The 58466-nt window shown below is 41.0% G+C and overlaps 1 protein-coding gene across 4 annotated transcripts; it reads right to left on the bottom strand.

Moving 5' to 3' along the window:
* Positions 1-746: 746 nt before the first annotated feature.
* On the bottom strand, positions 747-55721 carry DPYSL3 (dihydropyrimidinase like 3). Of its 4 annotated transcripts, none has more exons than XM_033139981.1 (14): positions 55335-55721; positions 22430-22518; positions 17336-17520; positions 14588-14752; positions 13868-13929; positions 13272-13352; positions 12535-12603; positions 8802-8922; positions 7526-7682; positions 5575-5716; positions 4487-4657; positions 3368-3547; positions 2108-2282; positions 747-1507 (listed from the first exon to the last, which is right to left on the bottom strand). In XM_033139981.1, the coding sequence occupies exons 1-14, from the start codon at positions 55692-55694 to the stop codon at positions 1419-1421; spliced, it is 2046 nt and encodes a 681-aa protein (XP_032995872.1). In that variant the 5' UTR covers positions 55695-55721; the 3' UTR covers positions 747-1418. The 4 variants fall into 4 exon arrangements, with proteins under 4 accessions (XP_032995872.1, XP_032995873.1, XP_032995874.1 ...); XM_033139982.1 differs by having other exon boundaries at positions 2120-2282; XM_033139983.1 differs by lacking the exon at positions 55335-55721 and adding an exon at positions 34806-35075.
* Positions 55722-58466: the final 2745 nt, after the last annotated feature.

The following is a 58466-nucleotide window of genomic DNA, read 5'->3' as shown; positions in this document are numbered from 1 at the left end:
CTTTATAAATACACTTTTTCATGGGCAACTACCAGTGTGTAGAATGGAGAGCCCATGCAGATCCCTGTTGCCAACCCATGGTACTGAACGTGGCACTGAAGAGTGGGACATGTAGAATGTGAGGAACACTGAGAAGAGCTTCACCTATCTTCAAAGTGGTCATGCAGGCATGCCACTAACACCAACCTGGAGGGTGGCAACGGGCCTCTTCTGTGGTGGCTTTCTCCGGGGAGGTTTGACTGGCGCCTTCATTATATACCTTTAGGTGCCAGGTGAAAACATTCCACTCCAACCAGGCCTTTGGCTGACTAACATCCTAAATCCTTTTAAATGTGTTTGTGGGAGGGGGGTTGGGGGTTATTGGTTTGTTTTGCTTTTGTTTTTATTATGTATTTTGTGTTTTTATATTGTATTTTTATGCTGTGAACCACTCTGAATCTACAGACAAAGGGCAGTATATAAATCCAATCAATCAACAGAGCCACAGAGATTCAAAAAGCCCTTAACGATTACAGAGCAGAATGGAAATCAGTCACAGCCCTCATGAGAGATGCTACAACTTCCAGTTCACTAACCAGTTTGTGTGATGTGAAAGAAAGAGGATTTAGCAAGAAGTTCAGTCTTGTACAAACTAAGCATAGGGGGTGATATCCTTTCCCCTACCCCCACCCCAAGAACTTGAAATTAATTGTAAGTGAAGAAGAAACTGTTACTTTGCCTCGACAAGCCAAGGAGGGGGGGAAAACCATGCCTTTCCATTTTTTATTCAATAAAATGTACAAAGTAATAAAATCTCTAACAGGAAGGTGATACAACAGAGCCATTACAAAGATGGCTGGATTTTCCAATGGCCTTATGTAGTGCTCTGAGGCAACTATGTCTTGTCTGAATTTAGTGGAAACAGAAGAACATGGACACAATACACAGATCTACTTGGTCTGCCCCCCCGTCCACCTCCCACTACCCTGCCCCACCACCTTCTGCCCCCACCCTTCCCCAACACTATGACTCCTTGGTTGATTCTGCCCAAGTAAACTGGCTAAATAAACAGCTCATGTCATTAGTTTCCCATCTTTAATCCAATCCCCTTCTTACAATGTGTTATCACACAAGTACTCACCATGTACAATTACATACTCTTAACTTAGTCACCTGTCAGATTTGCATGCATGTAAAAAAAGGGGGGGATATTAAGGCTATGAATAAACAGAAAAGAAAACCCGCAATATTTTTTAAAGCTAGGTAGCGAGTAGCATTTATGAAACATAAGGCTTGAGGCTTATTGATTCTTCAAAATCTGAACGCTTCTTCAGGTTGCTCTTTCCTTCTTAAATATCAAGGTACCATTGCTTAGTTTTCTCAAATAACAGTTTCCCCCTTCCCTTCCCCCCCTTCTCCCCTCCCTGAGTACTGGGTGCTTAACTCAGAGATGTTATATTGGAGCGGCCTCCTGGTGGTGCTACAATGCGCTTGCTTGCTGCGCGAACACCTTCATCAATTTGGGTACCTGCAGGGCATACACAAGATGGAGGAGGACAAAAAGCAGGAAAAGGAAGTTAGGTGCTTTTCTTCACAGGACTAAGAAAAAGTAATACAGTGAAAGATCTGCTATGAAGGCCATTTTTTTGTCAACCATAAAATCTTAGAACAAATTGTTTTGGCACAGGTACTGCTAGCTAGCTAATTCTGGAAATATCTATGCTCACCATGAAGGGAGAAGCAGCAGTAAATCATATAGAAAGTAGGTGACAGTCAACCATTCCACAGCAAAGAGTGGCACCTGGTGTGGCTTAACTTTCCTACTATTTGGGATCCCTGATAATCTGAATAGGTGGCTACAAAACTAGAGTGTGAAATCCACTAGTGGTCTTAATGCATAAATGATGACAAAGGTTACAATAAGCACATGGAATGAAAAGATGTCCCCTTCCCTTCCCTGCCTATAGAATGAAACAAATCTCAAACCTGCCAGCTGGGTGAATTTGGTTTTAATGCAGCTAGAGAAGCTGTACTAAATACCAGTGGCACCTTTTCCCTTGCCTTCTGCCTAGAGGTGTTGCAATCAATGTACCATCTTCTCACCCAATCAGCTTAACAGATAGCTTACCCGATAGCTTACCCGATAAGCTAAATCCAGACTGGTGGAGATTCCTTACTGGGGGGGCCTGCCTGGTAGGCGATCCCCGAGTAGAGCCTGCAGGAGTGCCCCCTTTAGGTGTAGTGGTCAAGTCAAACACAGGCCCATCATACATGCCTCTTGGCACAGCATGCATCTCAGCCATCTGTCACAGGTAAGAGAAACAAGCAATTTATTAGGCCAGTGGTTTTCAACCAGTTTGCCGTGGCACCCTGGGATGCCTTGAATGATGGTCAGGGGTGCAACACTGGCCTCTGTCCCTCTTTCCTTCCTTCCCTCCCTCCTCTGATGCCCTCTTGTCTCTGCCTCCCAAAGGCTTGCATAGCTGTTTGTTGCAGCAGCTCTGACTACAAGCTCCCCAGGCGAATAGTGCCTCTTGGGCTGGCCACGGGGTGCTTCCCAGGTCCCTGTGGGGCAATGTAAGGAGACATCTCTCTTTGGGGCAGGGGGTGCAGCTCAGAAACCAGGGGCGGCAGCAGCGGCTATCCACAGGACTCCCAAGGAGAGGGGAGAGCAGAGGAGGCTGGGGGAACATTCCACAAGGGAGGGTGTTCAAAAAAGGGTGAGAGACTGTCAGCTCTGCAGACAAGGGGTGACATAACTGGGCTTCTGAGCCCCACAGGGGTGCTGCATAAAGAATGTATTTGGTCCAGGGAGCCGTGGACTGAAAAAGGTTGAAAACCTCTGTATTAGCCCTGGCTTCCCTCAACTGTCTGCTCAACTGTCAGTGCAGAGGCCTTCACAGACTTCTCCATCATCATCTCACCCATCCACAGTGAGCAGAAGGGTGGGAGAGATACGATGGTTTACTACAGATTTTGGTCTCGTAAACACAGTGAAAACATGCTACCAAGCAAGGCAACCTGAATAAGGGAATAAGGAAAAGCTCTCTGAGGAAGGAACTGTAACCATACATTTATCATTAGTGATATACAGAAAGGGTCCCTTCTCAACTGTAGAAGCTACTACTCTATGGCTGCTTCTATGACAAAGATAATATCTGAAGTTCATGGCTGTATGAGAGGAGACTGCATGACAGCTGTACCCAACATAAGCATGATACCTCCCAGAAACTGGGACAATGCTGGCTACTCCCATGTGACTCGGGGCTTCTGGTGGTATCTTCACAACATGGCAAAGAGCTCTGGTGCACAGTTCCCTTGCCATAAAGCAGTATGAAGAAAGAGACACCATCATTAAAACCCTACATACTGGGCTTCTCTATCTTACCTTCCTCCTTGCTTTGATGCGCTTATAGACATAGTCTGAGAAAGGGGTGCCAGGAATGAAGCGTCCTGTCCCCTGTGTCACATGAAGGTTGCCATCTTCCATCATTATCTTCCCCTGGCATATGACAACCAAGGGTGCTCCACGTAGCTCCATTCCTTCAAAGATGTTGTATTCCGCTGCCTACAACACATTGGAGTCAGACTCATTATGCATCAAGCCACCAGCCCACCTAAACCAGTGCCCAGTCTACAGGTACCCTCTACCCTGCTGAGAGCATGAGGGCCTACTCCTGCCTCTAGCCACCTGGCTGCTGCCCAGCAGAGAGTATTGCTTCTTATTTTAAATTGCTTTTAAATTGTGTTTTTTTAAAAAATATCTTTAAAAATTGTTTTAACTGTTCTTAACTGGGTTGACTGACACCCTATGCCCTTTTAAAATGTGTGGGGGTGTTATTGAGTTCTTGTTGTGATTATGTATTTTGTGGTTTTGTATTCTGATTTTATCCTGTGAACCACCCTGAGACCTATGGGTTAGGGCAGTATATAATTTTTTAAAAAGAAAGAAAGAAAGATACACTCTATGAAACCCAATAACAGCAGGTGGCGGATCATTCTGTCTGGCAAGCTAAAATGCTTGTGCTAACTAAATGATCTTACCACTACATTGAATTCCTCCTAAGGTATGAAAACACACAAATATTCAGGACCAACACTTTTTGCCACCAAGAGATGAACGCTTTGACCCTTTATCAGAGCTGCCAACCTGCCTTTTTTTTTTGCATTGGGAAATGGCCATAGCTGTCAACTTTCCCTTTTTTTGCAATGGGAAACGGCGCTGGAATAAGGGAATTTCCTGCAAAAAAGGGAAAGTTGATAGCTATGCCGTATAGCCTAAACATCTTTTTTAAAAATAAGGAAATACATTTCATTTTTGTTTGCTACTTTGTTTCTGTGAGTATGTGGGCGGGCTAGGGCAGACTGAAGCAGAAAAGAGCAACCCAGAATGAAGAGAAGACAAAGCTGTCCAGGGCTCAGGTTTCTGTATTCCTGTGCTTAACTTCACAAACTGACATGGTCAGTTTGTGAAGTTAAAAGACTTACTGACCAGCAAAAGACTTACTGACTGGTGGCTTTTAGCAGATACAATTTTCACTGCATCGGGATCCCATATGACAAGGTCACTGTCTGATCCAACAGCAATTCTGCCCTTTCTTGGGTAAATGTTGAAGATCTTGGCAGCATTGGTGCTTGTCACAGCCACAAACTGGTTCTCATCCATTTTCCCTGTAGCCTGTTAGGTAGGAATCATAAAAGGAAGATAAGGCAAATAAAACAAGTTACAGTCACAGGAATAAAGCAGATCCCAAAAATACAAATCTCAGATATCAAACGCCAGGATAAAGAGGTGCATCTTCAGAGTACATTGGAAACCATATAATGAAGGTGTCAGATGCACCTTTGTGGGGAAGGAATTCCACAACCTAGGAGCTGCCACAGAGAATGCCCTCTCCTGGGGCACCACTAGGTAGTGCAACTACCAAGAGGGTCCTCTCTGCCAATCTTAATACCCAGAGGGTCTGTAAGGAAGGAGGAAATCTCAGATAATTGGGGCATACATCATATAAGGCTTTAAACATTAATGTGAGCACCCTGAATTGGGCTCAGAAACAAGCTGCCAACCATGCTATACGAGTTACAAAGGGGAGTTTTCATTCCCAATAGCTGAATAATTCAGTTTCCTTTATTCTGATAAAACTAGTATTATTAAAAGAGCAGGTCATTAAGCAGATTCACCTTAAATGCACAACTAATATATTTGGAGTGTTTCTCCCAATAAGATCCTACAAGACCCTTTGATCTGTCATCTGAGCCGCCCCCCCCCCGGAAGAGTTGAAGGGTAGTGATGAGGGACAGGGCCTTTTCATTTGTGGCTACCTGCTTTGGAATGCTTTCACACTAAGGTCCACATGGTGCCAATATATTTGATGGATGATGACATTGCTGTCTATGGTATTTTTCTGCTGTTGTTTTATTGGGTCTGTTTTATAAGTTACTGTACGGCTCTGATGGTAATGTATTATTCTTTATTATGATTTTACGTTATGCTTTATGCTCCTAAATTTCAAGACTTCTGTGAGGCAAGCAACTAATACATTGAATAAATAATACAAGTAATTTCAATCTTCACTCCCCATCCTCTTCTCTTACCACTGCTTTGTCCCAGATAACAGACATCCGTTCCTCAATACCATTGGTGCCCTCTGGGATTGCTGTAAAGTTGTCTTTTCCAATTGCTTTCTGCGCTGTACTGAATGTACAGTGTGCACTTCCCGAGACTTGGAGGTCACCACTAGCTCAGAGACAAGCAACAAAAATTATTGGTTAGTTATGCCCTTAGTCCAGTCATGCAAGAATGCTTTTATCTCCAAGTAGTTTACTGAAAGTTTCCACTCTCTGTAACAACAGCGGCAACAAAAATGAAGGCACAGAACTGTACTTAGCATAAACGTGAACTAGAAAAGTAATGTATAAAAGAACCTTGTGACTAAGTAGTAATGTCCAATATTGCTTTTTTCCTCCTCCTCCCAAATCTGTTTTCCTTTTGTGTCATGCCTTTTAGATTGTAAGACTAGGACAGAGACAGTCCTGTTTATTGATCATTGTAAACCTATTCAAGAACCTTTTTCAGCATATGGTTAGAACCAGCTCTCAGTGTGAAAATCAAATACTGGAGTCACAAGAGATTGCCCACTAGCAGTGAAATCTTCAACGACATACTTTGTCAAAATAAAGAGAGAGAAATAAAATTGGTTGGCTGCCTAAAGCATCTGCTTCTTGGTTTGTCTGCTTCTTGGTAAAGGTAAAGACTTTATTGCTTTAGCCACACCTAGAATCTTTTATTGGAAAGGCATCCAGATTTCGTCTAAGAAAGAATTGCTACATTGCTTCTGTTCTACCCTTTCCTGCAATGTAACAGAACCTTGACCCACATAATCCAAAGTATTTCAACCACTGAATGTAACAAGCTTTTCGCATAACCTATTAACTTAAATTTGTTTCAAAGTTCATGTAGTGCCTAAAGAAACTAAGTCATTTGCTTTGGTTCATTATATTTATCTGCTTGTGGCTCTAGAGGGCAGCAACAAACAATGGTCATGGCCTAACAATCATACCAAAGACTATGCAAAGAGTTCCATGGAAACTTCCTGCTTCCTGGCGTCTGCTAGCTGCCGGGGACTTAGCTGAAAGGATGCACGGTAATTAAGAAAAAGGGGGGGGGGGGCTTAAAGCCTTGTCTACACACCAAACAAGGAAACTATAGAGATTGTTTTCCTTCCAGATGGACCCTGTGTCTGATTTTCTGATTCAAAGAGTCTCTGAGCCTCATGGCCTCAGTCTGGGCTTCAGAACACAAGTCCTAATCCAATGATAATCTCACGCATCTCTTCTTAATAATTTGGTGCCATATGTCTGCTTTACTACACAGAGAGATTTGTGTCAGTCAGATTTGTTCTGCTAAAAACTAGCTAACTAACAGGCATGCAAACCTCCTAAAGACTATATCCAAAAGAATATTGAGCAGAGAGTTTAAAGCAGGCATGGTTCCTTTTTTCCAGGACTTGGCCACTTCATATGTGTTATAAAATATTTTTTCCAAGTTGGTCAGTTTTAATACAACTCACACCTAGTTTATTCAGTCTTCTTTTCAAGTTGCCAGTCAACACATACAATTTGAAATCTGAGATGTACACCTCACTATTTCCAAACATAAAACCTTATTTCTAGTTTTTGGATGCTCATTAATCCAGGTCTGTGCCAACATGCAGTTCAGCTAACTACCCCCCAGTGCTAAATGACCGACTCCCCCCCCCCATACATCTAATTTTTGAGTAAAGATCCCTTGTTTTTCAGCATCACCGCTGTCCTCATTTGAAGCTGTCTTATGAGATATTCCAGATGCAAATGTGCACTTGCAATGGCAACACCTCAGAATCCTCCAAATGAACAAGGCAATATAAACAGAATCTGGAAAGTCCCCAGTTGAATGGGTGCAGTTCACTACTTTCCTGTTTATGTTAGCTCCAAGCATCACCTTATTATTCAGTTTCCATAGGACTGGTTGCAAGAGAGAGTGTTTCCTTTTCTCGCTATTACCAACCTGGCCAGTAAGGAGTTGATGTAATCAGGGGTTGTTGGATCTGGACTCAGAGGAGGGGAGGTCACAAATGCAGCAGCTTTTGCCCAGTTTTTGCTCCAATAGTGTGTTCCATCTGTTCCAAGACTAGCAGCAATTGGCTCGCCAAACACTACATTACCTGATGGTGAAAATAACAACAAAGATTTACGGCAAGGACAATACATTTTACAGAAGGGGAGAGGGGGAGCTAGGCCTGCAGCTGCTTCTGTTGGCAGCAGTTACACATTTATAAAAGTTAGTGCCATCCTCAGTTAGTCTAGCTCTAGAATATGGCAGCCATAACTAGAGCCTGCTGCAGACCACATATATCACCTATGCTTAAAGAACTACATCGATTTCCGGTTTTACAAGGACAAATCAGACTGCCTTTAAAGCTCTAAACCCAGGGTTCCTTAAAGGAGTGTCAGACTAGGACTTGGGAAATCAAGGTTCAAATATCCTGTCAACTAGTCCAAGGGGAGCAGTGACATCACTGATAAAGATGGCAGGCTGAGCAGCTCTCTCCTCCTCAGCCAGATGAAATAACAGATTAAATGTACCCCAAATCCTAAAACTATTTAGATTTAACATTGACCCTGAGAAGGATATATCACAAGAAGTGAAAGAACGGACTCTGAAGATTCATTTTAACATTCATAAACTGACTCAATAGATGGGTTCTGATGACACGGAAGATGACATCTGATAGCACGATGGTGCCAAAAAACACAGACTATGTAAGGAAGACATTGAGCTGGTAAAGGGAATCTTGGATAAATTTAAAAAGGAATTATCTGAAGAACGGAACAAAGCACTGACCCCTTTGAATGACAGTGTTAAAGGTATAGCTGTTATAAGCCTCATATTCTGATGTAAGCAGGCTAAAATAAGCAGGCCTCCTTGATGGCAGGATCCTCTTCCAAGTGAATTCACTTCCCACCATGCTTACTCCTTTTCAGGAGGATCATGAAAACCTTCTTTAGGGGAAGCTTTGTGGCCCTTCGTCTATTTCAGTTATGTTTTAATTGGCTGCTTCTGTGCTATTGGTTTTTGTTCTTCTGGTTCAAGAGTGCTTAATATGTGGCCCTCCCGTTTTGGCTGGGGCTGCTGGGAGTTGTAGTCCACAAAAGATGGGCACCCTTATTCTAGTTGTTTTTATATTGGTTTCCTTTTTTTAAGTCATTCTGAGGCTACAGCCATTCTAGCAAACCTTGTAAGGAAGGTGACATGGATAGGTAACAAAGATGCAGCTGCTCACCTTTTTTCCTGGCCTGTGAAATCAGGTCAGCAGCACTCTTGCTCATCACTTTGGTCACATATAAGGGGCAGTTGGTTTGGCTGGCAATGGTGATAGCACGGAAGACAGCTTCAGCTTCCAGCTGAAACAGAGAGGGGTCTGTGAGCTCAGAAAACAGCAAAGGAGTTCAGTAACTTTGCATGACACAATATATTCCACTTCAAAGCATGACCTTTCCATTCCCTTAAGAAAGTTTGGAACAGCAAGAAAAGAATGATCCTCAAATCCTGAACAAAGCAGAAGCATTAAATTCTAAAATGCTTCCCTCACGAACCTTTTCAAATTCTACCCAACACAGTATCAACTTTCTATTTTATGTGTGATGGGTGTTTCTTGCACAACTGTCCTCTCTCTCCAAAGACTTCTTCGTTCACAGTAGTTCATGCATTTTGCAATAGAAAACATTGCAAATCATGCGCAATAGCAGTTTTGGGCCTTGAAAGATGAAAGTTAACACAACCTGCTATGTGAGACTATTATGTCTAAGTTCAGCTGTATTCGCTATTGAACCCATTTAGTAAATGAAACATGTGTTTGCTAGATAGATAGAGAGATATGCTCCATACAGCAGTCAGCTATTTAACAGGGAAAAGGAGGAGGAATAATTTATCTTATGTTTTTATATTTTTATCCAGAAGCCACCCTGGGTACCAGTCTGGAGGAAAGGCAGGATAGAAATGAATATAATAATTCACAGAGAGACTGTTTAGGCTACGAATGGTCCCAAAGCAACAGCAGAAAGGAAAAAATGGAGTTCACTAATTTGTTAGTGGTGATAAATTGTATATAATTTTTATTAACAGTTAACATTGAGAATATATTAGCAGCTGTTCTAAAAGCAACAGCATGCATCTCTTGCAGAGCCAATCAAACCACCTGAGCCATATAACTGTGAGCTACAAACCCAAAATTTGCAATTTTATTATTATATGTACAACCCACAATTACAATTTCTCTCTTCTCCTCATCTCCCTATCTCTCAGTCCTCAAATTTAACCCTCACTGATTAAAACTGATTTTGAACTAAAGCTTTAGCTTATTTACTGAATAAGGCGTGCAGCCTGAGTCTATTTTGTAACTTAACAATGGCTGTACTGGAAAAGAGGGTGGTTTTCTCTTTGTTTAGGATGCAGTTCCAACCCAATTATGATTACTGTTTTTCCTTCCTATTGGCCCCTGCTGCCTCCCATGACATCAGAAGCCTGTAATTTTCATATCTTGCTTGCTGTTATAACTTTCAACACTTCAGCAAGTGAGATATCTTTGGAGCATTACATCATCCACTGTTCAGCCTGACATAATCTAAAATACCTTCTGACTGCCAACAACTTAAATACTGATGTTTTAAAAAGGAAAGGAAAAAATAAAAGAGTGTCCTGAAACAAACCATATAGGCAAGCTTGTAAAGGGCCCAAGGAATCAAAGTTTGAAAAGTTGTTTACTCAACTATCTGCCTATGCTGAAACAATTTCTTCTCTAACGAAGTGTCAAGAATATGTGAATACAATTCTTAGGGCTGTCTTACTTAATGCCAATTTGCCGAGGAAATGACTTAAATTCCATCTGTCAGCATTATAAAGGGACTTGCCAAGAGTAACATACTTACGTACATCCACCCACCCTACTCCCTTAGAACCTGAATATCTAATGTTATTTGAGACCTAACTGCCATACGGCTGGGATGCTGGAAATTCAGCACAAGGGTGTTTATCAGAAGCACCAGAAAACGCAAAACATAAATAACCTCCAAGCAAAGATAAGATTGAAATATTTCCAAACCACGATTCCCTGTTCCACAGGTGAAGGCAGTTATAAGCAACCTTCAGAAATCACTTGCTGCCCATAGGGATAAACACTGAACTATTTGCAAAATATTGTTGCAATATATATTCTGAATGTATTATTTCACTGTTATGAGCCAGCCTGAGAATATTGAAGCATTTTGTCATACAGCAGGTGATATTTTATGAACTAATTCTGCTGAAAATGAAAAAAACTTCATAGCAAGTGATTCAAGACATGCCTTTTATTACACACTTGACCAGCCAGCTGGAGGAAGACGGAGGGGTGCTGCAGCTGCTTTGTACGTGCACTGTTGCTTTCCTGGAGAGAGAGCACAACACCAAGGAAGAAGACTGGTGTTGTGCTCTACAAGGTATTTGCTTACAAATTTGAAAAACAAATTAACATCCAAATACGAAAACAATGTGAAACTTTGCACAGTAGTATGGTGCAGTCTTGTATGCTTAATGGAAGCATGCTTTAGATATGTATCTTCTCAGCTTTAAGTCTAGAGGAAATATGCAATTAAGATCTACATCAGGGTGATGGGGAATTGCAGTCCCAGGACAGCCAACTTCCTCCCCTCCGATCTACAACACACGGAATCTCAATTATACCCCAGACATGTTCAGATTTCCCTGAATTATGGAGTAGCTTTATCCTAGAAATTTAAAGGCATCCCAAATAATATATTCTTGAATGGCTGTTTTGTGCAACATTCCAGATAACCAAAGTGGTGTGTTTTCCACATGGCTGCAACTATTCGGTAATATCTGAGGCCTGCGGTCCAAAAACCATACCACATGTGCCATCAGGATGTGTGCTAAGGAAACCATATGTGTGGTTAACACATCATCCTCCCCACAGACAGTTCTGAGTCAGGAGTAAAGAGACTGTCCATGAAGTCCAGCAACCTTAGAACAGCAGCAGTACTATAGAGACTCGGGACAGCTGCCTGGGCAAACAACTTACATAAGTTTCAGAATTCCTGTCCTTTTCTCGAAAATCTTCAAAACCAACCACAAAAATATAGTAAGAAGAGAAAATGTGTTACACCCTACCAAGATGAATGGAAGATACCTTATGCCAAAGCCAGCTGTAGAAGCATGTTAGCATTTAACATACACTGACCTTCCTATTTTAGGACAATTATAGTAATGAAAGTATTATGTGCAAATGTAATACTCCTACCATTCCTGCTCCCTATGGGTATAAAGTTATACCTATTTAAACACAGCAATTTCCTTTGCTCTTAGTGCTGCAGAACTACCATGGCCAGCCCTGACTATAGCGGTAGCAATGTATGAAGGGTGTTTACTCTGTCAAAAAACAACCACAAGTGATAGTATAAAATTCAGCCTTAAACTAAAATGTGGATTAATAGGCCAAATAATAAAGAAACTGGATGCTAATATTAGCTGCAATCCAATTAGCATCTTGAAAGTTATTCTTAATTAGGAAACCCTCTACTCCAACTTGTAACTGCTGACTGTGTCCTAAGGTGCTACTGGAAGGATTTTTTTGTTTTGTTTTGTTTTGACTATGGCAGACCAACACAGCTACCTACCTGTAACTGAATGTGTCCTGACTTTAACAAGTCATAGACCTTAAGCAGAAATGAGATACTGGCAAATTTCTAGACAATTATTTTACAATGCAGATGCACTGCTAGATTGCTTTTAATTACCCTAACCTAATTTTTACTGTCTTGTTTCTCAAAGACTATAAAAAGCAAAGCTGCAGGGATGTGCTATGGAATGCCCAGTTCGCCCAGGCAGGATTTGTGGGTTGCTTTTGGAACTGCACTGGTTCATGTTAGCACTGGGAACTTAAACCATCTACTGCAAAATTGAGTGTGCAGCAGCAACAAACTGTCCGAATAGTGTTTGTTGATTCATCAGTGACATCTTACCTCTTCTGGCCTACTAAGTACATGGCCCTCTGGGCCAGTTATTCCCATCTCCAGCATCCTAGCTTGCTCCTAAAGAATATAAACAGAATGAAGTTAAGAAACAGATTTAAGAATTGTTATCAAGGAGTAAATCTGAGTACATTACAGTCATCTGAATATGTTGCATAGAGCAAAGTCTAAATGTGTGGTTACCAGAGCTTGGATTACTGTGGTTAACATATCTTAATACAGAAATGACTGTAGTTAAATGTTATATACAGCCTTGGCTGTCAGTTTATTATAGTTTTTAAAAAACTTATTAAGCTTTTACATAAGCTAGCCTTTACAAAACAATTTTTGGAACAAAACACTATAGTAGAACTATAGTGCTGAAATAAAGATTTAAAGCCACTGATAAATATCTGCAAAACCCAGGTACATCTGGATATGCTTGCCCACAACTAAGTCCCAGAATTTAGGTACATTACCAGCTCTGCTGATTAATCAGAAGACATAAGACAAAAACTATACAGTATTCAGACAACATAATCCTACTTAACTGTTTAGAGTTTCCAGTTGAAGGACAGAAATTTAATTCAGGCATTTACAATCTCTACCTGGCTGGGATCTAAGGACCCACCTGGCTCTCTCAGAATACATTTGTACAAAGTGTCATGTTACACTCTTACACTAGTATACATACATTATTTCTGCTTACAATATGTGCTTTGGTCAAAGAGAAGATAGAACAACATCACCTGTGCAACGATATCTCCATTTTCAGCATGAACTTGAGCTATTGCGCCAAGATCTCCCAAAAAGCTAAATATCTCATACAACTGAAAAAGAGAAATTAACAAGAAAGCCAACATTAGAAAACACGTGTTTCAACATTTGCATGTTTCTGATTAGCAGAGATTTTATTTCTTTATTTATTGTTATTAGCTCTGGACTTTGAAAGGGTTACCAATTCAAAGTCAACTACCACTTGAGAATAAAGGAAGAAAAATAGTGAGAGCTCAGGGGAAAGAACTAGATGTCCACACTAAAGGACTACTGGCTGAAGCCTATGATTCCTAGCTACACTTACATGTGTTGTGCCTCTTAATCAGATGTCTTGTGAGACACTGTGTAGCCCTCATAAAAAATAGGGAGGAGCGGTATTTGTGATTAGATTGTAGTTGTCACAAATCAATGATGGACATTTTTACTGGTAAGGTAATTTCTGTCCTGGCATTTAGTCCTACATGAGGCCACCAAGAAGGCTCAAAATCACAAATTAAAACACAGTATTAACCCTTTTAAAAGGTTGATAAGCAATGCATACAGCACAGTTGAACAGCTTAGTTCTTACCTCTGTATTTGACATCTGGTACAAATCCTTATAGGCCATGTAAACCATGAAAGAGTTAACACCTAAAGCAAAAGATTATATAAGAAGAAAAGTTAGTCAATAAGATTTTATTCTCTACTTTACGTCATTCTAAATCGGTACTCCACTAGTCATGTGAGGAATTACTCACACATAATGGAATGGGAATCTTTGACAAGAGCCAGCAGCAAAGGGAAATTTTCTGTTTATTGTCCTGTTAATAGATTCTCTGAAACACTGAAGTTATCTAGCCAAAGCTCTGTTGAATCTTAGATGTAGTCAAAAGCTTAAGAAAAGGGAAAATATTTATTGGGCATGTGGCCACCTTTTGAAGTGCTGCTTATAGAAATCTAACAAACATGAGAGGACACTTTCAGGATCACACTGATTTAGTAGCCTGGAAGAAAGCATACGAAAAGAGACTGAGCCAGTTGATGTATTGGTATTGCAATACCAAATAACATCAGCACTACGATTTGTAAGCCATTTTCTACACTAAGATAATTATTACGTAGAATCAAGAATTACTTATCATACAAATGAGGAACAATTAATATCACCCAAAGGAGATAGTAAGAAAACTGTAGTTGGACCCAACAAATCTCAGCACACATGTCTGTTAAGACAGAATCATGCACTATATATTCTAGCATACAATTAGAAAGTGGGAAGACAAGGGATTGGCCTCTGGCATTGACAAACCTTTTTCTTTGATGAGTGTTTGCACTTCTTGTTTGACACTGTCATTCCAGTGGGTGATGTCCACATTCAGGGAGTAGTCACAGCAAGCCTTCCCATCACCCCACTCTCGCCACTTCTCATATGCTTCTATGAGGCTGGACTCGGGCTCAGGAACAACATGATCAACTGTGAACAAAGGCAGCAAGCTGTAGTAAAGAATGAAGGGCTTATGCCCTTCCCTTTTGTCTGGAGATTTCCCTCTAAACAATTACCGTATTTACTCAACTCTAATGTTCCTCTTTTTTTGGCCAAATTACATTGCGAAAATTAAGGTGTGCATTAGATTCGACAGCACATTTACATTCGCCAGCAAATCCTTTTTTTTTTCAAGGTTCCGAAAATTGAGGTGCACATTAGATTTGATGGTGCATTAGACTCGAGAAAATACAGTATGTCTTCTGTAGCCCAAAGACTCCTGAACTCCTAATAGCCAACTCCATGGATCCTTCAAAAAAATATGCTGTTTCCCAGCATTCTACAAGACACAATGTACCACAGAAATCAGCTAAACAGTTTTTCAAAGTCTCAGTCACTATGCTGTTTGGGGCAATGTTTTCACCACCAAAAGAACAGATGCAGCATTATTTCAATATTTATTTTTGTGATGGAGCACACTGTAAATGGGTATAGGGGACTACTTAGGCAACAAAGTTAATAGCAAGGAATCCGGGTAAAGAAGAAACAGAGAAGATACATCAGAGATAGGAATATTTAGAACTACTGTATAAAGAGCAGTCATTGTCCAGGCATTTTCAACGCAGGAGCATCTACCATATTTGACAATTTGGGTATAGCAAGTGAACAAAGAGAGCATGTCTCATCTTACTGCTTGTAATTTTTCAGATATGTCTAGAGTGCACTTACCAGAAGGAAGAATGAAAAAATAGGGCACTGTGCTTTGGATTAATAGGTCCTGGCATTATACCAGGTGCTTTTAGCAGGCTTTTGCTAAGAAGTGAGTGGGAAGTAGTAGCAGGTTGCCTCATCTCTTTCCCTCACTACGACTCATTAAAAAAAGAAGAAAGTTTCTTCCTAACATGCAGCTTAATGTACCTTTTTATTGCCCCTGACGTAATCCTCAATTTCTACTGCAGTTCTTACATGCAACAGAAACTGCGGCAGACGCTGCAGTTCTTTCAATACAAAAACGAAGGAGCAGGAAGTAAAACATTTTCAACCAACTGCAGTCACACTTGCAACTTGTCTTATGACTCAATAAGCCCACAAAATCCCTGCAGAACCATCAAGATATGAACCAGAACATTCTGAAAACAAGAAGCAAGAATTAATCTCCCATTTTATTTTACTTCCTAGGCGTGCTGGGAGATTGATTTGTTTGTCTTCTGAGGTATGCTCTACTACTATTATTTTTAAATCACAATTTTGTGCACATTTATTCTTTGTTAAACTGCTGAAATGCCATTGAATAAAAAATTAAATCTTGGTATATGAGCAAACAAGACCTTCAACAAAAATCTCACAGTATAATGAAGCTAAGTCGGGTTATTGCATAAATCCTTACACTTCAGTAAGTTTTTCCAGAAAACCTGATTTTTCCATGGAAGCTGTAACACAAACTTCATCTCGCTTTGGAGTCTACTGAAGTTCATTTGCCATAACTACACACTTTCGAGCTCCAAATTATTTCCATGGAAGAAAAACAAAAATAATTACCGTATTTTTCGCCCCATAAGATGCACCTAGTTTTTAGAGGAGGAAAGGGGGAAAGCCCTGGTTCTTTGAGGATCAGCTCAAATTCGTGCAGCTTTTTTTTTTTTTTGCAAAGGGAAAAGCCCTGGTTTTTTTGAGGATCAGCTCAGATTTGTGCAGATTTTTGCAAAGGGGGAAAAGCAAAGCTTTTGCAAAGGGGGAAAAGCAAGAGGAAAAGCCCCATTTTTATGGGGTTCAACTCACATTTCTGCAGATTCTTAAGGAGCCCTTTCTACAGTTTGCAGAAAGATATTCTAATCAGCCAGTTACATGTGGCTGGGGAAACAAACAGCCTCCCTCTGCAGGCACATTCAACAATGGAGGCCTGGGCAAGGGCGCAGGGCCCAGAGGGAGCCAGGAGTCTTATCTCTCTCCCAATCTCTTGCTGATCAGCTGCTGAGCAGGGTCCTTTCAACACTCCCTTCTCTCTCTTTCTTTTTAAAAAAGCAGGATCTGCTTTTGGCCCCTGGGCAATTCAGCTCCATGGACCACCATTCGCTCCATAAGACGCACAGACATTTCCCCTTACTTTTTGGGAGGAAAAAAGTGAGTCTTATGGAGAGAGAAATACGGTATGCATCACCCATTACATCTGATGACCAACAGAGCTGTAATGAGTAGAGCAGTTTTCAAACATTTCTAAACATTTTAAATACTATAGAAATAAACAACTATGAACCAATAATGGCAATTATTAAGCTACTGAGGCAACCCTCAATATGTTCTACAGCAAGGATGACTGATGTGGTAGATGGTAATGGACCACAACTCTGGCTGGCTGGGGCTGATGGGAGCATTAGAAGGACACTCAATGAACTGTACTTTCCACCTGTAAAACGTTCACCCTATCTTAACTATAACCAACATTATATCTATGCCTAGCACCATATTATGCACCAGAAACAAGTTTTATAATAATATATAATGAAGGTAATGTTTAGAAGTACCACAAACTGTCAAGGTAGTCACAAAGAGAGCCCCCTTCACCCTTGTACTTACTGATCATGGTGGTCCCACCCGCCAAGGCTGCTTTTGTCCCTTGGAAGAAGTCATCCACTGCTGTCATCCCCTTGTATGGCATCTGCAAATGAGTGTTGACATCAATCCCTCCAGGGATAACCATCCTTCCATTGGCTTCTATGGTCTTCACTCCGCCAGGGACTATCAAGTTGTCTCCAATTTGCCTGATTAAATAATAACAAACCAGTCTGATAAACACATTTACAATGAAAAATGCCGAGTGCAATTTATTCCACAATAGGACAGTTCTTTCATCCACCATAACTGATCAGCAAACTAGCATATTTAGTACAGCTTTCTCTTATACATTTTATTTACTTTAGGCTGTAAAGTAAAGTATTACAATAATGGAGCAAATATATGTTCTTTATACTCCTTTTGCAAAAGAGTTAGGATTTGAGTGAATTTCATCAAACATTTCTTTATTTGACCTGCCTATTAGAAGAGTACATATTTAAGAAGCCAAATACCTGAACTCAATACATTATTATACTAATGCCAGAAGAACCACACATTGATGGAAACCCCCAAATGGAAACCAGGACTCTACCTAACAGCTGCAAAGAGGTAGGAAGACTATGTGACCGGCACTTGTGGGCAAGAAGAGGATGCTCAGCCCTTCCTACATTTGTCATACCACAAGGAAGGGCAGCAAGTGAATGAGTTTAGCAGTACCCCTGAAATGTCAAATTGTGCCCTTCACCTGCCACTTGTGCAGCTGTTTGGCAGAGACCCAGATTTCCAGATAGGCTGCAGGAGTGAGTATCCAGCATTTCTGCTCCTACTAACTAGAAAGAAGCCTGTTACTGCTGGTTTGTCTGTCTTTTTACAGTTAATTTTGATTAGCTACATTAAGCAAAATGTTCTCCATTTGATATGAAGTATAGTAGCCTCCTGTTTTAAAAACGGGGGGGGGGGGAGCAATTCCCAAGGTTTGCAAGCCAAGCTTCACCCATTGTCCTTTCACCCATTAACACCCTGCTGAGAAAAGAATGTACTTCTCCCAAGGCTTCAGAGCTTCAGGCACCAACAATACGGGCACCTGTTGGAATTATACCAGGGGTAGGCAACCAAGGCCCGGGGGCCGGATGTGGCCCAATCGTCTTTTCAATCCGGCCCGCCGACGGTCCGGAAATCAGAGTGTTTTTACATGAGTAGAATGTGTCCTTTTATTTAAAATGCATCTCTGGGTTATTTGTGGGGCATAGGAATTTGTTCATTTCCCCCAAAAATATAGTCCAGCCCACCACATGGTCTGAGGGACAGTGGACTGGCCCACGGCTGAAAAAGGTTGCTGACCCCTGACTTATACAAAGCCGTGAAATATTTTCTGGTAATCAAAAGACTAGTGTTTCATTAGGGATTGGATTTTCACTGTGTGTGAATTTCAATAGTAATGATATTTTTGGTATACGGTGTCATTGTAAGACATATGGACCAAAACGTTGGAAAGGCAAGCTGTAATTGGACAATTTACATCATTTTCATGTAGGAAATTTCATGTACCCTATATATAACCTATCACACTGTAACGGTGGTGTCTGCCCTCCGCATTAACACTCTGGCACAGACAGCTTGATATTTACAGTCTTTATTACATATGTACAAGAAACAGCTACAGTTCAGGATTATGCATCTGAAGTTTAGTCAGATTCGGGGAGTGGCTTCCTTCGATTCTGTGCTGATTTGAAAGCCCCCTCCCTTCCCGAGTCTGAGATCCCTTCCTGGGCCTCTGGTCGGTGTAAGGGCTCTGCAACATCTCTGAGCCCTTCCCCCTCGTGGCTAATCTCCGCCCGCTCTTCCACTTCCTCTGTCCCTGGGTGGTGTAAGGGCTCTCCAGCATCCCCAAGCCCCTGTTCCGCTTGTTAGGTGAATCCTGTCCTTTTCTCTCTGTGTCTCTCTCTGTATGTGTTTACATTAGTTTGCAACTATTTTTTGAACCCGATCTTTTTATCAAGACTTCAGATTGTTGGGATTTATTTCCTTTTTTGTGATGGCCAACCCCTGCTTATCCCCTGGATTCAAAATTGAGAAGCATACTGCCTCTAAACTTTGTGTCATTTAGGGCAGCTAGTGTGGCTATTCACAGCTGTTCACAGACCAACCTTCATGAATTAGGATAATTCGTTACATTTATATATTGTATCTTCAAGGAGCTCAGGGTGCCCACAATCATCCAACAGAATGAAAAGTGCCCAGGTTCACCCACTAAGATTCATAGCTGAGCAGGGATCTAAACCTCAGTTTCCCTCGTCCAAGCTTACAGCACTGCAGTGGCTGTAAGCAAGAAGCATTCAAGCAAATGTTATGGCAGTGAATTCAAAAAGTTAAATATGTGAAGAAGCATTTCCTTTTGTCAGTCCTGAACTTACTGCAACATCAGCGTTACTGGATGCAACCACTCTTCATTCACACCATTAATATGTATAATGAGATCAGGTTTCTCCGAAATAAACATAAAAAATAACTGAAAAAGATCAAGCTCCCACCTCTATTTACTACCACAAAAATTAAAGCACCAATTGTACAATTTGCAACCGATTAATTCCATGAGAATTTTGTCTGTACGTTAAAAATAAATAAACTTGTATTTTGTTGTAAATAAATAGGAGGTAAAAAGAAAGCTTTTAATATATCTATTTTTTTAAAGCCCTGTCTCCGTATGCAAAAACAATTCTCAAGTCCTTAAGGTCTAAAAGTTAGGATTACTTGTTGCAAAAAATGAAAACTCCCAAATATAATGGCCACAGCTGCTGAACTGTCCTTAAGTTTTGCCAGAGTTTTATAATTCCACCACCATCAAAAAGTTCTATAAAACAAAAAAGTCTTTCCCTGGGAGTTGACAATGAGTTCGCTATGTATTTGGACATCCACTGACATAGCCTTGTGCATTCTGTGCAGAATTTTTAACAGCACGTTCATTGTGCTATAGCAGTACAAGAAATACTATGTTGCTTGAATCTCATCTTCCCCTGACCTGAAGGACTTACACAGCAATCCATGTTGCAGCTGGGGCGGTAGTGAACCAATGGATTCACTGCCACATCCACAGCCCTGCTGGCCAGGGTAGAAGCCGAAGGGCTGTAATTTTCCACTTTGTTTGCTTTGCTAGCTCCAGGAAACAGGCCCGCTTTGGATCCAGCAGATCCATCACCAACCCCATCCCAGCTTGTGCACATAGTGTTCTGTTTCAGGGTCTTAAAACAGTAAATGCTGGTAGGAACACCTTAGGCAGTTGAATGCACTCCACTGTGCTTTCAGCAGGCACAGTGGGGGCCTCATCCTCACCAGCAAAGATATCTCCACCACATCCAAACCCCCTCTAACCACTAGTGGACCTTGGCGTCTCAAATTTCCGTGGCACCCTGTGCAATGCCAAAATCTAGCAACCCCCTCTCCCACTCTACATTGGAGCAATAGTGGTGGAGCTTGCTCCTGCGCCCCAGAAGTTCCATGCCCAGTGCGACCACTCCCCTGGAGCTACCTTTCTAACATTGCCTCCTCTAGTGGTGCCAAGACTCTGGAGGACGTTGCCTGAGGGAACCTGGCTGATTCCTCTTTGGTGGCATTTAGATGCCAGGTAAAGACTAGTTTATTCAAGCTTATAATTTGTCTGAATTTTGAGCTGAAGCTTTTTATAAATTTCCTTTCTTCTTTACTGCTGTTTGCTTTTTGTTTTCAATTTTGATATTTTTTTGAAAATTATGTTGATTTTAAGCTGCTTTGGGCATCCTGTTATACATGATGGAAAGACAAGTGGGATACAAGTATAAATATATGCTCCAAAACGTCTTCTATTAGTCCTTCTGAATATGTGCACAATTCCATGCTCTGTGTGCTTACATACGAGTAAGTTTTATACCACTAATACTCACTTCTCTAAGCCAAAGTGCCCAAATTGCAGAATGTCTTTTTTAAAGGGGGGGGGGTACACAAAGAACACTGGTTCAGTTTTAACTGAAGCAATTCCAACTGTTGCATTCATCAAATGTTGATTACGCCAAATAGTTATTCATATCAAATATGGCAGCTTTTGATACAACAGACAATGGCCGTTTTGCACGGGGGTTATGTTCCTAACCTGTGCAAATCAGCAGAGCCCTGTTACATCTCCGATCCCCCTTTTCCAGCCACTTCCAGGTTGCAATGATGCACGTGTGTGCAGTTACACACATGCTGAACAAGCATAAAATGGTCGTTGCCTGTATACAACTTTTGAGGATACATTTTTGGGGTATAAAGAAAGAAACCTTTAAACACAAACACCCCACATCTCTGTATCAATGAACTCACAACATTTGAAAAATTATTTGTGAGTTTTAAATATTTTACAGATGGTACTCTTTCCAAATGTCTTTGTGGCAACAAACCAGCAGTTAATAAATTGCCCTTTTCCCTCAGGGTTTGAGCACTTGGACAATTTCCTCCTCTTAAATATTATTTGATTCCCCTGTTGCTGCTTTTAAAAATATTTCCTGCAGAAGAATCTGGATATTTGCTTTTATACTTTAATGGCAAAGAACATTTGAGATCTTTGGCTATAAAATATCCCACAACTCAAACCTCACTGCACTGGGATTTAATCCTAATTGCATGTATTTACACACTAGAACAATTTTAGCCTTTAACCACTGGAGTCATTACTTTGACTTCATAAACATAACCAGAAGCCAGATAAAACAGAAACCATAACAACTTTTGCCTAAAACCTCTCAGAATCTTAAAGACACAGCTTCTTTTAAGAAAATCTTTACCATCTTTAACTGCAATAAATGTAACAGTCATTTTTATGATGCAGTAGGCAAGCCAGAAACCAAACATAAATTACATTTGTCTTCTCTTCTCTTAAGCAAAGGGTCTCCAAATAATATGACAGTTTAAATGCACTGATATAGAAAGCCATGTGCTGTAAATGACTTAATCATAGACTATTTGACATGAATAACAAGACGGTATACATACAATATAAACTTGCACATAACAATTTTTGGAATCCCGTTCCTCTCTTCAAGAGATAGATATATTCTGACCACTAGGAAAACAAAGAGTGGGCTGTGGGAACTGTATACCTACTTTATAAGACCATCCTCCATGTAAATGTCAGCATAGAATGACTGATCATCATTGACTATCCTCCCGCCCTTAATGAGAAGACGGTCGCTCTGTGAAGAGAAAGCAAAGATTTGTGTTTGACAGATGTTATGCATATGTTTGCATCTCCTTTTTATAACACAGGATGTCCATGGAAAGAGTAACACAAAGCCAATGAACTGTGCTTAGTTAAAGGAGGCCCAATCTTTAATCAATTCCATCTCTGCTTGGCATAAGTTACAAATTATCTGCCCATTTCCCTAGAGCTGGCTAGCTGATGCAATCCCAGCGCTGTCCATGAACAAGCGGCAGTTTCACCTGGATGCTATTGATATTGTTACTACTGAACTGAGAGTTCTTTTTAAACAGCATTCAGTGTAGTAGCTAATTTTGAGCATCACCCTATCAACATTACATGGGGGGGGGGCTCACAACATTAAAATAATCTGCATTGGAAGGTATCAAAGATTTAGTTCAACACTTGGACCAAAGGAAAGACTTACCAACTTCCCATAGACTAGGCATGGCCAAACTTGGCCCTCCAGATATTTTGGGACTACAACTCCTATCATCCCTAGCTAACAGGACCAGTGGCCCGGGATGATGGGAATTGTAGTCCCCAAACATCTGGAGGGCCAAGTTTGGCCATGCCTGCCATAAACCATAAATTTTCAACTGGTGGGTGGGGAGCTATTACTGGGTCACAGCCAGACCTAAGGCAAGTCAAAATAGCAGCACCATTTAAGTTAAAAAATTTAGAGATGGTACCCAAATGGGATAAAGGTGGGTCCCAGGCCTGAAAAGGTTGCTCATCACAGAATAACCAACATAATCCACATTATTGGGCCACAAGCAGCAAGCTGGTACATGCCAGAACCAATTACTCCCAAGGACTCCAGAAAGAGTTAACTGGTCCCTGGTGGTTAAACTACTGTATATTCTGGCATATAAAACTACTTTTTAATCTTCTCAAGTCAGGGGTCGTTTTATATGTTGGGTGGAGAATCTGCAGTCGAGTATATCTCAAACTCTATATTTTAACTGGAAAAGTTGGGGGTCGTCTTATACGCCCAGTCGTCTTATACACCGGAAAATACGGTAAGGCAGTTTCACATCCCCACTGTTTACACCAGCCAGGGGGGGGAAATGCTCTTTCACTGCACCAGTTTTTTTATTTATTTAATGTATTTATGAAAGTTATTCCTTTGGATGTTACCATATCACTGTCTCATGGATCAGGCCAATGGTCCATCTAGCCCAGCATCCTGTTCTCACAATGGCCAAGAAAATGCCTATGGGTAACCTGAAAGCAGCATTCAACTGGAAGCCCAGACAATGTTTGATTTCTACATTCCCCTGACTCAAAATCTTTTTTGACTAAAATGTCCTTGTCTCAAATTCTAAGGTGATTTACAAAAAATAAAAAAACACCACAATTTTTGTTACTTTGGCAAGTACTCTTCTTCCTTCTCACTATCTTTTCTGTCTCTTTTTGTCACAGGAGACAATAAAATAAACCCGACCCCCAGACTAATGTGCCCATCCAGCTCTGTACAGGCCAAGGATTCAGTTACATGCCATGATGCATGCACTGCACACATTCCAACACCGTAATTGGGGCAGCCCCTCCTTGGGAGAAGCTCTGTGCACACTCTGCAGCCTTAAGACATTTTGGATGAAAGGCAATGTTTTTATGTTGTAGAAAGGTCAGTTCACTGTAAAAATGAGCTTCTAAAAATGCTTCAAGAAAGTTGAATGGTTGTTTCCGCCTTAGCTATCTGGCTATCAGCATGCTTGAGGGAACTGTAAGGTTTGCAGCAGTGGAAATGAATATTTAGGGGGAGGGAACCCAAAGTGAATAAACCCTCCCCTTCATGAACAACCCAATGAGATGGTCACTGGCTCTAGAGAAAAGTAAACACTAATGGGGGGGGGGAGAGGGCAAAATAAAAGCACCAGTTGTGAAAAAACAAGTTTGAATATATATGCAAAAAAATAAAAAAATCTTAATTTATAAGAGTGTCAAACCAACTTAATAATAAAAGTAGGAAACACTATTTAAAAAGAAACCCGAGCTGCAACAAAATATGTCTCTCCCATATCAGTCTCTACAGCCAAGCAGGTGCTGCAACCTTACAGCAGTTTGACTTCACCCCCCAAGGTGCACTCCTCTATTGTTTCCAACAACAACAACCCAAAATTGGGTCTCCAGCTGTTTTTATACTACAGTTCCCACCATCCCTGACCACTGGTCCTGCTAGCTAAGAATGATGGGTGTTGTAGTCCAAAACTGCTGGAAACCGAAGTTTGGGAAACCCTGTTCCATCTACCCCATACATAAACCAATCTTATTTCACAATGAGATCCAAAGCAAGACCTCATGCAGACATCGTAATAAAAATCAGGGTGAAATAATGCAAGAAATACTCCCTTGGATACACAGAGTCCTTTTCTGAAATGCATTCACCTCTTCCACACATCACACTTAGCTTAGCACAAATGAGTGGGCTTCCAGAGAGGGAGTTTGCAGATGCTTTGCTCCTCCGTGGTCCTTTCTGCTGCTGCGCCATGCTGACACACAACTCGTGAACCAGGAATAGTTATTTCCATTCACACAAAAAGGGCAGGCTTTGTTTTCATAGCTGTTACAATAACCTACACATAAACATTTGGTTAGTTTCTTACTCTCTGCAACCTTGAATCCCTACTGTTATGGGTTCCATGGTTATTCGGAGTATAGTCCAAGCATATCAGTTAAGTGAATAGACATTACAATACAGATTGCTAGTTAAGAAATGCTAGTCTTCCAAATACGTAGATGACCCTGGACGGTTAAGTCCAGTCAAAGGTGACTACAGGGTGCGGCGCTCATCTTGCTTCAGGCCAAGGGAGCCAGTGTTTGTCCACAGACAGCTTTCCAGGTAATGTGGCCAGCATACCTAAACTGCTTCTGGTGCAACGGAACAGAAGCCAGAGCGCTTGGAAACGCTGTTTACCTTCCCGCCACAGCAGTACAGTACCTATTTATCTACTTGCAGTGGTGTGCTTTTGAACTGTTAGGCTGGCAGAAGCTGGGACAGAGCAATGGGAGCTCACCCCGTTGCAGGGATTTATACCACCAAACCTCTGATCGGCAAGCCCAAGACGCTCAGGGGTTTAGACCACAGCACCACCTGTCTTCCAAATAACCCAAGGCTTGTAGATATTAGAAGGGAATTGATGTCAACAACAGTACCCTCCCTCCACCTCTTCATTTTTCATGACATCTACTTCTATAATAAAGTTGGCGTTCCTTTTTAAAGACTGGACATGTGAAAATCCAAATAAGCAACAACTCCAGTTTGTAAGTCCTGAGGTGCAATGAGACCAAAAATTCTCTGTTCTTAAACAACATCCTTCTCACTCGTACACAACCTGTGCTTTTACTGATTTTATGGTGTACTGTTATGCTTTGCTCCCAAATGAAAAGTTTCTTGGAAGACCTCCTACAAACATTTTTTTAAATGCCCAACACATCTGAAAGAGACGGGGTACATATGTATCATCCGGATGGTCTCCCTTAAAAGGACCCCAAGTTTTATTCACATGTTGTAATACATTATGAAATACACTGTTAAAAACAACTATACAATTTCAGTTTGTTTCTTAGATTACCCTAAGATTTCTGCATTCTAATAGTATACATAACACAAATATAATGAATATCTGGTGATTTCCTCAGCACAAAATAACAAGCAAGCTCTTGACAAAAATCTCACCTAGGCTGATCAATTTCAGTTCTAGACACCAGGTTTCCCAAAATTGTGAAGCAAACAGAATAATTAGGGGGTATGGCAAAATAACATTGCCTATACTAAAGGGTTGGTGGGAAAGCGTTGAAGGTCAGGGCAGGATTTCATAAGCAGAATGTATCAAGTGTGTGCAAATTATTGGAAACAACAAACACAGAAGTGCATTCGACATTGTAGCACAATCTGTGTTTGTTTTAATACAGTACAGTACTAGATCTTTAATGTTTTTTTTAAAAAATCTTTATCTTCTAGATTCAGACCTGTGCTCTAAAATGTGGTCTCCAAATGAAAAAAATTACCGGTATGTGATGTGGAGAAAATAAGAAGTGAACAATCTGCCTGTACCAGACAGCACTCACAGAGGGATGATTCTGACAAGGCTCAATACAGCCCTCCCTGTCTGCATGCTTGCAGCCCAACAAAACCTTAAGAGGAACAAAAGGTCTGTATGCACCTCCCTTATTGCCACCTTGTCCTAACTCACTGCTGAATGCAAGTTACTTAACTTTTGACTGAAGTACATTTCCCCCCTTCTGAATTCTTAAAGGGCAAAAGTACGGTAACTGATGATAATGCATCTGAATAAAGGAGGAGGCACACAGCACAGTTAGAAGTTTATTTTGGTCTACTGTTGCTGTAATGAAAGTATGCAGGAATGTAATGGCCTTAGTGGTTGTTTCATTGATATTTAAAAGTTTTGCATTTATCATCAGTTGTGCTGAGCCATAGTAGCAGTAAAATAAGAAAGAGGAAGGCCAGCACCAACTCCATTAGTTGGTAGGCAGAAAAGGGTGGGGGGATGGCACATTCAATGACATCATGTCTATTCTGGCACAGAAAATTCTGGATTCGTTCGTATGCAAGACGAACTAAAGAGGAAACTGAAGCGCTTATCAGGAAACGGGCCTGACTAATTCAAGGGCTTTTGCATGCTTACCAAGATCTCCCGGACTATTACAATAAACACACTGTTCATCCTGCCAAAGCTCATTTCTGCTTCCCCACACCCAGCCACGTCTTCCTGCCAACCCTGTTTCAGGCTGCATCATTAGCCACTGTTGGCTTGAGGGAAATTTTATCTGCAAGATACAGATGAGGAAAATCACATTCATGGAGTCACAACAAAAGCACCAAGAATCTAAGTGCATCTTGGGTTTTTTTTTGAAAATTCTGGCACAGATCCCAGGTCTTCTCTGTTACCTCCTTTGAGCATCCCGTTAAATGAAGATGGCTCTCTGTTGCTACAGGAAACTTTATTGCTTGTTCATTCTCACATAAATGTTACCCTATACACCAGATGTTTTCTACCAAAAGGATAAACAGTAAAGAGTTATCTACCACCTTTAAGACTAAAAAGTTATCACAGCATACATTGCCATGGAATTTTAAGAACACAGACTCATTTGGCTACTCCTCTGCAAGTTTCTACAGGAAGAGACATTAGTACTGTCTGACTGCAAAAGCAAGATCAGGAGGGCAGATGGCTTGATTTTTTAAAAAAATGCAAGCTACCATGAACTCCCATTTTCCTCCTGCCGTCCAAAAATCCTTGCACAAAACAACACTGACTTTATGAGAAAAGAAGGGTGCACATGGAATACTAATGCACAGGTTTCTTTTAGTTGAGATTGAATGTACACAGGTAAAATGGTAGCACAATTCAGCCCTTCATGTTTCACAAGCATAAATCACTGCCATGAATGGGACAAACTGCACTGATGCTCTTACTATGAATACAATCTATTTATCCTTGTAGTAATTCACTAGCAAACATTCTCTATGTAGACTAACTGCATAGATTTGTAATGGAAGCCCTGTTTGTAGATATGTGAAATGGTCACAAGACTGATACTGAAATTTCTGGCACCACTGCCAGATCCCTTGATAGCTGGTGTCTATAAAAATCTGGAGGGGATTGTGCACCACAGGATGGATCAGTAAAAATCATTTTTTTCTCTGAAACAACTTTCTCTCTCTCCAAAAGATTAGTTAGGTTGACATCCTCTGAAAATAACATGTTTAAAACAAAATCTAAATTCAGTTCAAACATGTTTAAAGCAATTGACTCTGTAGCAAGAATATTGTATTAAAAATAGGAACAAAAGGCAAACATATACAACTTTCAAGATCAGATGTTACAGATACGACACATGTAATATATATTCTAGTTATCACTGAGGAAGCCATGAATATTTAGCTGTCAACCAAAGAGCATTTCCCTTTTCCACTGAAATGGACAGTGTGGTATAGTGTTTAGAGTGTTGGATTGAGGCTGGGGAGAACTGGGTTCAAATCTTCACTTGGCCTTGAAGTGATTTTAGACCAGTCACTACTCTACCTTGTAGGATGTTGTGAGTATAAAATGGAAGGTGGGAGCTATGCATATTGTCTTACACTTCTTGTAGAAAAGGTTGGATGTAAATGTTGTTGTTGTTCAGTCGTTCAGTCGTGTCCGACTCTTCGTGACCCCATGTACCAGAGCACGCCAGGCACGCCTATCCTTCACTGCCTCTCGCAGTTTGGCTAAACTCATGTTAGTAGCTTCGAGAACACTGTCCAACCATCTCATCCTCTGTCGTCCCCTTCTCTGGAGAAGGGGACGACAGATGTAAATGTAGCTAACAACAATAAACTTCTGGCTACTTAATCTTTATGTAAGTGATCCTGCTTAGTGTCCTTGCATATGCAAGAGCACCAGGCACTCCTAATTTAAAAACTATTCCAAATCTGCATAAAGTCCTTTTGTACAAAGGCAATGTGGTCTACATGATCAGAGGTTCTGGATTATATTCACTGGTTGTATAAAGATGTTTTAATTGCTACGACAACCAGTTGGGATGCATGTTAATAAGTGAATTAGAAAAGTGGAAATTTGGTTTAACTCACTGATTTAAAATTGGCCCTTTTCCTGGTGACTTTAAAAATCTGTATTGATCAATCCAGTCAAATGTTCCTGGTAGGCAGCACAAATGTGCAATTACTAGCATGCTCCCTACCAAAAACAATGGTCTGTAGAAAGGCAGATTGATCTAAAATAAATCACTGATTTTAAATCCCTATCACAAAGGACCAATTGTAAATCAAGTTTCCAATTCCTATGTATTTCCAGCTTGTGAGGGAAAATATATGCTATGGCAAACCATGTGTCTTCTGTATTTTCAAGTGTCTTGGCCCCAAGCCAAACCATTGAGTATTACTCTTACTGCCCTTATTAGCTCCTGAACCCAACACCCCTTTGCCTTTGAAATGAAACCAAAGCATCAAGAGAACCCAGAACTTTAACAGACAAGCCACGAAATATTTCTATTCAATGGGTTTCTTTTAAAAACACAATGGGCAGTACTCCTCAGGAAATCAATTTCACCGTGTTTGTTTGGTCCAAGCAACATATCCTCTGATAAAGTTTTGAACATTGGTGTTAGGGTTCAGTAGTGGTAGTGGCAGAAGCGTGGATATATTTAACATGGGGCTTTTTTCCAGGGGTAACTCATCGGAACTCAGTTCTGACCATAGCTGTCAACCCTCCCTGCTGTTCCCCACTGCTATATACATATACATATATACATAGCTGTCAACCCTCCCTGCTGTTTCCCGCAAAAAAAGGGAAAAGTTGACAGCTATGGTTCTGACACCTCTCAGGTGGGTGCCACTGCCATTCTAAGAGGAAGAGGAAGGTGTTCATGGTGAGTTCCGGCACCTGTTTTTCTAGAAAAATAGCACTGCATATACTTGCGATTTATTTCATCTTTCAGGTTGCTTTAAAATGATAGACCATGCCTTCCCTACCTGATTCTCATATTTTTGGGACATTATATTTGACATTTGTTAAAAAAAAAAACAATAGGGAAACACAAAACAAACAGGAGTCCAAGTTATAAGAACAGTTTTTTCTGTTAAAAAATATAACATTCATCTAAATCTTAAGTCCCTTCCTCATTTTACTTTTGAAAGACTGGAGTAGATTCTTTCTACTCTACTTCTTTCATACATATACAGAGGTCTAAAGGGAAAACCCATCTTATACAATTTTGGGCAGCAGATGCACATAGAGTACTGCTGGAGCAGCTCCATAGTTTGTTCATCTTGTCTCCCACATGATGTTTTCCTGGATCTTTTATAGGCATAGGCGCAACTCTTAGATATATATACTCATATTTCAAAGTATTGGATATGTGGCCAATGAAGTATGTTAAATTAGCATAAAACATAAATATATTAGAGCTGCTTCCTGACTTGGCAGGAGTATGAAAATGCAATTTTACACAGACTCACTATACAATGCAGGGTTATACAGTATAGAGAATGGTCTCACAGCAGACAATGGAATTCTACTATTGCAACTAAGCAGATTTGGCCTGTTAAAATGACTGAATCAAGGAGTCCTATGTAAACTGTTCTGGGTGTCTGTAATAAAGGTATACTTCCTTGAAAACCATCACTTCGCCATTACTTTTCTTCCAATTTGCTTAACACTTGCATGCAATTCCTGGTGCTCTGCAACACTTCACAGGCCAAAAGATGTTCAGAAATACAGTAACTGGGTACATGTTTCGAGACTCAGGTTAGAAAAGGAACAGGTTAGTTTCAGCCAGGAAGATAATACTTTACATATTTACAGTCTACAAGGCACATGGTTTGGAAGAAGGGCAGAGTTTAAATGTCATTCCTGTTACTGAAAGAAACATTACAAAGGTAATGCACTGGCAACAATGCAGCTCTCTCTTGTAAAAGAGTGCTGTTATGTCCCCTCTTTTTTACCAAGACAATCCAAAAATCACAATCTCTGGGAATTGCAGGGGCAAGTGAATAGTGTTCTACATACTGTACAAGGTGTGCATTATCCTGGTGGTGTGGTTACTGTTAGAAACCTCAGTTCCATGAACAACTTTCCACCAGGTTCGCCAATTGGGTATATATGGTATATTCCCCAATAAACTATATTTTTATAAACAGAAATATACTGTGGAGCTAGGAGATGCCCAGTGGAAAAAAGACTGGTCTAAAAATAAAAGCATGTAGTTGATGCAGATGTAGTTGAGAAAGTCACTTTACCTTCAGGACTCCATTTTTCTTCGCAAAGTGAAGATGAAAGCCTTCTACTAAATATATTGATGAGTTAAAAACAAACTAGTGAAATATTCCAGATCGGAATTTGCATGCTCTTTGCATGTAATCCAAGATTCAGCTACTGTCTTTAGTATAGTCAATTTATCTGGCAAGACTTAAAAAAGTAAACAAACATAGCATCAATTCTAATTTTGATCCCCAAGAGTCTATTTTGAGCAAAACACATACTATTTGTATAGTGACTATAGTCTGTATCTTATCTGTCTCACATCTTTACTTCCTAACCTAAGCCCACTGAGCTTTTGCAATATTGGCCAGCTCCAATATATTATCTACAACTTATTTTATTCAGTCTACCTCACCATCTTCCTAACTCAGGTGTCTAGGTAATCTCACTATACATGTATAGCCATATTCAAGATGGCAACGCCCTGAGAACACAGTGAAAATAGCCACATATGCACAATACAGCTGCTGCTCATGAGCACCAGTATGAAAGACAAGGCAGACATCCTGCCATTCCCATTTCATCAAACTGCTTTTCAACAACATGCAAGATGAATATCTGCACAAGTTGTAGTGGATTTCTTAGTTTGTGTACAAGCTAACAAGCAACACTATTATTCTGCAAGATTTTGGCTTATCCCTAAGGATCACGCAGAAACTGTTATGCCTGAGTTTAGGCAGAGCCCCACCCATACAACCAGGCACACATTACTGCCTGTGGAAGAATACTACTGTTTTCACTCCAATATTCATTACTAGCAGTGAGATTTACTGCCAGCTATGATGACAAAGGGATTCAGTGCTCTTATACCTCAAGAGTTTATTTTCTTGATCTCAGATGTTCTTCTACAGCACTGCAATCCCCTGTTAGTCAACCTGTCAAATGAGAAAAAAACGATGGGCTGTGCACAGCCTGAACTGGCCACATGTGGCAATCAATGTTGTGGGCAGATAAAATCTTGAATACCAGTATACCCTTTCCCTCTTGGAAATTACTTCTGGTTCCTGGGTGGTCACACCCTTTCAAATGCAGGGATGCACCTTCCTGTAGAAAGTGAGGGTGGGGTTCCCCCAGCACTCCTAAGAAAGCAGTTCTTCAATGTGTCATGTCTTCAGGGGACCAACATCTCATATACTGAATGAGGAACATTCTCGCAACAGTACACATCTTATAGTTCTGTACTATGTGGTCACCATGTGGTATAGAATTGACAATTATTAACACTATCAGAGGACTGTTAGGTATGCATCTTTAAGGGTGGATACCTAACTTTACCATTTATTTTCCAGCTACACCATCTTGAACTGCTTTTTAAAATGACATTAATTTGAGAGAGTGCGGCTGAGAAGGCTTTAAAAAACCCATGAAAAGAATAATATCACCCTCAAATAATATATTTATTAATTATCACTACTTTTAACCTAACTTTAGATCCATAGCACTAAATGTCATATAATTTTTTAAGCTAATTGCAGCCATAAAATAACCAAAGAAGAACTACGAAACAACACACAATAGTGAACAGCTGGACCCTAGTGCAGCTGGACTTTCCACTATTTCAAAGAAAGCATAAGAAAGCATATGCTGAATACCAAGATAGGTGCGGCCCCACTGCACAGAGCGTCAGAGGCAAAACTGCTGCAGTCAGGTGCAGCAGCACAAAAGAAAACAATATCATGGGATTTAGCTAGCTAATGTAGGTCACACCTTCTAGACCTAAGAGATAAGAAAATGCACCACCTTCACATGGCTGCTTTATAGTACAGTATTATACTGTGCATGTACACACCTAGCTGCTTTATCTGAAAGCAGGTTAAATTGGCTTAAATATTAAATGACTTTGCCATTAAAGGCAAATAATTCAGTAGTGCCAGCAATGTGAGTGTAAAATAAGATGTTGGCTATGCCTACTTCTTTTATATAATTAGTCCGAACTGTCTAGACTGCAATTCTCAGTGTTTTTCACTTTAAAATAAAAATATCTGTTCCAAGGAAGGTTCAAGAAAACGGCTGTTTCGGTGGGTGTGGGGTGGGTGTGGGTGTGGGTGTGACAAAAACAAACTGGCAGCTGTAGTTAACATAAACTCATTCCTTATTTAAGGTCACAGGTAGGAAAATATGCCCCACACATCACAAAATGAATTCATAAGCATCAATTTGATTCAAATGCTTTTAATCCATTAAATGGGCAAACAAAAGAAAGCACTCAATAAAATCCCATCAGAAAAGGCAATCCTTTAGTGAATTTAGTTGCCCTCTAAACAGGTACAGTGGAAGACAAAATATCTGCTAAGCTTCTCCCCCCTCCAACCCTGTGAGTGTGTGTGTGTGTGTGTGTGTGTGTGGGTGTGTGTGCATGCTTGGTTTTGCTGCTTCCTTTGTTTGCCTCAAAGATGGAGTAGCCACCCGTTCCCCCATGCATACCCTATCCCACAAAAGATTTCATTAAAATGCATTGGAGACAAAGCACAGCTGCACTCCTTGCATCTGAAGCCAGCGACAATAAACCCCAGGCCTATTAAAGACCAAGGGGGTACCCCCTCTGCAAGCCATTTCATTGCATCAACAATAAATCAGGGTGGAGTATGAAGCCACTGGAAATGCATCTGCAGGGCACACACTGATGCAAAGATGCAAAACACGCTGCTATTTTTCACAGTATTTTCCCCCATGCTCTCCAACAGACAGTTTTTATTTCATGTTAACAAGCAAACCATTATTTAGAAGAAGAGAAAATTATATTTCACATTCATTTGTAAAACAAAGCTTTCACATTTACAGAAGAATCAATTCCTCTTTTTCCTGAGCCAGTCAAAGCACATGACGCACCCAAATATGCAGCAAACGAAACTATGCAGCAGGCAACTTAGGCATACCAGTGTTCCTGCTTAAAAAAAAAAAAAAGGAGTGGTGACAGAACAAAAAACAAAAACAAGGGTCTGTCCAAAGCATTTAAAATCCTGAACTGGACAAGGAGGGACATCTACTCCCAACATGCAGGGTTGAAAACAGAATGTCACTAAATCCTCACCATGCCCCACAGACATGGACAACAGACATGAAGGGGGAGGTCGGGGGGGGGGGGAGAAGACAGATTTGATAGCAACATTTTGGGGCTTGAAGATACTGCAGTCTGATATCACTGCTTCACACAAGTACAGTCCTCCTAGACAGTAATTTAACAGCACAAGACAATAAAGACCCCCCCCCCACCGTGTCAATTGTACAGTTAATGAAAGTCCCAAGATTTACTTAATCAGGGCTGCCCCTGCATGCACCTCATTTTTGCAAGCTGGCTGGCTTTTTAATATCCCTAGCAACTATGAATTGAATCAGCACCAGCTTCTTACAAAAGTAGACTGACATGGGTAGTAGCTGGTGGGGATGAGTAAACTAATACAAAACAAATGTGAAGACAAAATCATAAATGCAGCAAACATGAAGAGCGGAGGGTGGGGAGAGCGAAAGAAGATACGTATGTTAAGCCACTCACTGTTATCCTGGGGATGTTCTTCTTGCCCTGATAACCAGACATGACGTTCGGCTGTTGTGGCAGGGGTAGAACCAGCTCCTATCCTCCAACCTAGGAGCAGTACCGGCTTGCAAAGAAGCTCAAGCTCAGGTGAAACAAATGGTGCTTCCTTCCTTTCCTCGTCTTCCTCTCCGTCTTGCCCCCTCCCACTTGTTTCACACAATAGTAAATCCTCTCCCTCCCTCCTCTTTTACCAATGACAGCTGGGACCCTGTAAGACAAGAATGGCTGATGAGGCGACTCCTCCCTTCCACTTCTTCCCAGTCTCGCTTTCTCTGTGCATTGATTTCTCTCTCCTCGCCTTATTTGCCTCACCCACTCCGAGCTGCTGTCATGGCAGTAAGGCATGACAGCCGCTAGAGGGTAGCAGTGGAAAGACTGGCTACCAGATTTGCAAAGGGACTGGGCAAGGCCCATAAGCTCTTTCCCAGGGACTTTAGCTACTGCAGAAGAAGCAAGGAGCTACAAGCCAGCACTGACAATTCAAGGGAGCAGTCAGAAAAGCACATCAAACTCACCAGAGACTAGCAAGCAGATAGGATTTTAGGAATTAAGTCTCCACAGATACCCAGTGGGAAATGGTCAGAGATATTTCATCTCTTTGAGCAACAAATGACTTCTAGTTTGTTTCTTGTCTAAAACAGATGCTTTAAAAATGTACATAAGTGGAAGAGTAGCAGCTAAGTTTGCATGTGGTAAAGCAGACTAAAAACTTTGCAAAGGAAGAGGCAGTTAAGCTAGTACTCGTATTTACTGATTCTCAACAGTGTTTCTTTTGTAAGAAAGTCTCCTTAAAATCCCTACATAGCTTTCCAAACTTTCCATTTTGGTGACACACTTTTTAGACAATGCATCATTTCAAACCACACTAATTCAGTTTTACTAGCAAGCTGAGGATAAACCAACCCTCTTCCAGCCCTGGGAAGAGCATGGGGAGCATTCCCATGACATACCTACACACTGCAGCTGACACACTAATGCAGGTGTCCCCAAACTAAGGCCCGGGGGCCGGATGCGGCCCAATCGCCTTCTAAATGCGGCCCGCGGACGGTCCGGGAATCAGTGTGTTTTTACATGAGTAGACTGTGTCCTTTTATTTAAAATGCATCTCTGGGTTATTTGTGGGGCCTGCCTGGTGTTTTTACATGAGCAGAATGTGTGCTTTTATTTAAAATGCATCTCTGGGTTATTTGTGGGGCATAGGAATTTGTTCATATTTTTTTTCAAAATATAGTCCGACCCCCCACAATGTCTGAGGGACAGTGGACCAGCCCCCTGCTGAAAAAGTTTGCTGACCCCTGCACTAATGTTTCGTGACACACAGTTTGGAAAGCTACTACCTTATCATCATTTTTCATATTATTGTGATTCTTCCACCATCCCCTGCAAAGTAATCTTCTTGTTCTCATGGTTTTAGACCAAGCTTGAAAACCCAACCCATTTCAACCCTATATCACTGGAAGGTGCTCCCTAAGGAATTCAAAATCCACCCATTTTTAAAATCCTGCTGTTGTTCGGAAAATAGTGTGTGCAGGAAAGGGAGAAGTGCAACAGGGTTGCAATACCTAATTTTATTTTAGAACAACAACAACAACAACAACACACACACACACACCCTTTTTGTAGAATATATATATATTTTTTCATATATATATTTTTGTCAAAATGATCAATATTTTTTGTGAATATATATTTTGAATATATATATATTTTTTCATATATATATTTTTGTCAAAATGATCAATATTTTTTGTGAAGGTTTTTATTTGAAAATCCATTTCTTTCAGGGCATGTGAAAAGTAATTGACATACATAAAGCTGGTTAGAGCACAAAACAAGCAAAATCAAAATGTTTCTCATCATCAAGCCCTCTGGAATATAAGCTTTCTTTGTTCTAAAAAGTTTTACAGTGTGGTTAGGGGGTCTAAGATTGTTGATGTGGTTTGTGGATATTGCACTTCATACCTGAGGTGAGATAATATCATCCATTTGCAGAACATATGTACAAAATATCTGCTCTGTAAGCTGAAGGGAGGGCACAGGAAATATTGTATAGTCCGCCACTAGAGTTTGTGGAAGAAGCAAACTGTTCTAAGGCACATTCTAGAATTCCCACTAAGCACCCAGGGTTTTAACCACAAACCCCTTGGTATGAGTCCAGGACTGTGGGTGCTCAGACCACAGAGCCGCTTTAGGGTCCACCACCTACCAAGTCAGCCAACAGACTAAGCCAGTAGGGATGGCTCGCACTTACCCTTACAAATGCTTATTTTCAGTGGAGACAAAAACATTTGCCAGTTGGGCTGACTGGAAATTCAGTAATTCCACAGTAGCTAGCAAATGATTGAATGACTCTGACTTGTGTATAACAGCTCTTGTTGCTCAGTGATTGTTCATTTTGATAAATATGCAATGAAGAACTTTTACCTCCAGGGACTTTCACATTTCAACAATTTACACCACCCTCAGAATTCATGCAGAGAAGTTAGAGAATAAAGTGGACCCAAACATGGGCTTTCTTTTGTATGAGTCTTTATGCATATTGATTAACCTGCATCCTTCTGCTACATTAACCTTTCCCACTTTCTACTCTTGTTCCACTCTCAGATCTCCTCTTTTGCATGCATCTCACCTGGCATGCCATAGAAAAGCCAATACTGGTTTGAAGATTAAAAGTGAGCCAAGGGCGTCCATCAAAATGCTCAGTGGAGCGGCTTATGCTTAGAGACTGGGAATTAGAAGGAATTCCCTTCCTCCTCTCTTGGAGCTGGAGCAGGTGGTGGGTTTGTCAAACACAGCAAGATCACAGCAAATAATTGTTGTCAAATATAAAGCCAAAGAGACAGCAAGTAATCTGAACTACCTATGGCTAGAGTTTCTTTTCAGAAATAGCACGAAGTTAACTTGTGCATCATATTATTTAATGAAAACTGAGTATTTCTGCAATGCATATATACTAGTGGTTCCATTAAATCCCCTTAATAAAAATATATGGATTTCCTAGTCTACAGGATCTCCACAGAAAGACATGGAACTTCTGTAACAAATAATCATTTTCTGCATCTTAGCCCCAAGAAGAAATGAGATTTTATAAATCAATAGACAAGTGTATTAAATGTATTAAGAAAAAACAGCCTTCAAATTTATACCTTTCCTAGCTCTCATACCCCAGAAGCATGTCCCTGTCTTCCAAAAAGCTCATTGGTCTGGTCAATGGAAAGGCTTGTTCCTATTGGCATTCACAAAGCCTTGGGGTAAGGATGGTTGGGTCATCTACATCTGTTCTGTAGCTGGGGCAAAGGGCAGGCTACCCTGAAGAGACTATACACACACTGGAGAATTTCAAACACTAGGCTGGATGCTAAAGTGATGACATCTACAGGGGGGGAGGTGCAACCCAAACATTTAGTAAAGGTAAAGGTACCCCTGACCGGTAGGTCCAGTCGTGGATGACTCTGGGGTTGTGGCGCTCGTCTTGCTCTATAGGCCGAGGAGCCGGCGTTTGTCCGCAGACAGCTTCCGGGTCATGTGGCCAGCATGACTAAGCCGCTTCTGGCGAACCAGAGCAGCGCACAGAAATGTCGTTTACCTTCCCGCTGGAGCGGTATCTATTTATCTACTTGCACTCTGAGGTGCTTTCGAACTGCTAGGTTGGCAGGAGCTGGGACCGAGCAACGGGAGCTCACCCCGTTGCAGGGATTCAAACGACTGACCTTCTGATCAGCAAACCCTAGGCTCTGTGGTTTAGACCTTAGGTTACGGGGACTCAAAACCCACTGTCAGATTTGTGGCACTGAGACAGCCATGTACACGGGTCACATGACCCTAAAACAAACTTTTATAATCGCTTCTTTGAATATATTGTATCAAATTTATATTAAACAATATAAAATGTATATCAAAAGGTGGCACTTCCAATGAAAGGGGCAGGACTTATGGTGGAAAGGGGAAAGGCACCTGTCACTTTTTGTGTGATATTAGATCCAGCAAGTGATTTTATTTATTGCTATAAAAACTCTCTTGCAAAAGACTCTGTTCTTTAATTGTATCCACTCCATTTCCCTCCTCTCCTCATCCCCCAAACTCCATAGCCACTGAGCATGCTCAATCCTTTGGGGGGATGTTTTTGAAGTTCCCCTTAGAGTTTGTCATAGAAATTGTTTGTACTTCTACAATCTCTGGATTCCCCTAAGCCTGATACTGTCCACTTGTGAATGGGTGATGCCATTTAGGTTTCAAAAGCAGTGGCACTCTCAACACAGCAATGGAATGCGGGAAAACGGGCCTGGAGCCTTTCTCGAATCATTTGCAAGTATGGTTTCCCTCTTCAAAGAGGTAAACTGTCTCTGGAGAGCAGCAACACAGAGCTAGTAAATCAGCATTGGTGCAGGTGGATGACAGTCAGCCTGGTCAAATGGAACCAAGCACTCCTTTTATTTTATTTATTTGTTTAAATTATTTGTATACTGCCCTTCATCCAATAGATTCCAGGGTGGAATCTATACATAATACAAAAACAAGGGATGGTCCTTCAAATATTGCTGGACTACAACACACATCATTTCATAAGCTGTATCCAAAGTTAGGCAGATATAAGTCTGCTTGTATAACAGGATTTTCTGGCCCATTACAGCGCCCTGAAAAACTTCTCCTGAGGTTAGAGGACCCTCAGGAAAGAGCTAGTGTGTAATATGGGGAACTGCAGTGGGGGGGGGGGAATGAGCAGAAGCAACTTCCACTTGTGTATCTTTTAGATAAAACTTCATGATTGGGATTCACTTAACAAACCCCATCAGCAGAAGCCCCATGCAAACACTTACACAATGGGAGTTTCCCTTGCCTCCCTGCGCCCCCTACCCTGAAATTGGCTGCTGGTGTTGGGAGAATATCCAGAAAGGGAGGGACAGAATTGCTCCATTTGTCCAGCGAAATGTTTGTAATAGTATAACACTGAATTCTACCCAGTGTGTATTACTAGATGATGGGTGGTGTGGTTTAAAGACAGATCCCTTAGGAAAAAAACAAACAAACCACACACCACCCATCCCTCTTGAAACATTTATTGATTTGCCTCTGCAACTACAAGATGAATGCTGCCACATAATGAATCTTTGTCAGCTGACCAAAGTTTGACATGTATTCATACTATTACTTTCTGCACTATTTAACTATATACTGTATTGCAACACCAAATGAAGTTGATTCCCCCCCCCCTGTAGCAACACAACTAAAAGCTTCTTTGATTTCATGGCATTTTAGAAACAATACATTAATTTATTTATGTTGTATATTTATATCCTGCTGTTGCTCCAAGGAGCTTATGGCAGTGTACAGGGTTCTCTTGCTTCATTTGCCAGTAATCCTTGTAACAACCCTGTGAAGTAGATTAGGCCGAGACTCATCCAAGGTTATCCAATGAGTTTCCTGGCTGAGTGAGGATTTGAACCATTGTCTTCCAGGTCCTAGTCTGACACTAACCATTACATCACACTACACCATGCAGGCTGCATGTATGTTCTGGGAAGTGTGGGGAGGTTCTGCTTTCTTTGTTGCCAAGTCACATTTTCTATTCTTTTAACCATTCATTTTTAATGACATTTTTGAAAAAGCTTTTACTTCTCAGATTCACTGCACAAGACATCAACTTCCATGCCAAGTCTAGGCTAGAAGTTGTTCCACTTGATGGTTTTCCCTACATTCATCCTGTATGGGATGTGCTGCCAGCATTCCTTTCTGGGCCTGTTTCATATCTCCTTTTTTACCCTTGTAAAGACACACTCTTTTCTTCTTTCTTTCTTTTTAAAAGAAAAATGCTTAGGTCTTGCTGCTTCTGCCAAAAATCACACTGGAAACAGTATGCATACTCTGCATCAGCCTTACACCATTGATGACTTCCTGATGTGCATTATATGATATAAGCCTCACCCAATTTCTGCAGCAGTGGGCCAAATTAGATATGTCTGAGTTCCATGATTGGTTCTCCCAACCTTTTCATTTTTTTTTAAAGCAACAACTCTCTCTTCCTCCCTCTGAATAAATCAAGACCTTGGTACTGTGAGGATGGGAAGGTAGAACCCTTCCCCACTGCACTGTTTTCTGGCATAAATGCCTTCACCCAAGCACCTATTATGGGGCAGCTAGGGAGCACTTACAATGGGAAATCTATGCAAGGAAAGGGTTGTCGTTATCTGCACCCCCCCATCCCCCTACAATGCTTTGTTGTCCAAATTTCATAATGGATCTCAAACATCTTGTCTTAATACAGTGGTACCTCGGGTTAAGAACTTAATTCGTTCTGGAGGTCCGTTCTTAACCTGAAACTGTTCTAACCTGAGGTACCACTTTATCTAATGCGGCCTCCCGCTGCCGCCGCCGTGCGATTTTTGTTCTCATCCTGAAGCAAAGTTCTTAACCCGAGGTACTATCTCTGGGTTAGCGGAGTCTGTAACCTTAAGTGTCTGTAACCTGAAGCGTCTGTAACCCGAGGTACCACTGTATAGCCCAAAGACTCTGGGGTGCTAATACTGACTTGGGCAGAGCTACAAAATGACTACAAAATCCTATGAAAGATTGGGAGGGGATACCACATGTTGGGTTTTGTAGTTAATGAAGCTCTTAATCAGTAATGATACTCAGGCAACTGCTTTGTTGTTCTTTGGAAACATTAAGATAGGTGCAGGGAGTACTTTACTCCTTGCTTCTAACTCTTAAACTGTCCCTTCCTGAAGCAGCTTTTCAAACAAAAGAAGGCTTTTAAAGGTGACACTTTGCTTGTAACAGTGTTGTTTGCCTTGAAGAAGCACAGTTCAAAGCCCAGTTTGTTGGGGCAATACATCTGCAATGATAAGCAGGGTTTGGAATGAACTAGTTCAGTTCAATGAAGTTCAATGAGCTAGTTCCAATATCTCTGCAGTATACCTGAAAGCAGTACTATTTTTCTAGAAAAAGAGGTGCTCACTATGAATGCCTCCTGAGAGGTGCTGGAACTGAGTTCCGGTGAGAAAAAGAGCCCTGCCTGGAAGTAGTTTCCATAATTGCTGGGTAATCTAAAGGTGAATTAAGTTCATTTTGGGGCAGAACTTTGAACAACTTCTAGTTCATGTTCATGTTCATTTTCATTCCCTCCCACCACCACCTCCAGAAGGAGGCCTGAACCCTGAGCTTCCATTAAACAAAAAGTAAGTAAATTCAACAGCTATAAAGAAGGATAAAACAAACAATGTAGGGCATGTTCTAAGACTCAGGCAGGTATGGAGGTGTTGCTGTTGCTACAGAGCTGTAGGCAGGTAGCTGAATTCTTCATGTGGGCTGTTGCCAGTGATGTGGATTTTCCAGAAAAGTCTGAACTGAGGCACTTGGCACTGGAATATTTTCAGTTTGCACTGCAACATTTTCTGATATCCTTGACAGTGATCTAATTTAGCACGTTCATTTTACCTGTATTTAGTATATCAAGCTATATAAACTTTGAAATGGCCAAGCTTCCCTAATACTTGCTATTGGAAGTCATTCATTATTGCTAACGAAGCTATGAAACTGGATTTTTTTCCACAAAAATATAAAGCACTGGAAAATTTTACACCCCACATCACTGGCTGTTGAGAGTGCCACAAGGAAAAGTTGTGAAAGCCAGAAGGAGAAAATAGCTTATTACAGCTTTTGCCAAATTACCCTCTTCTTTCTGGAAAAAAACAGAAAGCACCACATCCTGAGTTAGAGCCTAGTTAGAGCCAGAGAGCTATCCTGAATGGGACAGGGCATCTGAGGATTTTGTAAATTGAGCCTAGAAAAGAGGAGAAAGTTCACTGCAATATATTTCTCTTCCCACCCCCAATGCAATTATCACCTGGTCAATACAGTGAACAGTATCCAGCCTCCCCACTGCAATAATTCAGTTGCTGACAAGAATGAAGAATAAATGCAAGTTTGTAAAACCAAAGCACCTGTTTCACTCCCCCCCCCCCCCAGTTACACACAATACTGAGAATGTTAAGAGGGAGGTGAGATTTCTGCTCAGAACATCCTCCTCCAAACTTGTCAGTATAAAAGGATCATAACAATTTCCCATTTTAGAGGTGGGAAAGTCACGGGTGGAACCACACATTGCCTTAGCCTGGCTCCAGTTGGACACGTATGAAGCAATGCCATTTTCCCGCTTCCTGAACTTGCTTTCTGGAAAGCATATCGGACATTTGTTTTTGTTTCTGACAATTTCTTTTCTTCATTCACCCATAGCAACTGTTCTCTCTTTTAATTCACACTTATACAGAAAGACGTCTGAAGACAAATTCACACAATTTATTTTCCCCACTGTAACCATGTATACGGTTTGCTTGTCAAAAGTCTCAAGGCATTCCCACAATCACAGCTGCAATTTGAGATGCACTGAGACACACAGTGAGGCTGTACAACATGCAATACTTCCCAGATGCTTTGGTTGATTGAGTTGATGTATTTGTAGTTTTGAAGGATCATTTCATGCAAGATGTCTGCCATATACAGGCAGCTTCAAATTTCATCAGTATGGCAGCTGTTGTATGTGGTGAGTTCTATACCGTGGTGGCTGTGTGATTTCCTCAAAGCCACCTGCTTACTTGAGGACCATTTGTACTGAAATGGTGCATACCAGTGATGGAGTAAGAAGTAGGTTGGCTGGGGCTGCTGGGAGTTGTAGTCCAAATCATCTGGAGGGTACCAGATTGGGGAAGACTGTGATACACTATGAGAACACTAGAAATTGGCTGACACAAAACAAGCAGCCTGACAAATATCACAAAGGGGTGTATTTGCCAACTGCAGCAGTACTAATGCATAAAACCTAACGCATAAAGAAACTGTAAAAATTTCAGCACATGGAGAAGAACATATTTTAAATTTTCTACCTGAAGTACACAGGAAAAGCTGCAAGAGGTTCAGAACCACAAAGCTTTCAAGTTCTAGATCTCACTGGAGTATTAGGAACATCCTATACACCAAACAGATCATATTCACCAGTGCTTTTCTGAATGTTGGCAGTATAACCTATCATCTAAGATACATGTCATTTACCTTACTACCTAGACAATTAATGAGGTGAATGAATATTTGCTAAAACACCAATATGATATAGTCTCAATGCTGCTGTTCTTTCCAGTTTTAGATCTGTGTGACAATACTTTCAAGCAAACCATATATTTATTTGTTTTTAATCAGAATATTGAAGGGCACCACCAAGAAAAATGCTGTATAATTCCCCAAATATAAAGTTGTCTTAAAGAGCATCTACCTCTGAAACATGGAAGAGGAGAAAATATCCCAGGTGCTGATCACCCAGGCTTTTAAGAATTTAATGTTGCCTCGAAATATTAAAATACTAGTATTCATCAATGTTTTCACTAGCCACAGTTATATATAAACAGTGTGAAACTGATGTTAAAAGCAAAATTTTATACTGTATATAGGGCTAGCTATGACTAACAGATACTCCAGTCGGTCCAATTTATATATTAGATGGGGATCTGTCCCATCTTACCTTGTCTATGGCACTCAGATGTCACTAAATTAAATAAATGACGATGATGTTTATGTCTCTTATTTTTAGCAACACTAGTACTTTCATAGGTGTTTGGCCTTATGTACATATAGAGTGCTTATATTTTAGTCCACAATTATCAATGCAACATGCCCTTGCAAGAAAGAGAGACCACCGATGCTATAATATCAGAGTCCTTTCTCCAAGAATAAAGCTCATTATGGAGATAGCCAGCTAACAGCATGATAGGAAGAATATAAAAGGCCTCTGCATTAGTGTATCAATACTTAGTTTATACCATCTAATTAAGTGTCATTGTCCATCATAAGAAGGAGTCCAGTGTTTAGGTCTATCTGGTGAGCTCAGACTCCTGGACACAAGAACTTGTTGTTGTTCAGTCGTTCAGTCGTGTCCGACTCTTCGTGACCCCATGGACCAGAGCACGCCAGGACACAAGAACACTCTGATGGTTAATGGAGACAAGATACTGGGCTTAAAAATGTATTTTTATAGCTTGTGATACTGTGCTGTAACTTCCCAATAAACCCTCCAGCAAACAAAGAGTGGCATGACACTTGCCTCTCTCTGGGAGTAACAGCAAACAACTGTCAAAAAAGTTCCAGCTATCTGTTCAGTTCCATTACAGTACATGTGTGCAAACTTTAACCTTCAACTCTTAAATGTGACTGTGTTAGCAAGGGGCGGTAGGGACAACTGTTGTTTGAATATTTTTTATTGTCTTGATTTTGAAGCTTTTTGAATATTCTGTAGACTTATATTTAGGTTGTCTTTTTGGATTTTCTTTTTGTACTGTATACAGCATATGATTTTAAAAGAGAGTTTAAAATCCAGCAACTAAGGAGGGTTTAAATAAAAAAATTACAAAATTGTCCAGTAGCACCTTAGAGACCAACTAAGTTTGTTCTGGGTATAAGCGTCCGTGTGCATGCACACTTCTTAAGGATTTGTTGGTTTTAAAATAAATTCCTCTCAAAAGTCTCTATTGGAAAAAGAAACACAACCAGAAATGGTTGCCAGAATGATCAATGCTCACTTAACAAAACAAAACAAAAAAAATCACTGTCAGGAAAGGTCCTCTGAATACATCTGTTTTTCCAATTATGATCTCATAAGCACCTCTCCCTGAATTTGGGAAACTTGAAATGGACAGTAACTGGGTTTCCTTGAAAGCACTTTGCTGATTTCAGTCCAGATGCTTTTCATTCAAAGCTGCACTATATATTTCTGTTCTGCCTTGCACATTTTCCTGTACAATTTTAACTAAACACACACAATGGGAATAGACAGATGTTAGAATCTCCTGCATATATTACACCTACTCCTTAGCCTGTAATTTATATTGCCAAACAATCCCAGCAACAAAAAGTTTTCCAAAGCACTGGACTTTTTAAAAAAATCATGCTTTATCTTAAATGGTTTTTTCTCCTTTCGACAAAACAACATTTTACTCTTCCTCCACTCCTCCTTAATTTAAACCAACATGTTTCCAATGAATTTAATTAAAAGAATATGGATTCTTAATCATTTCCAACTCAGATGCTGTGACTGTTCTTTATGAAAAGTCAATTCTGAGACTACTAGGATAGTAATTCATGTATAAAAAGCATCTAGCACACACTAGGCCTAGATTTAGATTCAAATTTACTTCAATGTGGGATAGCACAGCTCATTTTTCGTTACTAGGCATAATAGCCTGCTAAGGAACTGGGTGGCTGGGTCAGTTATATGTCATTTAGGAGTTAGGTGTGGCATTGCTTCCTTCATGGGAGAAACAGTTGAGGAAAGAGGCCTAATCTTTGGATTACTGCTACAGAAAGGAGGGATAGGGCACTTGGTGGCAAAGTGAGATCTTTCTGGTTAGCAATACTGACTTTATTTCGCTTTTACTACTACTACTATCCGGATAGTAATGTATACAATTCTTCCACTTGTTGTTGTTCAGTCGTTCAGTCGTGTCCGACTCTTCATGACCCCATGGACTAGAGCACGCCAGGCACGCCTATCTTTCACTGCCTCCCACAGTTTGGCCAAACTCATGCCAGTCGCTTCGAGAACACTGTCCAACCATCTCATCCTCTGTTGTCCCCTTCTCCTTGTGCCCTCCATCTTTCCCAACATCAGGGTCTTTTCCATTCTTCCACTAGGTGACCACAATTACTGCAAATATTTGTATTTGTAAGTTTCCCATTATCTTGCTGAACATAAACTCAGTACGATGCAAAACACCATCAGTAAAGCATGTAAGGCCCAGAGCTGGAGTAGCACACAGCTTTTCTGAATCTCCCAAAGCCTAGATTTTAGTCCACTCATTTACAATACACGACATATAAAGCCAATCATTTCCAACCTGATACAAATAAGTAGGTTCCAATTGTTTGTCAAACAAGTACAAATTTAGTGAAGACTGGATACAATAATTTTCCAAAGGTTTGGGATATTTGGTTCAGAGCTCATGCCTGATTTAGATATGCAAGCATCCTGATACTATGCAAGTATTCTTCATAATCAACACATATGCAGCAGTTCTAGAAGCTATAAGTCATATATAATTATCAATAATAATATTCATCCTGAGCAGAAGTGGCAATCACCTGTTAACATTAAATATTTTATACAATAAAACATACAACATATACAAACCAACATGATAGCTAATAATACTTCCTTTTCAATTCCTCTTTTACAAAAAGAATCTTGTAGGTACCACACCTGTGAACTCAAAATACCGGTATCACATCAAACAATACATTTCTGAAGGTGTCTAACCACGGTTTCCTTTATTTAGAAAAGCAACAACGTCATTCGAATTGACTTCAAACTGCTCTACATGCGTGTCTTTGGTACCTGTAGTGTTAGTTTCTCTAATAAGGCTGAATTCCAAACCAGACTTTTCCAACACTCTAAGGATACAGAAGAATTCACCATGGCTTTACCACTGTTAACAATCTTGCAGACATTAGTTTCTTTCTTAAGTTTCTTAAAATAAGTTTTCATTGTTCCCATCAAAACCAAAACAGTGCCAGTTTTGGATCATTACATGCTGTCTGAAAAGTTTTTTGTTGACAGTTCATCAACAGCCAACTAAAAAAAGAAAGAAACCCACTACACCACATTTCCAAGTCATTCAGACAATGACCTGAAAATAACACAATCATAACAATTCTTGTAATTACATCTGATGAGCTTCCCAATTCATCCTCAAATCTATCATTTTCTCACAAAGATGCTATATCAGCTAAAATACAGGAGATCTATTGAAAATAATGAGCAGTACTAAAGAAATCTGGCTTGCATTCCTAAATTCCATCCCAAGTCCACAGCTGAAGCAGAATCACAGATCAGTATGTGAACAGCTATATGAAAATACAGGAAGTTTCTTAAAGCAATTACATAACAAAATATGTGAACTTAAGCTGGCAGTCCGAAAGGAAATTACACCACGGGAGTAACAAATAAAACAATCCGAAACAAATAAAAATAATGGCACCCTCATGTCTATTGTTCTTCAAGGCAAAATATATCTGCCAGTGGCCAAACAACAGAGCACTTCCAGAAGTGAGCAGTTTTTACTTTATATAAAAGTATGTGTATCGATCAATCAATCAATCAGTCAATCAATCACTAACCTTCTAAACTAGGTGCTCATGCTTTTGGGCCCTTATTATAAATCTTCTAAACTGTATCTTCTAAACAATACATTGAGCACAAAATTATTTGGGCACATTTCCAGCTTGCAAAGGCATGTGCCTGTTTTCTGCTATTTTTTAAGAATATAAATATGAAAAAATGGCATCCAATGAAGTACTGAGCATATATACCCTATCAAGTGTCCCTAATTATGGAATACAAATTCCTCCAAGATCTTTCCCCTGCACTGATTAGTTAGGTTACCCAGGCCTCCACATTTGGCCAACAAAATATTTTTGACTAAGCACACTCACCAGCTAAGTAGAGCATGCAAGGGAAAGAGGGAAAATGCAATGCAGCTATGCAAAGAGCTGGATCAGCTCCACCACTGCTCTTATACTTTGTATTTGGCTGAAAAATGATAGCCCAACAACAATAGCTGCAAGAAACTATGAGACAAAGAGAAGAGGAAAACTGTCTCCCATAGGAGTATTCAGAGAACCACTACCACTTCTTCCAGCTATTGTTGAGCAGGACACAGCTGAGAGAATAGAGGAAAGCTGATTCCAACTAAGTTGGAATCAATTTGGCCATGTTTGCATGAAAGCCAAACCATGACTTTGTGCAAATGCACAAATATGCCAGATGCCAGATCACAGTTGCTCTGTTCCTCTTTTAGCAAGCTCATTCACACTATCCCAGTAAGCTTACTATGATGTGAGAATAGGGCCTTTGTCTTCGCTCCCAGTTAAACCTGGTCTGCAGCATGTCAAGGAGATCAGTGTCACAGCAAACTGTACCACAGACTGCAAGCATTTGTCTTCTTCCATTCCCACCTGCACTAGTCCCAAAATAATAATACCCTGAGCCATTAATTGCTGGGAGAAACAAGGGGTGGCTGGAAGGCCTGCCTGCTAGCCACAGATGCTGCTGCAGCTAAAGACAGTCACAGAGGTAGGGCCTGGGCCTGGACAACTAGCTTCAAGAAATAAAATTAGGAGCAAGAAGGACATGGCTTCTTTCTCCGTTCATCCGACCCCATCAAACTGGACAGCCACTTAGCTAGGCATTTAATAGTAGTCACCACTGTAATGTAGCACTTACTGAGATGTTTCTTCATTTATTGGATGGAGCATTTCCATCCAAACACCAATCAGTCTCCTCTGCATTTGTAGGTCAAAGTACACACTACACAATGTCATACATAAATAGTACAGGTAAACTGTGATCAAATCGTTTTACAATCAGTTTTGAATATGGAATGAAACTTTCCCTTCAGAATAATCAACTTAAGAGCTAGTATTTTCTTCTTTTCTTCACGGGCACACTTGTGCTTCCACACAAGTGCTATGCACTGATTTCTCTGAAGTAGTATAAGTTTCTAATTAGCATAAGTTAGCCAGACACATAATTTTCCCCCATAAAATGAGAAACCTAAAGCATTTTAAATGGGCCTTGAAACTGCATGATAATATAGCCGCATTAGGAGATTCAGTTCATCTTTCTAGATACTACTACAAGTTACTTATAGTAGGAACACTTTATATTTTTTATTTAACTGACCTTTTAGGTCAGACATAAATAATAGATGTACTAATTTCACACATTCTGATTTTTATATAGACAATTGTAACCATGACACAATGCTGCAATAGATACCAACAAATGAATGATTATTCAGTAAACTCTTATTTTGAAGGAAGATTTACTTAGCGACCTTTGGCTTCTACTGAAGAGTAGGAGCATTTTCCCTCATAAACCAGATCATCTCTGTGCCTAATCCTGCAACAAAGTTGTAATTTGCAATTGCAGTAAAGCCTGTGTTGTGTAGTACAATACTGTATTACAGCCAGCTGTCAAGGAAAAGCCCACTTCACAGAATTACCTAGGAAAAGAGAAAATGTCTTGACCACATGCTGAAGAGACAAAGACTTCTTGTCCAATTCTCGGATAAAGGAAAACATAAGAAAATGGTTTTTTCGGATTATGGTAGATGAAGTAGATGTAATTAACAGAATAATCATTCTGCCTTATGCTTCCCAAAGCTCACAAAACAGTGTTTTGCCATATATTTTATCTCTGCTTATTGTGCAATCCTATATATATGTCTACTCAGACATTCTAGAATAGATCTAATTTATATCAGTACTGGACCTAAGAAATCTCAAAGAATGTAAGAAAAGCCCTGCTGGATCAAGTCAAAGGCCCATATAGTCTAGCATCCTTTATTACAGTGGCTAGTTAGAGATGTAGGGGAAGTCCACAAGCAAGACCTGAGTACAAAGGTGCTCTCCCCAACTGTGATACTCAGCAACTGGTATTCAAAGGCATTTTGCCTCCAACAGTGGACGTAGAACACAGCAAAAAAGAAACTGCTGTGTCTGCATAGTTATTCAAATGCCATACATTCTGGAGTGATGATGGGAATGAGGCTTTCAGTTGAAGCTTCCGAGTTTCCTTCACAGGCAGCCCCATATACAGTACAGGGTATATGAATGTTAATGGTGGCAACAGCAGTCCCCCCACACCTTTTAACCTTTTACCAACCAGTCTTCTCCCTCCATAGCTCAGGTATTCCTTGGGTGTTTTGAGGATTTCTTGTGCTTATTTATTTAAGAACTTTGTCCCTTACAAGTTGGTACACTAATAGCACTTCTGCAGCCAGCCAGCAACAGAGAGCAGAGAAAAACAGACAGAGGAACTTTAAGAAGGCTAGCAGCAACGTTTTAAAAAAGTGAGCAACCTGCATGTCAGAGAGAACTGAAGAAATGATAAATGCATTTTCAAAACATTACTGAATGCAGCATAACTTATATAAAAATCATTGGAGGCAGTGGGAAATAACCAGAAATAGTGGGAAATGGTATGTACTGAATTCTTAAATAGACAGATGTATGCCTGGCAAATACCGTATGTTTACTGTTTGTGGGTGTTTTATGGGTATTGTATGTATGGCAAGTGCATGTGTGGCAAGTGTCCTTTAAAAAATTAATTTTGAAAAATATTTGCAAATATAACAACAAAAGACAAGAAAACAAATAATAAAATAGTAGATGTGGATTGAAGTGGTATTTATTTATGTTAGACCACTTAATAGGATTAGATGGATTTTTTTGCCATTTTCAGTTTTGCAGGTTACCAATTGACCCAATAGTGCTGAATGGTATTACCTTCAACATAGCACATTTTAGTCTATTTTTGGACCATCAGCTCTGAATGCCTCAGCATCTCCTGGAGGAAATGGATGTTTGAAGATTAAACCCATATTACTTGTTTATAGAAATGCTGTAAAATTGATGTTCAGGATCTTGGAGACAAATAGAACAGAGTTAGATGTTTTCCAATCGACAGAAAGTTGCTATAGCATCAATATGTAGATTTAAAATTGAGATTGATTCAATGAAATATGGGTGTTTGGAGTATATGGAACTCCACAGCACCTTTATAAGGAAGGGGTTGATTAGTTCAGAAAGATGTTGGCAACATACCGTAATGCTGAAAACCCTCTTTGAGGCATACAATGTGGATATGTCTTGTGGTCTTTTCTTTTCTTTTCTCAGAAATTACTACTCATATCAACTTTTGTTTTGGGGAAAAAACCATTGATATTTGTGAGTGTTCACAAACTTGCCTTTAGAGGATGTGGAAGTAGTTACCAGAGAAGAGGGTATTTTATGTGGTGATAGTGGTATTTCTTCCATTGGCAAATTTGGCTATAGTCCTGTAACTGTTTTATTGATTTTTGTCTGCTGTTTTCAATGTTTTGAACATGATTTACTATATTTGTGGTATTGAATTTTCTTTCTCTAAGCTACCTTGGGCATTATTTTAGAGGAAAGGTGGGATATATGCTTCCCAAATAAATGAGTGTTGTACATTCTACCATCATTCGTGGTGGGGCAATAGAGCCTCCAGGATGCTCAAGGGATGAGGTTCAGCCTATGCACTAATGTAGATTGTAATGCACAAAGGAACAAAGATATTATGTTAACACATGACTGGCCCTTGCATACTAGTTTCATTAACTTAATAGCAGCTGCAGGAATCCCCATTCCTATTCGGGACCGAAGGCGAGCAAGGGGGCTCCCACCATTTGTCCTCAACATAGTCCTGATCTGGATTGCATGCACACACAGCCCAGTGACTACCAATGTTCTAGGAGGAAATAACAACTGCAACTCTTCCCCCACTCAATCCAGATTGGAACAGTGGTGGGGACAAATGGTTAAAGTTCCCCTCATGTTCCAGCCCCAGCCAAGATCTTATTTATTTAGTAAAGAAAAATAATTGTGTGAGCTGTCGCAATCCTAAGAGAAACAGTGTGTTGCAGTGGCTTAAGTGCAGGATCTGGGAGACCTGGGTTCAAACCACCAATGGGTGACCTTCAGACAGTCACTATATTTCTAACTGACCTCACAGGGTTGTTGCAAGAAAAAATACTGAGGGGGAGAAATCCATGTACTCTGCCATGATCTCCTTGGAAGGGTGGGATAAACAAGACTAAATAGTAAGTTAGGAATTGAATAGGAAGTTGGTAGCTGAAAGTCTCTGTAATGCCAGACTCTTTTGGCAAATATTTAGCAAAAGCTGTTTGAAGGGCAGCACAGTACTAATAAATCAACATTCTTTGCACCTTTTTGAAGAAAAACCTACCACAGCTAAAAAATCCAGCACAGCTCTCCTCCAAAGTTTCAGATCAGGAATACCTGAACTAACAACCCTAGATCAATGCAGATTGTTCTAAGGCAGAACCAGAGAAAAAGAAGTTATCATACCATTATAAGCATTTACCAACACTTCATTTATAACCTATTCACTGCTTAAGAACTTCATCTTCAAACCAGTTTTATTTGGCTTACATGGTTAAAGGGGTGCCAGCTCTTAATATGTGACAAAGAATCTGTTGTCCCAGTCTCAAGGATCCAGCACTCATCTACAACTGGATGAACTGAAGTTCAGTGTGAAATTGGCCTTATTCAGTTAAGGCAGCCCCTTAGCAAAGCAGCAACCTTACTGAATCATATGAAATAGGAATTCATACTATAGATAATTTCAGCTCCAGCTGACTTCACTGAAGCAGCCCACAATGACCTAGAAATGGACAGGAGAACTTCCAACCAATACTTATGCCTATATCTGGCACAGTTCCATCCCCTTTAGAACTCAGAACTAGTTAATGCATGGTGGCTTTCTCCTGCATGGAGTAACTAACAATGTAAACCATCACTTAAGACTTATCTGAAAAACTTTATTTGTGACAAATATATACATTGTGTAAATAATATTGGCATTATATTCTTGACTCATGTTCTTGCAGCAAAACTTAAGCTCTACCACATACATAACACTGGTTCTGTTTCATTGCCACACTTGTTAGTTCCGTATGGAAATTATCATGTATGAAGCATCTATCAGTAACACCAGCCATGTACACTTAGCACTTAACTTTGGCTCCAGTGCACTTCCACTACTGGCTTTTGAAGCCATGTCCACATGACATCAGCCACAATCCATATGTAGTTTCTTGGCAAATACTGCTATTTGATGCATTTTCCCTCAAATCAGCTTTCATCTGATTTGAAAACATAATCCACAATTTCACAGTTAAGCTGAAGTGTGTACATTTACACGTACATATGACAGCTCCATGAGCAGAAGCTCAGGGTGAGTGGGTTGTAGGCTTGAGGAAAACAAACAGGTAATGTGCATTGGGTGAAAACATCCCTGCCCCCTCTCTGGTGTGCACAGCAACTTGGCAAATGTGACTTAAAAAAAAATTAGAGAGGATGGGGACTACAACCTTGCTGCATTTTAAGCCACTAATGTGTACATAGCCTTAAAGGAGTGGGTATCACTCACCAGACACCTGTATTCTAGCCAAGGCTACAAACAAAACATGAGCTCAAGGAAACATACTGACCCAAATCAGAAAAACACACCCCTGATTTCAGGTACCAACTTTTGTTGGTGTCAGCTCAGAGAAGGTTTCCTGAAATATAACTGGGATGGGGTTAGAAGGCAGGACACTTATTTTTTAGTAGTTCTCAGGTATTTTTCCTGTTTCGCAGTAGGCCAGAACAACGGAATATAAAGGCTATTTATAAATGACTTGGAAATTATTGGATCCCAAAAGAATGCTTAGGCCACTTTTAAAACCTAAAAGGGTGCATGTAACCTCTGACAAAAGAGCTCTTACTTCTATGATGTAATATTTAAGGTGTTCCTGTTTTATTCAGCTGCTCCTTATAAGGTCAAACTTTTGAAAGTCAAGCCATTTAAATTAAGTTCCAAGTTCATCCTTTTTATGAAGAAAATGGGGAGGACTGACTCTAAAGTAACCAATCCTGGCTTAAGTTGACTGCATTCTCTCCTGATTCGCTTACTTGACCATTCCTGGAACATAGAGCATAGAGCTTTTAAGTTAATAACTTTAAAAATGCTGACACTCAGCTTGTGCAGTACAGGCTGATGGCAAAGAAAAGCTGTCTCTCCCTTTTTCTGTTGAAAAGAAACAGAAGAAAGTTGTAGAGCCTCCTCTTGGTTAACCACAACCTCTGTGAGCAATAAAGAAGATACAGTATATACAGAGCAGAATGAGCAACTGATTCATTCACAGGGATGGTGAATAATAATTAGAATGTGGTCACATGACCTCTACAATTAAGATCCAGGCTCCACTAAGAGTATGTAGGGTTGTTTCTTACATGCCTAAACCCTGATATCTTACCAGAATTACGGTACTCCTAGCTGCAAGGGCTTATCTGGAACGTCAGGAAACACAAGGCAGAAGTGTTGAAAAGATGCCTCATCCACATTATTTAGTTGCTAAGTTTATTTTTCAGGAGGAAGGGGGAGCGCTAGGGGCTCTCTCTCTTAGTAACCGTCTCAACAGCCATCATCAACTTCGGAACAGGCCATAAAAATGTACGGCCAAGTAGGATTCGTGCCGTTTTGTTTTAACTTCTGTTGAATTTTATCCGCTTCGCAGCTTGACGAGGGCGAGATGTTCGAAAGATGCTTCGGACGTTTCTCAAGAGGGCAAATCACGCACAAGCCCAGAAGTAAGTAGTTTTGTCTCGTGTCAGCCTAGCTGCCGAAGGCTGCGATTCGGAGGCGCTTTACTCGCGAGTAAACAGGCACCACAAAGAGCCGTCCACACGAACACACACATTACACACCCCTCCAGATCAGGCTGCGGGTCTCCCTCGCCCTCATCGCCTCATCTTTTGTTTCCCATCTCAGATATGCCACCCACCGACACCCCCCCGCCCCTTTCCGCGGCCCCCCTGCCTCCCCTCTGACCCTTGAGGGACTCATCCCACCCCTTTTACCTTGTAATCCTCGTAGTCGAGGTTTTGCAGGCGCTCCTTGCCGGATCGGGCCCGGATTTCGACGCTGCGGGCCGGGGCTTCGTCCGGGGGCGCGTCGGGCTCCGGCGGGGGCTGCTGGGGCTCCTGCTGCCGCGACGGGGCTCGGCTCCGGGCCCCTCTCTGCCCGACGCTGAGCGCCGCGAAGTCCAGCGTCTTGCTCTCGAAGGCGCCCTCCACGCTGCAGAACATCCCGCCATACTTCTGGCGGGGCACTTGGTCGGCGGTGCCTGGGCGCGCCAGGTACACGGGCAGCTCCTCATCCTCCTCCTGCTGGTGAGGCTCCCCCCGCTCCCGGCCTCTCCGCCTGCCGCTCGAGGTCATGGCCGCCGCAGGCAAGGCAGCGCCAAACAACGCTCGGGAGCCCAAGCCGCCGCTGCCGGGTGGCAAGTCGAGCCCCTTTCGCCTGGCTGCGAGGAAGGAGGAGGCGGCGGGAAAGGGGGAGAGCGCGCCTCAGCCGGCTCCTCTGCCGCAGCCGCCGCGCCTCAGCTCAAGCGCGGAGTGACTGGCTGACGGGGAGAGAGGGGGAAAGAGCGCCTGCCTGATGGGTGGGAGGGAGAGAGAGAGGGAGGCGGTGGTGGCGGCAGGGCTGCCTGGCCGGCCACGAGGACTTTTCCCTCACACGACGAGCACCGGCCGTCGTGAGGGGGAAACGGCGCCCGCTCTTCTTAGGCTGCGCTTGTGTAACGGCAACGGCGGGCACCTGAAGAGCCCGGCGCCGAAGCCCTCGGGCAGCAGCGGCTCGCCTCCATCCTCGCGACGTTCCTGACAGGACGGCCTACATTTTTTATCTGTGTCTCTTCTTCGCAGTAGTTTGTTGAGGGAGGGGACGGGGAAAACATGCCAGGAAAGAAACTTCACCGGCTGAACTTCTGCTTGTCACACAACCGCTAAGGGGTAGGGTCGGGAGAGGGAGGCGTGCCAATTTCAATAAAATATTGGGGGAGGGGGAAAGAAGTAAGCCCCGCCTCACATAATAGGTCACATGATGCGGTGCACACACCCTATTTGAATGGCAATGCCCATCAACTTCGGGGGGGGGGTTCCGGCCCCCTCAAATATTTTAGGGGGCGCACAATGGGAACTCGGCCCCCAGGAGTTGGCTCCTATGGTGAGAGGTTCCTTATGCCCCCCCCCCAAATCAGGTGTGGGGTATCTGTGGTCCTTGAGATGTTGCTGAACTACAATTTCCATCATCTCTGGCCATTGGTGAGAGGTTCCTTATCTGGACCTCCTGTGTTTTTAATAGGAATTGGACTTGCAGAAGGGAAGGAGGCATTTGGTGGTTTATCAAACATTTACCACCAACCTCTTTTGCTGGGTTAAGTCTACAGTGCACAACACGCATAAACGTAAGGAACATACATAACAAATATAAGTCCAACATGCGGAATGCTGCCAAAAATGGCAGTTGTGTCAAATAGGGCTTTAGCAAATGGGCTTGCTAAAAATGTCCTTCCAAGGCATTTGTAGCGGCCAGGTGGGCCAAATTAGGCCCATGGGCCGGAGGTTCCCCTATGCTGCCATAGCTCACAACCAGTGACATTCTACCCTATTGTGACTGAATGTGCAGGCATGTTAGGTAGTACTTCAGGTGGAATCCCCATGCCTTCCAACAACCACATTGTGGGCATAAGTTCAGCAGGTGCCATTTTTCAGGGATGCTGGGATGGGGGCCACTACACCTAATGAATTTCTGTACGCCATGTAGATATTAAAGTTACAGGAAGATTACAATCGAAAGGTAGCAAGTTGGGGAGTACAGTATTTCATTTCTAAAATAAAACATGGATACCTCTCCTCCTAAATCCCAGATGTATGGAAGCTGAGTGCAGTTATTTAGTAACGTAAGGAAGATGTTCTCTGCCCATGTTCTACATTATTATTATTTATTACATTTGGATACCACCCTTTAGCTGTAGATCTCCGGGCAGTTCCCAACACAAAACTACAATATTAAAAAACAAAAACAAAATACATACAGTACTGAAAACAGAAACAACCCAATAATCACCTCTTCCACAACACATTCAAAAGGGCATTGGATGACAATCAGCCCAAGGCCTGGTTGAAGGCGAACATTTTTGCCTGGCACCTAAAGGCAATGTAAGAGAGCATTCCATAACTGGGGAGCCACTGCAGAAAAGGCCAATTCTTGTTTTGCCTCGTCATCATTACTCCCCGAGGCCAGGAACTAGAACTAATAATAGTTTCTAGCTAGGGTTGCCATGTGTCCTCTTTTTCCAGGACACATTCTCTTTTTCATGATGAGAGTCATAGAGATCCATAGTTAAAAGTATAAGTGGGCAAATGTGTCTTCTTTTTTTGCTCTTCAGAATATGGCAACCCTATCTAGCTCAAGCGAGCATAATGAAGGAATGTTATGCAGAGTTTCACTTTTATCCATGAAAGTTTAAGGCATGTAAGACTGCTTGGGACTGGGGCCTCTTTTTTCTTCCAAACTGAAGTTTATTTTCTTACAGAAGCCATGATTTTATATTTCCATAAACATCTATAATCACAAGACTTATAGCTAAATTAAATCATATCTGTCCCTAAATAAAGACGTTGAAGTAGAGACATGATGTTACAGCATGCACTCAGAATCTCACTGAGGTCAACATTAGGCACATAGATAATAACACATTTGCTTAGTGAAAACTATAGCTTACCAGAGGCTCACTTATAATTTGTAGAGTTGCTACTGTTAAGAATTGCATGAGAGGCAGAAATCAACAGATGTATCTTTTTCCATCCATATATCCATGCCAGGAAGGACTTTATGTATTGATTTCTGCCTGCCTGTAGTAACTTAAGGTAAGGAAACTCTTTTCCATAAAAAGAAAGTAGTTCTAAATACCTCAAGGACCCACCTCTCACAATGTGAACAGACCCAGACCCTGCGCTCCTTATCTGAGGCCCTTCTTTGTGTGCCTTCTCCACAAGAGGTGTGCAGGGTGGCAACACAAGAACAGGCCTTTTGTGTGATTTGTGGAATGCTGTCCCCAGGGATATGTGCCTGGCACCATCATTATATATCTTCAGATACCAGGCCTTTGGCTTTTAAAAGTGATTGGGATGTGTTTAATGCTTTTA

This window comes from Lacerta agilis, chromosome 2, assembly GCF_009819535.1.
Source record: "Lacerta agilis isolate rLacAgi1 chromosome 2, rLacAgi1.pri, whole genome shotgun sequence".
NCBI lineage: Eukaryota > Metazoa > Chordata > Lepidosauria > Squamata > Lacertidae > Lacerta > Lacerta agilis.
Note: the sequence above shows the minus strand (reverse complement) of the source record. Positions and strands in the feature narration are given on the sequence as shown.

Excerpts from the sequence above, each read along its gene's own strand:
- DPYSL3 (XM_033139981.1), bottom strand. The coding sequence starts at position 55,694 with ATGACCTCGAGCGGCAGGCGGAGAGGCCGGGAGCGGGGGGAGCCTCAC. Across the intron at positions 17,521-22,429 it reads ATGGAGGATGGTCTTATAAA|GCAAATTGGAGACAACTTGA; the intron begins GTAGGTATACAG and ends TTATTTAATCAG. Across the intron at positions 8,923-12,534 it reads TACTTAGTAGGCCAGAAGAG|CTGGAAGCTGAAGCTGTCTT; the intron begins GTAAGATGTCAC and ends TCTCTGTTTCAG.